At 34.0% G+C, this 72,089-nt stretch overlaps 3 protein-coding genes across 3 annotated transcripts; 2 read left to right on the top strand and 1 right to left on the bottom strand.

The window, feature by feature from the left end:
• Positions 1-15,045: 15,045 nt before the first annotated feature.
• LOC135136621 (uncharacterized) lies at positions 15,046-16,452 on the bottom strand. Its single transcript, XM_064065990.1, has one exon. The coding sequence runs from the start codon at positions 16,450-16,452 to the stop codon at positions 15,046-15,048; it is 1,407 nt and encodes a 468-aa protein (XP_063922060.1).
• Positions 16,453-31,418: 14,966 nt separating this feature from the next.
• LOC135136623 (uncharacterized) lies at positions 31,419-32,041 on the top strand. Its single transcript, XM_064065991.1, has 2 exons — positions 31,419-31,856; positions 31,919-32,041. Exons 1-2 carry the CDS (start codon positions 31,419-31,421, stop codon positions 32,039-32,041), a joined length of 561 nt encoding a protein of 186 aa, XP_063922061.1.
• Positions 32,042-34,294: 2,253 nt separating this feature from the next.
• On the top strand, positions 34,295-34,943 carry LOC135136624 (uncharacterized). Its single transcript, XM_064065992.1, has 3 exons — positions 34,295-34,417; positions 34,464-34,789; positions 34,838-34,943. The coding sequence occupies exons 1-3, from the start codon at positions 34,295-34,297 to the stop codon at positions 34,941-34,943; spliced, it is 555 nt and encodes a 184-aa protein (XP_063922062.1).
• Positions 34,944-72,089: the final 37,146 nt, after the last annotated feature.

Raw genomic sequence — 72,089 nt, forward strand, 5'->3', positions numbered from 1 at the left:
AAAAAATCTAAAGGTGTTAAGTCGGGACTACGAGGGGACCATGCATTCACACTGCCTCTGCAAATCCACTTATTTGCAAGATTTGGTCGGATGGATGTCCCCTATCGAGATTCCGCATTCTCCAAAAATCAAGATCATATCAACCTTTTCATCGTTCGTGTATTTAACCCTCATCTTATCGCGAAGACTAAAAACTTATCGGAGCTCAAAATTCACAAATAGAATTATTGCGAAAGTCAAAATTAACTACCATATAATTATGTTTGTACATTTTAGAAAAATAAAATATAAAAAGAGTTACATATGAGATATGTATTTTGTGTTGCATTGAAATTTGGTCAGGATCCCGTTATTATAATACTCACCCTGTATCCGTAAACCAAAAGTAATGTCAATTATGCAATATAATGAGCAGACGTCATCAAATTGTTGCTGGAGATGATTATCTAAATTTTGGTTAGTGTTTTATATATGTAAAATTTGACAACAATCGGTCCAGTAGTTTTGGAGATTATCTGTCTAATAAAAATCCTGTTAGACGAAAAGGGCGACCTATTTCTTCGTACTCTAGGGGTCATGAAAGGTAGAGGAACGTAAAAGTAGAGAGTCTTCGCTTACGCTCTTTAAGTAAAAATGGATCTGATTTTATATACAGTACATCACAATCGATTGTTCGACAATTAAAATTGATTTCGAATATTTTCAGTTTTACTTTCGCTTCAGAAATGCGACGACAAATTAAGACAGCATTCATCACAGTTTTCCTTTTAAGTCGTTATTTGACCTACTCTACAAAAAGTTTTTCACAGTAGAGTGAGGTGAGTTTAATATTAAGAATAATTACCATGATTATTAATTTAAAAGCATGTTATAAAGTTTCTGGAAATTTTAGGACAGGAAATTTCTTACAAGTTTCTGTTGGAACCCTTAGAAATTCTTAAACTTAATGTAAAAAGGTAAGTAAATTGCATTTTTTTCGTGCGATAATTGTATTTCTTTAAAGTCAGTGGTAAACTGTATTTTGCGAAATGAAGTACATATTTTGTTAAAATATATTGATTTATGTTTTATTTAAAGGACGAGAGAAATAATATAATTAATGAAAATAGTTGTCATTTGTTAAATACCTAATACAAATCACTTGTGCAAAATTATTTCATTGTTTCATTTATTCATATTATTTTAAACTTAAACGCCACTGTTGTGTCATTTTGATTTTCATAAATAGTTCGATTTACACTACGAGAAAATTTTTATTTTGCCAATCGAGATAAATGGAAGCATAAACTATTCCATGTTCCCAACTGTGCCAAAGTACATCATGATCCTTAAAATTTTTATTTCGGACAGGCTGTAACTAATACACGTTAGCTTATCGTATTTCCCGTAAGTCTGTTCATCATTCCTGACGCGTAGCCTATCATATACACAAATTATGTGGATTATTTGGTACAAATAACTATCGAGTTCTAAATACAATTTTTTTGATTTTTCATGTCATAAGTTAAAAACGAAATTACTAGAGTACTTTTTTTTCTAAAAGATGAAATCAAATAAACACAACTAGAGTTTTGCACTACTGGAAACAATACGTTCAAGTCCATTTACCGATTCGTTTTTGCACTTGCATTAGCTGTTATTTATTCTTTAGAGCGAGAAATAAACGACTTGCTGTTATATTTAGTAGTTCGTTTTCAAACGGACGAAGCGAACACAGCATTTTCATTCATCTTAGACCATTAATTGCTGTCATTTAATGCTTGATTTTGTCGACTTGATTAGTTTTTAAGATTTGACTGTACTCACTCGGGCCGGCTTTTTCTTCATAATTATTTAATTCTTCCCTGAAAAATTAATTTTACGTGGGAAAGCATCGCCTTCTCTCCAGATTAATTTCACGGGAGCCATATTATAGAGCATACTTACAAGATCACTCAAGAAATTTTCATTGAAAGTTTTAACATTTTTTTTTTACATCTCGTTTATACTTGCTCGCACAAAATTGCACTTTTTTTAAACATATACAATAATACCCAACATCTTTGATATATAAAAAATGTTTATATTAAAAGAAGTTTTTTTTTTAATTATGTCGTGTCAACTAAAAGCAAGAAAAAATTTGCAGGATTTGTCCGAAATTCGTCGGAGTCAACTATAACACAGAGCACGGAGACGTGTCCAGGGATGGGAATGAATCACATCCCTCGTACAACTCACGCCCGTCCATCCTGAACAGCAGAAACCCTTAAACAACCCCAAACAGACGGCCATTACTGCCCTCCTGCTTACTTACATTCAGAGAGATTAATAACAAACAATATGGTCAAGTCGTCCTTGAAGCTAATAGCACCTTTATGGAATTAGGGGTAGTTTGCAGAGTAATCGGGCTAATGTGCTTCCATGAACAGATGGAGGTGACAATTCGACATGGGGACGGAAATGATGAAATACTGATAGATTCGATCGATTGTATTTCGTCCGGAACTAATTATGTGAAAGCCGTCAACGTGCCCTTTCTAGCGTTTGTAAATACCATGTTGTGATCATAAGAAGGTGTTTCTGTGTTATACATATGCATAGATGTGATTCTACTTTTAATTTCTTCTTTCTGTTCTTTTCAAAAAAATATTGTTATTGACGTATCCATAAAGTGAGAAATGTTTCCTTATTGTGTATCTTTAGTCAGTACATAACAATTCAATTGGAAAATTTTTGTAAAAAAATGTTTTACAAGCAATTTTTTACATACATTTTTTAAACTATCAATCTGGGGAACATTTGTAAATAGAAATATATTTTTGCCACTTGTATTATTTACTTTCATTAAGTGAATTGGATCAAACTTTGGAGCAAGTAATTTACTTTTAATTTCGCTAGCTATAGCTGAGAAAAAGCTATTAAATTCATTGGGAGTTATTTCATTTTTACTATTACAATTGGAGCATTGGATAGACCGATTGCTGTTTATTACTTTCCATAGGATTCTCGGGTTAGCTTTATTAGCTTCAATAAATTTGTCTTTAGGTTTTACTTTTGCTTCTCTAATAGCTAAGTTATATTTCCTTTTAAACTGGTGAAGTACAATTTTTAGTTCACCAGTTTTCTATGTAGATGATAAGCGTCCGTTATAAACTTCAAAGTTTCTCTCATTTCTCTTAATTTAGAATTAAACCATCTGTCGCATAGGGCATTTGAACTCTTTTTGAAAATATTTATTTTTAAAGGAAAAAATAAATTATAATAATTAACATAGAAATTGTTTAAACTTCAGCTGTACATCTAAATCTACACTGCGTTTCAAATAAAATGCACCACCTAGAAGGAGTAGGCGTAGAATGTTGAAATTTGGTGGAGAAGACTATTGCACGTAGACAAACATTTGATTAAAATTTCAAAGAAAAAATAAAATGTCTAACACAAGAAATGTTAATAATGTGTTAAAATTCCACGTGCACGAATACAAGACTGTATTCTTCTAGGCATGCTTAAAATGAGATGATCTATTGCCTGCTGGGGTATCTCATTCCAGGCATTTTGAATTTGTTGTAGACATTCTTCCAAAGTCTTTGGAGGATGTGGTAAATTGCGCAGCCTTCTATGCATTAAATCCTAAACATTTTCGATTGTTGATAAATCTGGTGATAGGGCAGGCCAGGGTAAGAAGTTGACGTTATTTTCGTCAAACACTCTTTAAGTTAATATGGCCACATGAGGCCACGCATTATCTTGTTCAAAAGATGTTCTTCGACGGTTCGAGAGATAAGGAAAAAGAAATTGATTTAACACGTTAACGATGTAATGCCGGGCATTTAGCGTGCCTGGAATGAACACTAAGGGAGTACTTCAACAGATGTGTATACCATCCCATATCATTACTCCAGGTGTTAGAGCGATATGACATCTCTGTACAAATTCCAGATTTTACCTTTGGCCTCAAGGCCTTCGAACACGTATGCGTCCATCAGAGTGCCACAAACAAGACCTAGACTTGTTCCTAAACATTATGACATTCCACTATTACAGCCATTGCTGCCTGTCTTGGTACCAGTGAAGCCTGGTAGTTTTGTGTTCTTGTGGTAAGGGAAGTTTGCAGTTTGGACAATAAGATCTCAAGCCAAAGGAACGAATTTGGCGGTAGATGGTACTCCTCGGATTCTGTGCCCAATTGCTGTCATCCAGTCCATCCCGACTGATCGTTATGGTTACCAAGGGTACTGAATAACACTTCTTCTTAGCAAATGATCTTCGCGTTCTTGGGTGACTCTGAAACGGTCGGTACCCCTGCGACGCATTTGTAGCTCTTCGTTGTTCCATTCTCGACTTGTTCTTAATATCGTAGAATCCGTTGGGCCGAGTCTTCTGGTGATTTCCCGAAATGGTAAACTAGCCTCATGCATCCCAATCATTCGCCCTCTTTCAATAGGTGTTATCTGTTGAAAATTACCTCGTGTGTGAACTCGTAGCATTTTTGCAAGCACAATAATGACAAATGTCAAGTAAAATTGCAAAAGAATCTTACTCAAGTATCTTTAAAACATAATCAAAAAATTAATAAAAATCGAATAACACTCGGTATATTATCTAAACAAGTAGTAGTTTTTCTTTCAAATTTTAATCAATTGTTTGTCTATATGCAACAGTCTTCTCCACCAAATTTCTACATTCTACGCCTACTCCTTCTAGGTGGTGCATTTTATATGAAACGCAGTGTATATGAAGACAGGTCCAGTCAAAATTAATAAGATTCTGAAAATAATAAAATTTACCAACATTTGTAACAGGTCTCAATATCTTGATTAATTTAGAACATGTGTTATTATTGGTTAAAATATTTCGTATGTCAACGACAACTCCCCCATGATCCACAATATTTAATTCTGTTGGAGCTGCAAAAACTGAATGTGATTCTGTATTAGTAAATACATGATCAGTCCAGGCATTACCACTTGTAGAAAAATTAACTAAGTTATACATACTAAAACTGGAAAATAAATCTATCAGTAATTGAGACGATAAGTCATCAGTTTTTTCTAAATGCACATTAAAGTCCCCACCAATTATTACATGTTTAGTCTTATAATCTAATTCGTTAATGAATTTAGGCGTTAACTCTAGAAATAAATATAGATCCTAGAAAGTCTTCTATAGATTACAATAAAGAATAAATCAAATTGGGGTAAAAACGAACCTGTTATTTCACATTGCAGTTCTACAGACAATTTTTTAATATGGGAGAGTGTTTTATATTCGATAAGATATAAGAAATTGAATTACACCACCATGAACATGTCGCACTGCAGCAAAGTAGTCCACTGTGACATAACTGTTCAATTTGATAGTTGCTGCCTTCTTTTCCTTAAGCCAATGTTCAGATATACCTAATCCACTGAAAATATTGTCAATCAAACTTGCATCTAGAATATTGACTTTATTTTGTAGACACCGAACATTTATAAAGAGTAATTTAAGGTCTCCTATTTCCTTTTTATCACTTGATTGCTATATGGAATATCTCGTCTTGCTCTTGCTTATTTTGCATGATCGCTTGTACGCTTCACAATCACAACCAGATCGAGAGTGATTTATTTTGAGGTTAATTAATTCTGTTCACTTTTAAACAGTTAATGCAAATTGAGTCATTTATGCAATCTGTTTCAGTGTGATCATCTTCTCCACAATTTAAACATTTGGGTGGAATTTCAGTACCTACATTTTTCACATTTAAAACATTTGTACACGCTAATGTGCTCATAGATAGCACATTCGCACCACTGAATGAATGCAGATTTTAACAACAGTATTTCCGAGAAGGTTTTCAGATCTACTTCTATAATAGCTACATATTTTTTCCTCATCCGTTTACATGTAATCAATTTGAAAGTTCCACTAATGTCTTTAAGTATCGGATTTTGTTTCATTAGACATGTCTTAAGTTGTTCTTCATTAAGCCATAATTAGTCCAACTATTTTAATTGCTGCCTTCTTTTAGGTACCGTATGTTAGTAATGCCAACTTTCACCTCATTGGGCTTAATATTTTTTTTATCAGTTCCACTGATTACGCGGATTCCAGTGTTTCTTTTGGTTTTAATATGATCACATCTTTAGATCTTTTAGCAATTTTACTCTATGATTTGCCTGGACTCTGATTCATGGATTCCTTTTTATTTCTAGATTGGAATATTAAATTTTCTTGGAGTTCAAAGAACTTATTATTTATACTACTATTCAGTTCTATTCTAATAAGACCTCGACGCAAGGAAAATTAAGTAAAACTGACTAATTACTACCATTTAAAACAATTCTTTACTCCAAAATGTTTAAACCTCCAGTTAAAATTGTTTCAAATTGATTGTTTCTAAAAAAGTACTTTTGACTTTTTACTTGAGATTTTTCAAACTTCACCTTTCGTTGTCAGTTTTTGGTTGCTATGTATATTTACAAAACGTGAATTAATTGAATCTGATAGCACCTCTTACAGTGGCGCGAATAAAGCTTGGATAAAGGGTAAATTTACTTCGCAACTTTTGATAATACAACAGGAGTTTTTTTCATTCCTTATGCTCTCGGGAACCCCTCCAATTTTTTTGTCGCTACATTTCACAAACACCCTGTATAACAAATGACAGAATATTCATTCTACAACTATGTTCAACGAAATACATAGATTGCCATGAATTTTAAAAATGACACTGTCAGATGTAAATGCGGCGTCCTAGTTGTTTCGAGACAAGTTTTATTTTAATTAAGAAAAAATTAGTAAAAAATTGAGTGAATCAGATGTGGAAATTGATAATATTCCACCTGAAGGATCATTCTCTAGTACCACAACAGTTTTCCTCCCATGGAATTAGCTGCATCTGTACCCACTGCTTAACAATGCCCCTATTCATTGTCTTGTGGTAGTCCCGACCATTGATTTTTGTAGACATCATTACGCTGCACCCATCCAAAAAACCACAAGAACCTCCCGCATGTAACACGCTAAACCGTTCACCTTCAATCTTTCTAATTTTGAACGTTGTAGTGGTATCGTCATGGACCCAGGTACGGATAGGTGATCCGTTTCGGTACACCCAAGTTTCATCCAAGAATATAAATTTTATATCGGGGTATTTATTTTTATACTACAAATATTTTTTAAAAACTGTCTTTTTTGCTGAAATTTACAATCTTTCAACTAGTATTTTTCTATTGTTCTCTATTTTACATTTAAAACCCATCGCTTTTAAAATTCTGTACAACGTGTACGCCAAATTTTGTTTAGCAAACTCCAAAAGTATGTTTAATTTAAAATATTCACCATTTTTTTTATATCTTTGAATTTTGATTCCCAGTTCTTTCTGAATAAAATGATCTTAAAATAAGGAATTTTTTCTGCCGGTTTTACGTTTAAATGAATTTACTACTTCATCTTCTCTATTACTGTTGTTGATTATGTTGATTACTGCAGATCTCGATATGTAAATTTAGCAAGAAAAGCTGACTACATTTTTAATAACTATCACAACCTGAACCCATCAAGAACATTTTTCCAGTTTCTTATGAATTTCTCTATCGCTTAAAATAGGCGCCATACATTTAATTTCTTTGTAACAGTTTAATACTGCCTGTTTCAGTTTGAAACTTAAACAATTTCGTGGTTTTCTTGACCGTTCTATTTTTAAATTAAATTGTCGGTCTGACAGTTATCAAACTTGACAATATCCCAACTTAAAAAAAATAAATATTTTTGGGGATTTTTTTGTAGGTAGTGGTTTTTTGATTTTGGAATAGAATATAAGTTATTGGTAGTGGTCATTGTTCGAGTAGAACCGGATTGCAGCTGGATACAGCGGCTAAACGCACGGTTTCCATGGCAACGGTGTAGACAAAACGTATAAATGAGACATGATTTGAAACACAACAACTTAGTTGTAAATTTCGATACATCATATACAAATGAAGCGAGATAAAAACATTAGTTTTGATAATTATAACACAAATTTTCGGATAATTTTTTAAATATTGAAAATTACTATTTTGCAGTGTCCAGTGTGTTTGTAGACGTTATAATTTTGGGGAGGCACGTGCCCTTGTGCCTCCAGGGACCAGCCGCCCCTGATTTTTGTTTGGTATTGTAATTCATGATCGACATTTTGATAAAGAACTGTTCACACATAGATCATAACTTCAAATAATACTTATAGGCCAGTGCTGAAGCCTTTGAAAATGGTAAAAAGTGAAAAAAAATCAGAACAGGATGATACCCATTCGAAAAGGAAGAAAATTTAACAAAAACAAAAGGAAAAATAATTTACGGGCGATCTGAGGTCGGGAAGTGGAAGAGCGGGAGCTTTTAAGGGTAGAATACGGTTTACCACGATTTCCGGCAAAACTACAAGTCCTACCTATCGAAAAAAGTTAAATGGCAAAATTCTAGGTAATAAAAAGATCTACAACTTTTGTATTTACACTTTCTTTACATAACCTCAAAATTTATGCGAAAAATGCAAATAATCGAGTTTTTGGTTTTTTATTTTTATCTCCCACAAAAAAATTTTTTTTTTTTCGCGAAATTTGGTGAAAACTTATCTATTTATGTCCCAAACGCACTGTAATTTTTTTTATTCAAAATATTTATTTTTTCGTCTTATTTTGATTTAATATCGAAAAACTACCCTAATTTTCAATCGAAAATTCTCACGTCAAAATATTTGCTTTTTTAAAAAAATCGGTGTGCTTTCTGTTCGCTGAATTCTCTACTTTCTGATGGTGTAAAAAAATTATACATTACTACGGCAAATTTTCACAAGAAATGCAAAAAAACGAAGAAACTCGAATTCAAAAAGTTGTTTCTTAATTATTATGTAAAAGTTGCAGCTGTTTATTAAAATTTACACGTCAATTACTCGAAAAACGTAAGATTCCACGTTACATTGATAAATTAAAAAGTTGAAAATCGAAATATACTACTATAATTAACAACCAAATAAGTTAATAAACTTAATACTTTATAAGACATTTACAATATTTTGTTAAAGTTGTAGGATAATTTTTAAATAATATGCATAGGTGCCTTTAAGGCTATTTTAAGATAACTTATATACTTGAATGGCCTACGGAAAATTTTAGCCAATCAGAAGAATGAACAACATTGTTTATAAAAATACACGTGCAGGCTGAGTTAGTTGAAGAGAATCGTGACAAATTGACTTATTTAAAAGAAACTTTTGGAATCTACAGTCACAAGGATTTTCCTGTAAACAAGCAGAAGAAGATGCTGATGCTGACATAATTAAGATCTCGATAGAAAGTGCCAGAAATACTAATAAAACTGTCATAATTGTGGGTCAAGATATTGATCTTTTGGTCCTTTTGAATCAATTGAAGAAAAACATCGTAAATTCATTGTCTTCTAATAAGTAGGTATATGAAATTCTAGTGTCACAGTGTGTGTAACCAAACTCCCCCGAAACGGCTTGACTGATTTTTATGAAATTTTATGTCTATATTCGGTAGGTCTGAGAATAGGTCGTAACCATTTTTTATACCCCTAGGTGATAAGGATGGCCCACCCAAAAAATTTGGGGTTGCAAGATGACTGTTGAATATAATCATTGTCGTACGATAAATTTTTATGTATAATTTATAATTTAATTTAATTATAATTTATTTATTTTAATTTAATTTTTTATTTATCTACTAAAATATTCACTAGAAATAATTTATATGGCAAAACAACGTTTGCTGGGTCTGCTAGTTAGACGATAAAAATTTGTCAAATTTGGCCAATATTTTTTATAAAAAACATGCAAACAAAGAAGATATCGCAAAAATTGAATTACAATTAATCAAATATATTTATAAATGTATAAATGACAATATAACCCTGAATCAATTAAGATTTCGAAAATCAATTGGCAAGAATTAAATCATCTTTCATATTGATAAATCTCCCACCAACAGAAGGCGTTTGTTTCATGGTTTTTCAATTTTTTGGTTTATCAGTGTAAGATGGAATCTTACGTTTTTCGAGTAATTAAAGTGTAAATTTTAATAAATATCTCAAAATTTTACATGATTAAAAAAAAATTTCGAATTGGAGTTTTTTCGTTTTTTGGATTTCCTGTGAAAATTTGCCATAGTAATGTATACTTTTCTTTACACCATCAAAAACTAGATATTTCAACGAACAAAAAGCACACGGATTTTTTTCAAAAAGCAAACATTTTGACGTGAGAATTTTCGATTGAAAATTAGGGTGGTTTTTCGATATTAAATCAAAATAAGGGAGAAAAATAAATATTTTGAATCAAAAAAATTACAGTGAGTTTGGGACATAAATAGGTAAGTTTTCACCACATTTCGCGAAAAAATTTTTTTTTTTGTGTGAGATAAAAATAAAAATCCAAAAACTCGGTTATTTGCATTTTTCGCATAAATTTTGAGGTTATGCAAAAAAAGTCTAAATACAAAAGTTGTAGATCTTTCTATTACCTAGAACTTTGCCATTTAACTTTTTTCGATAGGACTTGTAGTTTTGTCGGAAATCGTGATAAACCGTTTTCTACCCTTAAAAGCTCACCCTCTTCCACTTCCCGACCTCAGATCGCCCGTTAATTATTTTTCCTTTTATTTTTGTTATATTTTCTTTCTTTTGCAATGGGTATCATTCTGTTCTAATTTTTTTTGTGCTCAAAAATTATCGGCACTGGCCTATTAGGTTAGATTAATCAGAATTCTAGAAAGTCAGAATCATAATTTCGCAATCGGCATTTAGCAATAATACATAGTCACAACTATCGGCTGTGTTTTAAACGAAATACACCACAATCAACAAAAGACACGCAAAAATTAATTTATAATTAATTACTTATTATTAATTACTTCTTTCATAAACTTCACGCCTCTCTTTAAAGCTGGCTTATAATTGGGTTCCTGTTAGCCAACTTAATCTTAATAATAATAATAAGAAAATATACATTACTTTCTTATAAGCAATATTTAAAGAGACGTAACTTCGGAAACAGTTATTCAATATCCAGGACTCTCTCTGATCCAAAAATTGCATATTAAACCTTTGACACGTTGTTAAAAACGGCTTATTGAGCAAAGAAAAAATAATTTGGAAAATCCTCGGGCCCAAATGTAGAAAACGTAGCCTCCAAAGTTTAATTTTTCTATTAGATAATGGATATGTCATTATTGTGGAAGAATGTCTTTGTCAATAGTTTTCTTTAATTGTTAAAAATGATTGTGACAACAGTGGCTAATTTTTTTTGTCTAAATGATTATTTTGTTACTTCTCGAGCGTAAGCAACCGACTCCCTACTTTTACGTTTTTTCCACCTCTCATGACCTCTACAGTACGAAGAAATAGGTCTTCTGTTTCCATCTGTCTGTCTGTCCGTCTGTCCTTCTGTATGCGGTCCCGGATTTTTATTAAACAAATAATCTCCGAAAGAACTGGGTTAATTGTTGTCAAATTTTGTATTTATAATAGTGCTAAAACGCTAATAAAAATTTGTCTAATCATCCTCACCAATAATGTAATGACGTCATTTCAAAATTGTGCATAATAAATGGGTTTTAAATTCTGTTAAGCGTCAGCTCAAAAGTTTGCGGAATAAATACTAAAATGTTTATCATTTAGAGAAATTTTTGGAATTATATCATTATAGGTGATCAGAAATATTTTGGTTATGGTCTTACCATTTGCACGATATTCTTGAAAAAAATTTAAATTTCTTAACTATCAGTTCAGGAGTTTCAGAAATTACTTATCTATATTGTAACCAACAGACGATAAATGACTTGACCTGACCTAACCGACTACGGGGTCTTCGGAGATCTACTTAAATAGTTTTCCATATTTGAGGAACGTGAGAAAACATGAAGTCGGCCATTTTGTAAACGTAGTTTGTAGAATAATTTCATTGTTTAGTCAATTGTGAGTTAATTTTACAAAGTTTGGTCCAATCCGTTAACTGCAAGTTGACAAGGGAAATCCAGCTGAAACAAGAGGAGTAAGAAGTAAAATAGAAAATTCTCATAACGATGCAAATTAGCTTTAAACTTAGGCATTTTTTCTGATTTGTTGGACTTTGTTTCATAGTCACATTTAATATTTAAAAATACATGGTCATAGTAACAAGGCATTACTCCACTTATTCTGTTAAAATCTATAGAAATTCATCGTGACTTTCGTTTTATAAATGTAAATGTACAGATATTACCAAAAAGATACTCAAGTCTTGTATTTATTAACAAAATGTCAAAGGCAGATACGGCAATGCATAAGAATATTTTAAAATTTAAATGCTGTTTTAGTTGTTTTTAAAACTATATCTACGTACAAATTATGCATATAAGAGTACATGCGACTTGAGAAAATGGCTTTTGTTTATTCCGAAGGAAATGTGCTTTTGTGCACAAAATAAATTTCTTCTGACAAATATAATTCAAGACTACTTTGTATGTAGAAATAATAATGATAATAAAAGTTGCTAACCTGTGAACCATATTTTTAAAATCTGTTCTGTTAAATGATTGCTTCCAACAGAAGAAATTGTAAACGTTGCTCGATTACAAGAAATATTTTTACTAATAAATTCCTCACTTACTTAACATTTTATTGATGCTGGTTTCGAAATTTTTGTATGGTTAATAATGTTCAATAACAGCTACTAGATTGTTTTTAATACATCGTGAACTTAAAAGTGAGCTTTTTGCTTCTATACAACAAATTACACTTACTAGCAATTTATGGATTTTATACGCATAATAATTGCATACAAACTACATGAAGGAAAGAAAATCTGTATGTACTTAAATAAAATTAAAGTATAAACCGCATTCCTTATTTTTTAATCTTACGCCTAGTTTTAATTTTATATTTTACTAGCTGTTACCCGCAGCTTTGCTTGCGTGGATTTCGCAATTAGGACACATTATTTTTCATCTCCTTATTTATTTGTTGATTTAATAATAATAACAATATATGTATAAAAGTTTTTGTCCTGTCCTGCTGACTGATTCATCAACATAACTACTGGAGGTATAAACATGAAATTTGGACAAAAGGTTTCTTTCGTAATGTGAAACAAAACTATTCTAACAAAAATATAATATAATAGTAACTATACTTAATACATATATTCTATTTATTTCAACCCAATTACGGAAATAAAAAATTATAACAAAGAACAAAATTAATTTGTTACTAATAAAGTACTTCTTTGTATACCACATTCGTCGTAAGCGTTCCATGTGCTAGAATTACCAGACGACTCGCGGCACTCACTCTGGAACAGGCCACATAGAACTGTCCATGAGAAAAACAGTCTTCCATCAGGTCTATTCCGGCCATTTTCAATGTTTGACCTTGTGCTTTATTGATAGTTATTGCGAAGCAGACCTTCAGGGGGAACTGCAACCTTTTGAATTCAAATGGGTATTCTGACAGTATTAAAGGTATTCGTGGTATGAATACCTTTTCCCCTTGAGCACATCCCGTGATTATCGTGGCCTCTACAACATTCCGGTGGAGAGCCGTTATTTGCAATCTGGTGCCATTGCATAACTTTGGAGGGTTCAGGTTCCTTAATAGCATAACTGGTGCGCCAATCTTAAGTGTGAGATTATGAGAGGGAAGACCAGCTGGGTTAAGCGTATTTAAAAACTCGACTGGATAATTTATAGCATCATCAGTTTGTACTACCGAATCCACGGATTTATATTGAATTTCTTCTCCTTCAAATGATTTTAAAAAAGATCGTTAATACCAGCCGCTCTATCATTTTTGGGAGTCAAAATAGCACGTTCGCATAACCAGTCTATGGGTTTTGCCTTGAGATTGATGATGACGCGGTAAATTTTGTTGTTTAGTTCTGTAAGAGATTCTACTACCGTAGCCAAAGTTGGTGGTATAATAATCTTACCATCAACTGTAGGGCAATTTCCATCTCCTATTTGAAGCACAGTCTGTGCAAACTCAACAACGGTAGCATCATCTCCTAAAAGTACTCTCATATTTGTCTTTAAGGCGAGCTTCTTAATTTGGGGCCACAAATACGATGATTTTAAACATGACCTCACTTCATCGGCTCGTGTTCCCCTTGGTACGACGGGTAAGGTTTGTCGAAAGTCTCCAGCTAAGAGAACCGTAACGCCGCCCATCAAACTACCATTTTCTCTTATATTTCGCTGAGTTTTACTGAGAGCTTCTACGCATCCTTTATGCGCCATAGTGCATTCATCCCATACTATAAGTTTTGTTTCTTTCAAGACTTGCGCCATATTGCTCTGCTTTGAAATGTTGCACAGAGGTGTCTCTACACGCATTAGATTTAAGGGTAATTTAAAAGCAGAATGCGCTGTTTTACCGCCATCCAGCAACGTGGCTGCTATGCCAGAAGAAGCAACTGCCAAAGCTATCCCGCCATTTTTTCGTACTTTAGCCAGTAATAATTTTAAAAGAAACGTTTTACTCGTGCCTCCAGGAGCATCCAAAAAGAATACTTGACCAGTGCCATTCTCGATACTATCTAAAACTTGGTTGTAAATTTGATATTGTTCTGTATTTAATAAACTTTCGTTGTTGGATACTACTTGAGCCAATAAAAGTGTGTCATAGCTAATCTCTATGAGATAGTCTCTGTTTTGTATGACTTCTTCACGTCTTATAGGCTGAGGCAAACCATAATACTCTAAACATTGTCCTCCTAAAGATAAAACCGTATCTTCAATGGAAATCAGACACTTGTTGTACACTTCATTCATAATCTGTCTTGACACTCTGACTGCACTTGACGTTTTATGTCCTCCGACAGACTGTTTTTATATTTCTCCCATATACTTAAAGCGTCTGTTACTTTGCAAAATATCAACAAAATTGAGAACAGGTCTCGTAGCTTAAAAGGAGAATCAGTAAGAGCAGCTTCTTCCATTGTAGCATTCCACTGCTTGTCATCTTCTAGCAAACCCAAAAATTTACATGATGACTGGTATGTGGGATAAACGACACCATCAATAGTTTTTAAATCCGAGAATGATGTTGGCCCTCTCACTTGATGAAGAAGAAGACGAAGGTAGTAACATTCGGCGTTATTAGGGTGGACGGTGTACACTCTGCCCAAAGCTTGATTTTTTTGACTCCCGGCCAACCATCAACATTGTTTCCACGTTTTCGTCTCTCAAATTTAGTACTTTTCCACACATAGTATGAAGGGACTTCAACATAGAGAAGAGTTTTTGCAAAATTATCCGTTTTGCAAAGGTCAAAAAATGCTAGAAGAGTAGTTTTCTGTGGATTATTTACCTTTTCAGTCACATTATTGAAGTCGTTAGGATTAAAATAGACACGCTGGCCATTTTCCAAGTGCACTGCGAGATGAAAAACAGCTGGAAATCTTTCATGTATAGGAAAGGCCAGGATTCTCCAAACAGCTTCAGAGCTGCTAATATATCGACCACTTTCATATAATTTGACCTCATCATTGTCATTTTCAAGACCAAATGAGGCTTGGTCGGATCCTTTATTGACGTATTTGCATATATACTTAATAGATTTTACAGAGTTACAATACTCGATGTTGATGTGAGCAGCAAAAGTTCGAGACAAAACTGGATTATACGGTACCACCCATCTATTATCTAAGGTTACACCATGGATTTCAACCGTGAATCCACCATCCGCGGGACCTCTTCGCCGATATTTAGGGTAGCCGTCGTCGCCTGTTTGGGTTTCTTTCAGGAGAATTCGAGGATATTTTTTGCTACAGCAACCTCCTTTCATACACGGGGATTTCCTCAAATTTCCGCAGGGCCCATGGATCATATTGGCTTTGATAATTTTATAAAGGATAGGATCCTTTTGAGGATCCGGTATCTCCGCACAGATAACATTATCTGTATTAACCGCAGAAATTCGCTGCTCCAACCACAACAAAATGTGGATGTGTGGAAGACCTCGCTTCTGCCATTCAACGGAATACATAAAGCAACGCACTTTTCCAAACAAATTTCCTTTTCTTAGCAGTGACATAATTGCTTTAACTTTTAAATGAAATTCCCGTGCTATAATGTCATGACGATCGTGTGGCTTTTGACCATGCAGCAATGCATCTGCAATATCTTTCCATTGAGGATTGCATGTAAATGTGATGAAAAGGTTAGGCCTACCGTAATGGCGTACGTAGGTCATTGCATCTTGAGTTCTTTCATGCATATATCGAGGTGATCCAGTAAACGATGAAGGGAGTACCACCCTATTACCAAGTTGAGTAATATCGGTGTCCTGCCTTCCTATCGCATCTTTCAAATGTACATAACTATCTGCTCTGAGGTATGCTTGGTTGTACCTGATATAATTCAATCTTTCCGTTTCTATTTTCGCATACATATCAACTAAATATTGACTAAAAAGGGTACGATAGTATAACAATCGATTTTCGTCTTCTTCTCTGACCATGATGCGATATGAATAAAAATTTAGCGCCGATATGGTTTTTTGAAGAGGTGTTTTTGTTTTAGGATCATATTGCGGTATGTTAATAGACTAACCATCCTCACCATAACAAAATAGGAGTGGGTATTGCAGGACGTCATATGAGCGGTGTAACTCGCTGATCCGATGCAATTTGTTATCGTGATTTTGTAAAACGATATCTCGCTTATCGAACTGCTGTCCGACTATGACCAGAGCAACTTCACTCGTTGTCTGTGCATTATAACGGCCTGTGTGAGCATTGGCTGGTTTTCTATCAGCGTGAATAACGACTTCAAATTTTTCACAATCTTCGGGTACTTTTTGAAGAGTTGTTTTCAGGTCCCTTATATATGAATTTTTCTCGTGCAACATCGCTTGCAGTTGTTTGACCAGATTTGGTTTCATACCAGAGAAATTGCTGCATCTCAAATTTACCTCTCTCTCGTCTTTACCAATGAAGTAAATTTGAAGAAATTGAGGTTCTTGTTGGGGCAAGGGTAATAAGCTACCAACCAAATGATAAATCTGTCCCTGTACTTTAAACGTGGGCATAAAACCATCTTCTATTATTTTCTTAGCTCCAAAGGACGTCATCTGAAAGCAACTGTTATACCTACTTTCTAATACCATCCATAAAATGAACCTGCTCTGGATGAAGACCCATAATCAAGCTGTGAAGAGGCTCTGACAAGGGTTTAAATGTTGGAAGTTGCACTTTACCACCGGCGCAACACATGCCAGGAGCTTCTTCTTTCCACTCATAAACAAGACAATGTATGCATTTGTGATTCATAGCACCTAGGGCAACAGTTTTATCAGTTTCATAAGCTAATTTAAGATCATACATCATTCCAGACAAAGCTTTAACTTTCCACGGAAGCAATCGCCTTTCTGATCGTTTTCCTGGATTATTCCTTTTATGCCTAAAAACACTTGCTCTATGAACATCTGGATTATTTTGCTGGTAAGTCATCACTGCAGCGCGGTGAGCCTCTGGATTTTTCCGTTGATAAACCATGACAGCCTTACGATGAACATCCGGATTACGTTGCATGTACTTGATAGCGGCATCTTTGAGCTGTTTTTTTCTAGTTGCGTCGGTAAATCTAGCCCGGTGGTGCTTCTTTTTTTCAGTATCATTTTGAGAAATGAAGCTTGGAATTAATTGATCCTCAGAAGATTGATAAAGGTCGAAATGCCCATTAGAAAGATCGTGCGAAGTACTAAAACCTATTTATATCACGACTAAGACGCAATTTACATACGGGATTTTCTTCTATGCCGAATTTTTTATACAACTTTCCGTTATAATAAACCTCAAATACATATGGAAATATTTGTCCAGAAGCCACTAATTCGCACAAACCGCCATAAGTATAGGACTGTGACATTTCGGCAAGGTAATCAGCAGCACTGTTAAAATTATTTCCATCTCTGTCGTGGGATAGGATGGAAAACTCATCCCAACGCTCTACTACGTGTGTTACTATTATCTCCCGCACCTCCCGAGCCATAACTTCAATGCCATATAACAGGTATGATATTGCTCGGAATAAGCAAGCTCCATCGCCAATAATCGGTACGACAGTATGTGGTACCATTGCACCGTTTATGTTTAAGATTTCTACAACCATATCGGAAATATTTTGACAATTCGTGACATAAAACACAACCGTCAACGCCGTTTGGCCTCACGCGTCCGACCGCAGACCGCGTTCGCGTCGCAGTCGCTTACTCGGTGACGTCGCGGCCTCTCTATTTCCATACAACTTCTTAAATTTTAAAAGCTTAAGACTGATTTTTCCAATAACCCTACCACGTACAACTGAAATACGCTTTACATTATTTGTGTTGAACAGCATTAATATCAAGTTCCACGCAAAAATTTACAATAGAAATATTTTTCCCATACACAATTATACACCGCTTTTCACCCCCTTAGGGGTTGAATCTCGGAAAATGCTGAAATACGTGTTTCGTTATCTGTATTGAAGAGCATTAATACCAAGTTTCACGTAAATATTTACAACAGAAATGGTTAGGAAATAGTCTTCCTGTACAAACTTTACCACCGCTTTTCACCCTTGTAGGGGTGGAATTTCCCAAGTTCCTTTCTTAGTGGGTGTTTACATCACAAAAGGAAACTATTGTCCAAATTTCATGTTTCTAGCTGCAGTAGTTTAGGCTCTGCGTTGATGAATCAGTCAGTCAGGACAAACAATTTTATATGTATAGATAAAGAATTCAGGCTCTGAAATATGTGATATCTGATCTCATCTTACTACTCTTTATACCGGAAGGAATTTTCAGAGCAATCTTACGCTGTTTCCTGAAGACATGGAAACCAAAATCCCCGTATTCGCAATATTTTTGTATTCATAGTTACAGCGGATAGAAGAGATGTGAGTTCTATACTTTCCTTGCATAATACTACCTTTCTCCTTGCTTTTCGTATACGTTTTAGAATATTATTTAAATTTTAGCGACCACATTCCTCCCGACGTCCTTTTTTGTTCGCTATTTCGTGAAAACACTGGTATCATAATTGAGGATTCAGTAATAAAAAACACTGGGGTATTCAGTGAGCGGTTTCGTCGAGAATGACGTGAAAGAAGACTTTACTACTTAATTAATGCAAACATTTTTAATTAAAACAAAAGTTTAGCCTTCACATGTAGACCCTTCCATGTGTTACAGTTTATCAAACTGTAATTTCATGCTTAATTCATCAAGTAATTTCATAGATGCGTAGCAGAGATGTGGGCGTTATCATGCATCATGTTATTCAGATATTATCATTGTCGCGTGTTAATAGAGTTTACTAATGCAACTAATGATCGATCACGAAATGTCATTTATATCGTGAATAGAGTCCCGATCTAATTACTCGATTTATGGCCGAATCCAGAGCCAGCAGCAAGTCCTCTCGACCCTTCTGTGCCTGGCAAACAGTGTTATAAATGTGAGAAATCGATGATTTGCCGATAGCTACAACGATAATTGCAGTAATTTATGGGGTACCATATCTAAATGTGTAAGTTATGTTTGTTACGAACGTACACAATTCCCTCGTTCCACCGTATTTACTGGATTTACCAAGAAGTCACGTAAATAAGTTTTAATTAATGTGCAGGTGTTGATGTGACTATTTAATTAATTGATGTTCGAGGATACGATAAAGTGTACGTTTAAACACTGAAACGTAGAAATGTTTTGGAATAATAATTGTGTTGTTAACATCCCCCCGTATTGCACGTTTTACCAATGAGATATTAATAAAAGGGTCTCAAATAAATTGCGTATTTTACATTCTTCACACACATGTGGTGTGGTTCTAATTACGATTTTGTGGTTTTCATTTTCAATTTGGAAATACAAACATGTCATTGTCGTTTATGTTTTCTTTATTCTTTGTACCACGTGCTTGTATACTCGCCAACAAAGTTATTAGTTCAACGTAATGAGATGAGAACGAAATTGGTCTACATCCACGTTATCCCCGTATTCACCAATAAATACACATTTATTAATTTTTTTGTGGGGATAAAAATTTTAATTTTAACTGATGCAACGTAAACATCATAACTTTATTTGGTTCTGTGAATTCTAGTAAAGTTAAATGGATCGTTAAAATAAAATAGGTCGACGGTGACTGAAAAAATTAAAATCATTTAAATTATTTGTGTGCGAGCCATCGTAAAAATTTAAACGAAATTACGAAAATACTGGCAAGACCTTTAATTAAAAAGTTTCGTTTATAATGATATTCTTTTTACATTTTTATACAGAATGTTGATCAAGTTAGTCACAAAATTTATAATTTTGTTAGTTGATATTTTCTTGAAAAATTAGTAATTAAGTATGTATTATCAAACAGGTTCAATTCAATCTTTTAAAATGACGCTTTTTAGCGTAAAAAATGATCAATTTTTCATCTGTCGTCACACCGAAGGGTGGAGCTTAATTATGGTGAAATCATGTTTCTATACCAAAATTTACCATTTTAAACATGTTTTAAGTATGTAATTGTGTTATAATTATTTTTGACATTTGACACATATTTCTTCGTATAGTGTTGTTGAAAGAAAGCTAACATATGTTAAGGACAAAAACAGAACAAAGATTAAGCCCCACCCACCCGCCCTAATCTCAGTTGTGATGAATTTTTCATTCGTTGTCAAGCCGAGGGCGGAGCTTAAATACAAAATTCGTACTTCTGTACAAGGAATTACGAAAACATATTTTAAGTATTATCACATTCTTGGAAAATATGCCATTTTAAGGAAAAGGGGACTATGTAACTCCTCCCATTTATGACAACAACACGATACTTAACCATATGTTTCAAAATGATAATTACGTATAGGAAAACCAGGATTGGGCAATTAAGCCCTACCTCCGGGCTCATGGCGATTGAAAAGAAAGTACCACAATTGAATTAGGGGCGGGTGGGCGGAGTTTATATTTTCCTTTGTTTCTTAATTAACCCTGCATATATTAAGGAAAAACAGCGAAAAGATTAAGCCCCACCCGCCCGCCCTAATCTTAGTTGTGATGAATTTTTCATTCGTTGTGAAGCCGAGGGCGGAGCTTAAATACAAAGTTCATATTTCTGTACAAGGAATTACTTTAAACATATTTTAAGTATTATCATATTCTTGCAAAACATATCATTTTAAGAAAAAGGGGACTACGTATCTCCTCCCACTTATGACAACAACACAATACTTAAACATATGTTTCATAAGATAATTTCTTGGAGAAAATTCAGGACTTTGCAATTAAGCCCCGCCCCCGGGTTCATGTCGATTCAAAAGAAAAAAAACACCACTATTGAAATGGGGCGGGTGGGCGGGGTAAATTTTTGGCCTCTTTTTTTCCTTAATTAAACCTGCATATATTAAGTAAAAAAAAGGGCAAAGATTAAGCCCCACCCACCCGCCCTAATCTCAGTTGTAATGAATTTTTCATTCGTTGTCAAGCCGAGGGCGGAGCTTAAATGCAAAATTCATACTTTTGTACAAGAAATTACGAAAACATGTTTAAGTATTATCATCTTCTTGGAAAATACATCATTTTAAGGAAAAGGGAACTATGTAACTCCCCCCACTTATGACAACAACACGATACTTAAACATACGTGATGTGCATGAAAATCAGGATTTGGCAATTAAGCGCCGCCCTCGGGCTTATGACGGTTGAAAAAAATCACCACAATAGAAATAGGAGCGGGTGGGCGGGGTTTATACTTTGCTTTGTTTCTTAATTAACCCTGCATATGTTAAGGGAAAAACAGACAAAAAATTAAGCCCCACCCACCTACCCTAATCTCAGTTGTGATGAATTTTTCATTCGTTGTCAAGCCGAGGGCGGAGCTTAAAAAGCAAAGCTCGTATTTCTGTATAAGAATTTACGAAAACATGTTTTAAGTATTTTATAATATTCTTAGAAAATTCATCATTTTAAGAAAAAGTGACTTTGTAACTCCCCCCACTTATGACAACAACACCATACTTAAACATATGTGTCAAATGATGTGTAGGAAGATTAGGATTTGGCAATTAAGTGGCGCCCCCGAGCTCATGGCGATTGAAAAAAATCACCACAATTGAAATAGGGGCGGGTGCATATGTTAAGGAAAAAACAGAGAAAAGATTAAGCCCCACCCACCCGCCCTAATCTCAGTTGTGATGAATTTTTCATTCGTTGTCAAGGCGAAGGCGGAGCTTGAATGCAAAGTTCGTATTTCTGTACAAGAAATTAGCAAAACATGTTTTAAGTATTATCGTCTTCTTGGAAAGTATATCATTTTAAGAAAAAGAGGACTATGTAACTCCTCCCACTTATGACAATAACACGATTCTTAAACATATGTTTCAAATGATAATCTCTTGTAGGCACTTCAGGACTTTGCAATTAAGCGCCGCCCCTGGGCTCATGACAGTTAAAAAAAACACCACGATTGAAATGGTGGCGTTTGTGCGGGGTTTATATTTTGCTTTGTTTCTTAATTAACAATGCATATATTAAGGAAAAACAAGGCAAAAAAATAAGCCCCACCCACCCACCCTAGTCTCAATTGCGATAAATTTTTCGTTGTCAAACCGAGGGCGGAGCTTAAATGCAAAATTCGTATTTCTGTCAAGAAATTACGAAAACATGATTTAAGTATTATCATATTGTTAGAAAATTCATCATTTAAAAAAAAAGAGGACTATGTAACTGCTCCCATTTATGACAACAATGCGATACTTAAACATATGTTTCAAAAGATAATTTCTTGTAGGAAATTCTGGACTTTGCAATTAAGCCACGCCCCCAGGCTCATGTCGATTAAAAAAAAAAAACACCACAATTGAAGTGGGGCGGGTGGGCGGGGTTAATATTTTGCTTTTTTTTCTTAATTAACCGTGCATATGTTAAGGAAAAAAAACGGCAAAGATTAAGCCCCACTCACCCGGCTTAATCTCAGTTGTGATGAAATTATCATTTGTTGTCAAGCCCAGGGCGGAGCTTAAATGCAAAATTCGTACTTCTGTACAAGGAATTACGAAATAGTATATTAAGTATTAAGAATGGTAAGAGGTGTTTACTGGTCGAAGACAAAAGTTTGGAGACGGAGCGAAGCGACGTCTCCAATTTGTCTGAGATACTATTTTTTGTACTACCATCAAAAGATTTGCGTCTTTTTATCAAATTCATAAATTGAAAGAATTTATATCAAACATCGAGGTCTTTTTTTTTAATTTAAAATTTGTTACTATGGTTTCGATTAATATAAACAACAATTTTGAATGCGTGATTACTTACCGTTCAGCTGAACAGTAAGTAATTTGCTTACCGTTCTCCTCTTGGTTGTTAGTCGTAGCAACCCGTAAACTGAACTTACGCAATGGTCGTACAAAAACATATATTAAGTATTATCACGTTCTTAGAAAATATATCATCATTTTAAGAAAAAGAGGACTATGTAAGTCCTCCCACTTATGACAACAACGCGATACTTAAATATATGTTTCAAATGATAATTTCTTGTAGGAATTTAGGAAAATCAGGATTTTGCAATTAAACTCTGCCCCCGGGCTCATGTGGAATGAAAAAACTAACCACAATTGAAATGAGAGCGGATGGTCGGGACTTATATTTTGCTTTTTTTGTTAATTAAACCAGCATAAATATTAAGGAAAAAAACAGAGCAAAGTTAATGATTTGTAGCTAGCTATTTTGGCACATTGATGTCGTCAAAAATTGTTTAATCTTTTATTCAGAATTCTGATAGATCCTTTTATTATTAAATTGTCGTAGAAAAGTTTAGCATGTGTTTTTTTTTTTCGAGTATGAAGTATGACTCATCGGTCGGAGAGCGCGGCGTTCGTTAAAGGATAGCCGGGAAGCGAATGTCGCGTCGGGTCCGGAAAACAACAAATTTCTCGAAAAGTCGATGTTACGTTGTGATGGAACACCAAATTTTCTAAATTACATTTTTTCCGATAAAGCTAGCTTTACTTTAAACGGAATAGTAAATCGTCATAATTGTCCACAGTGGTAGGGAAATGGTAATGGTACTGGTAATGGTAATTTATTATCCAACAGACAAAAGATCTATGTGGATACTTGTACATAACTCCGGATAAGTATACAAAAATACATATAACAAAAAAAAAATCAATACAAAACAATCATATAACTAAACACTAATCACTAAAAAATTTTTTCTACCGCCCACGTTTTTTGGTTTTCTAATAGAGCTATTAACGCACGCAAATGACGTCACAGCAGTTCGTTAATAGCGGAAAGGCGTTCTTTAATAGATCTGGTGTAATTTAGATCGGTAAGATTGGTAGCAATGACGAGAAATGTCAGGTGAATGTCAGTGGCAAATCTAAACTTAAAATTTCCCATGTTTCCGGACCCGTAACTTCTTCACAAGACATTTTAACCAATTTTAAATTACAAAAACTCGAATTGGTTCGAGTTACAATTGTTGTTGTGAAAATTCGAACCTCAAATATTTCGTGGTTAGTGTCAGACCGACCCATCACCAACCACGACAAAAGTCCCCAGATTAAAAAAAATGCAAATTTCAATTAAATTTTGGGAAAAAACGTGTGCGGTAGAAAAAATAGTATAAATAACTCGTTCATAAGGCCATTGAGGCACTCATCCTTTATATAACTCGCGGCTTCGCCGCTCGTTCTATAAACTTGGATTCGTGCCTCAATATTTGCCTTATGAAACTCGTTCTTTAATATACTAATATAACTCGACATGCAGGAACGTCAACTACAGTGGCTTAAGAACTGCATGTGTACACAGATAAGTGAAATGTTTGATATTCTGTAAAAAGATGTCTGCAAGTGGAGCAATATTATTGTAACTTCTGCACATATTATATATCGCCGAATAGAAATGTTGATTAGTTCTACACCAATCTACTGCAAATGTCCCAGTATATCGACAATTTAAGCGCGGTATGTGAAACTTAAGATTACTAAGCATATTTTGTGAAAAAATTTTCCCGTGGATCAGCTTATGTAAAAATACAATATTTGCCACCGTTCTTCTATCCTTCAACGAGTATAGATTAAATTCATTAAAAAGAACTACGCTCGAACAAGTTCTTACGGGATCTCTGCCAAATTTCACATAAAACAAATGTTTACAAAATTTTCTTTGAATACGCTCTATTGAAGATATATGAATTTTGTAGTATGGATCCCATACGACGGATGAATATTCCAGTTTAGAACGAATAAATGAATAGTATAATACAAGCAAAGAATCAACATTGGTAAAACCGACAGTATTTCTTATAATAAACCCTAACATTCTATTAGCATGATCACAAATATGTTGAAAATGAGGTATAAATGACAATTGTGAATCAACCACAACACCAAGATCTTTAATTTGGAATACTCTATCTATTTCTGTATCGTTTAATTCATACTTATATTGTGTAGTATTAGGTGATCTAGAAAAGGTTAATACTTTACATTTGGCTACATTAATAGTTTGTTTATTATTGTGACACCATATAATAAAATTATTAAGATCATTTTGAAGCGAGTAACAATCATCTAGCGTAGTAACAGTTTCAGCCACCTTCAGGTCATCAGCATACACAAAGATAGGACACTTAAATTCTAGAAGTGCGTCATTGAAGTATATAATAAATAAAATAGGTCCAAGATTTGACCCTTGCGTTACACCACTCGTAGTTACATAAGTTTTAGAGCGAAAACCATGGTACTCAACATACTGAATGCGATTACACAAAAAGGATTGAAATAACTTTATTAAATTACTACACAGGCCAAATTTGCTCAACTTATCAAGCAAAATCGAGTGATTAACCACATCGCAATGTTTAGATAAATCTGTGTAAATAACATCAACTTGTTTTTTACTTTCAAGAGAATCAGATATGTACTGGATGTATTCACAAAGATTTGTTGACGTTGACTTTCCTTTTATAAAGCCATGTTGACTAGGGGTAAGTAGATTAGAGACATGACTATATAAATTATTAGCTACAATTCTTTCAAAGATCTTACTAAAATTTGAAACTATTGCAATGGGTCTATAATTTTCGATGTTATTACGTACACCAGATTTGAAGACCGGTATAACTTTAGTGGATTTCCATTTATTAGGATATGTAGCCTCAGCAATAGTTAAATTAAACAAGTAGCAAAGGGGTTCACATAAACAAGAAATACAGTCTTTGACAAGGAAAGCAGGCACATTGTCAGGACCCATAGTAAAATTAGAAATGACTTTTTTGACGGCATCCAAAATATCACAGGCATTTATTATGAAATTGTGTAAGACGCTCACCATATCACTTTCTCTATCACAGACTGGAAAATTATCACAGATATTATCACTACTAAAGACGTCGCTGAAATCTATCGCGAAATGATTGACAATTTCTTGTGGATCAGTTAGTTCAATACCTTTATTGAACACATGGCCTGGGATACTCGAGACATTTTTCTTTTGATTAATATATGCCCATAAATTTTTCGGATCTTGCTTGATGTTCGTTTCCGCCGATACCATAAAGTTGATGTATGCCACTTTGATTTCTTTCTTAATGAGTCTCCTAAGATCATTAACTTGTGATAATACTCTATCGAATTTATTTTTTTTATAACTCTTCCATAATTGACGCTTACGTTTAATATAGCCAATGATAGATGGTGTATACCAAACAGGATAATATGTCGTAGTATTAATTGGAGTCTTGGGAATAAATCTATCTAAAAGGTCATAAAGAATGGAATAGAAGTAGTCGCAAGCAACATTGACATCTTTAATAACTAGCAGTTGAGACCAGTCTGTGTTATTCAGGTATCTGTATAGCTCTATATAATTTCCTTTACGAAAATTATATTTGGTCTTAATTGTCGAAAAGTTGAAATTCGACTCTTTCAAATTACCTGCAGGAACTTGTAGAATGATAGACAACGCAGGGTGGTGACCATCTTCATCAACTACTGGAGTATTGGACTGCATTACGGTACATTTCAAATCCTTAGAACAAAGGATTAAGTCTAAAAGTCTACCTTTAGCATTAGTTACTAAGTTCTGCTGCTGTAAATCATTAAAATTAATAAAATCACACAGTGGAATATTCGACCCTGTTAAATAAATCCCGTTGGAGACAAAAATTACAGCAAAATAAATTTGTGGACAGGAATAATAGACACTTGTCTAATAGGACTCTGTTTTTTTGAGAATACGTTAACAGCTGCACTCTATTTAGATTTCTTACTTACTTTGACATGAGAGAATTCCTTGACAACGATTTCGAGGAAATATGGGTAGGGAGACATGGCCGGCTCATTCGCCAGATTCAACACTCCTTGATTTTTGTGGGGGTACGAAAATTTTAAAGTCTTAATAACAAACCAAACAATTTGGAGAATCTTTAAAAATCGAATTTGAACAAAAGTGGGCAATACAAAATGATTACACGTGCATTAGTACCTAGTGGAGACATTTTGAACAATTAATTTTTATTAACAAACAAATTTTCTTCCAATTTTAATAGGACTTTCCCCAAACAAATATTTACAGCCGTTTAACTAATTAACAGAACTATCAGAATTGGAAAGGAAAAGTTCAGTAAAGAATCACTTTTATTTAAGTCTCCTGGAGGCTGCTGAAATTTTTATTCTTGTAAACTGATTGTCATTGAACTTGTTGAATGAACCCTTCGATTTCATTAATAAAACTTATAACCTCTGAATTAAACCCACGTGATAACTATACATATTAAACATTGTTAATATATTAAAACATGTGTATTTTTTATATTATGCATTGTTTGTGCAATGAAAGAATTTTGGTAACTATTCCTAGTGACGAATTTAAAGTTGCCCGAACTTCACTTCCAGGAAACGAGACTTTTCTGTTGATTGTATCTAAGCAAGCAGTCACGAAAGTACATCTACGTTGCGATACAAGCATAAACTCCAAAGTTTCATATTTCATATTTGCAAGTTTGCGGGATAATAAACGAACTTAATAGCAGACTTTTATAAACATACAAATCACGAATGGCCCACATTTACCAGTATCCATGAGAAATTGCGTGGTTCTTGGGGGAAGTGAGTATGTATTATGTTAATTCGGTTGCAATAAATGTTTTCCATTAATTTCGAGCAAAACAGTATCATAAAATATAATCGATAGCTAAAATTAGCTTTCTATTAAAAATCTACTTTCATGTTGCGTGAGATCAATCACATGCTATATCTAAATTAAAAGCAAATACGTAGGTTGTCAAAGTCGCAATTATATTAAATTAAGTCAAAATTATGCCTGGCTTTATGAAAAATATAATAACGAACTAGTGCTGATATTGACGGAAGGAATATTTTTGTCTCAAGTTTCTGCAGAAGACAATAATTCGCAATTTAAAATGTTAACTTAATTTTCAAGTGTGTCATAATCGCCTATTAGAATGCAAACTCGATGGAAATCTGCAAAGCGGTGAGATTAAACTTACCTGCTTTCGGCAAACGACCGTATTATTAAACTTTTATATCTGCAGTAACGAAGGACTTTATTAACTTTACAGTTGTATCAGAAAATAGAACTTACTCTAAAATTCTGAAAATTCGCGTTAATTGTTTATTGCTCCACGACTACCATCTATCGGAATCGATAAATCGTCAATACTAGCACTTGTTTTTCTTTTTTACCAGCTAAATCTCCATAAACCATAAAGCGCACTATGCACGAAGTTTATTATCCGGAAAACTGACTTTATATGGTTAGCCTATTTATTTGACTAAATGTGCAGTGGCCACAACTACCGCCACCACAATTCGGGGAGATCCCTAGTGGACCACGATTGCCAACATTTCCATATCTCATAAAACTTTGCCATAACCTAATCCCCCGCAATGTCACAGACAGAACGGAAACAAGTTTTGTTATGTCCGATACAGGTATGAATATTGTACAAACACCACCCCTTGCCACTCCAACTTTATCAAACCAGTTAAATTTACATTACCATTATTTGGCTTGCTAATGTTGCATCTAATTACAACAAAAAGAAAACTATCTACTGACTGGACAAAGAGAATCAATATCGCTTTCCCATTTTGAAACTTATGAATAAATACATGAAATTGTACGGCTTATGCTGGAAGTTTTCTATCCGTTTAAAAACACGTTCGCGCATAAAAGCTAAACATGACAGTAATGTGGCAGGTATTCCGGAAAAAATAAACAAAATAAAAAGTACGAAGTAAAAAATGCATGAAATAGTAAAGGTTGTACTGTTAAGTTTTAAACAGAATATTTCTGGAGCTGTCAACACAGAAAACTTTGTAATTTCGTTTCCCAATTGTGTTGTTAACGTTACGAAGTAGAGCAATAGCAACGCGATCATATAAAACCCTGCGATCGAAATTATCATGGTCGGAATGGTCTATAGAATGACCACATTAATTTTAGTAGTTAAATTCATTGCGCATGAACAATACAGCAGTAGTTAAAATCATCAGTCATGAAAAAAGAAACTATTAACCTTTTTAGCTGCTTTAAAACTATATCTACCAGGTATTTATCTCAACCAGTTACTTCAGAACTATTTTATGAAGAAAATACATTTAGCAATAAAGGAATCACAGCATAAATCTATCGAGAGACATCATAAAATGATTTTGCCGGATGTGAACACAACTTTTAATTTTTAAATAGCTACACTACTTCCTGTTGTTACTATTTTCTTTTTTAATATTCTTGTTTTCGCAGCTGAATTTATATTTATAAGCATATAACAGCGAATGTGAATGCACTGATAGAGAAAATTACGGAGTTCTCCGTTAACATAAATTAAGAAAAGCGCTAGAACATTTTTGAAAAGAAAAAGATAAGGATATTTGTAGCAAAATGGAAAGAAAAGATCAACGTGTTTAATTTAGTTGAATATTGAAATCATGTAGCACATATTATAAGTGCCAAATAATATCAGGTGAGAGGGTGGGTGGGCGGGGCTAGTATCTGTTAAGATAAGAGTGATTTTGGCAAATGAGATACCTTCTAGGAAAATAGAAATGTTTAAGACCGTACGAAAGATACGAATGAGGCGGCAAAATAGCTCCAACCAAAAGAGCTGCAAGGAAATCATAGAAGAAGCATGTAAAGCCTCAATGAAAAAGACATCAACCAAAAAAATAAGACAGAATATTGGTGGTCAGATGAAATAAAAGAGATGAGGAAAGGATGCATGGTGGCCAGAAGGAAATTAACTAGGAACGAAAAACGCAAACTCACAGAAGAGGAATCTCAAAAGTATATAAGAGAATACCAAGACGCGAAACGAACCCTGACAAGAGATACAGAATACGAAAACAAGACTATGGAAAAAGCTGTGTAAGGAAATAGACAATGACGTATGGGGGAACGGCTATAAAATAGCAGTACGGAAATTAAAAGGAGGCAAAAGGCCAGCCTTACTCACAACAGACAGAGTAAAAACCATTATAGAGAATTTATTCCCCACACATAAACCACTAGTGTGGACCAAACCTCAGACAGACAGCGTTCCAGAGTTTACAGAAGAGGAACTTAAAAGCGCAACAAAAAAATCTCCGAACAAAGAAAGCTCCCGGAAACGACGCTTTACCCCCAGAAATCATCAAATGATTGCGAATAAGGAACCTAAATACACACTAGGCTTGATGAACGAGTTGCTTAGAAAAGGAGAATTCCCCAATGAGTGGAAACTCGCAAAACTGTTGTTGCTAACGAAACCCGGAATAGACCCTACTGAAAGCTCTGTCTATTAGACGCCATTGGAAAGTTATATGAACTCTTAATACGTGAGCGTCTGCAAACCGAAATCGACAAAAATTGAGGTTTTAGCGACAAACAATACGGCCTCCGTAAGAAAAATCAACCCTACATGCCATACAGGAGGTGGTGGTCACAGCGAAGAAAGCAAACAGTGGTACTCGACACACAAAGAAACTTTACCTTCTAATAACACTAGACATTAAGAACGCTTTCAATAATGTTGAATGGAAAAGTATAATGCAGGAGCTAGCAGAGAAAAAAATTCCTTCATATTTAATGGCAGTACCACAGGGCTTTATATTAAGGCCAACACTGTGGAACCTACAATATGACAGCATATTAAATACGACAACAGAAGATGGAATTAAGTTCGTGGTATTCGCGGACGATCTCGCAATATTAGTAACGGGGGAAAGCAAAAAAGAGTTAGAACGAAAAGCAAATCGAATAATAAACAAAGTAAGCAAGGCGCTGGAAAACAAAAAGCTACCACTGGCCCCAGAAAAAGCAGATGCGTGCTCCTTGCAGGAAATAGAAGGGTAGAGGACACTGAGATTACAGTCCAGGTAGTCAAAATAAAGCATAAGAAAACTGTAAAGTACCTAGGAGTCACAATCGATCAACGAATGTGCTTCACGACGCACATAAAAGAAGTGTCCGAGAAAGCCGACAAGCTAGGGACGGCTCTGAGCCAAATAATGCCAAATGTTGAAGTACCGAATGCCTGCAAAAGAAGGCTAATTTGCTCGGCTGTGGAATCCATAAAGTTATATGCAGCCCCCGTATGGCATCTTGCATTAAAGAGGGAAAGCTATAAACAGGCAATGCTTCGAGTACACAGGAAAGCCGCCATCAGAATTAGTAGCGCCTATAGGACCATATTCAACTCAGCAGTGATGGTAATAGCAGGGACGATACCCATTGATATAAAAGCACGAGAAAGAGTCGTCGTATTTAAGAAAGAAGTAATAAAAACAGACGCTAGAACGGATAGTTTAGAGGAATGGCAGTCAAGACGGCGCATTGACAATACGGGAGCTTGGACAAGGAGATTAGTCCCAGAGGTAAAACCATGAATTCTAAGAAAACATGGTAAAACAAATTATTCTATTACTCAAGGATTCAGTGGGCATGGATGCTTTGGGGTGTACCTGAAGCCCATAGGAAAACAAGACAACGAAAGCTGTTGGTATTGCCAAGAAAGGGATACACCGGAACACACGCTGTTCATATGCCAGAGATGGGTTGAAAACTGCAACAAAGCGGAGACCATCATTAGAGGGAGAATTATGCCTAAACACTTGATGGAAAAAAATGCTCCAGAGACAAGCTGGGAGACCTTAAATGATAATATGATAACCAATATAATCAAGAGGAAAACCGAAGATGAAAGAAATAATGGGAAAGCAATATAACAAAATAAAAGGAAACACCATGATGTAATGCCTGGAAAGGCGGTTCCGTGATGTTTCTCAAACATGGTGAAGAAGACAGAGGAGTTTTTAGTTGGTAGGTCTGCCCCCGAACATCTGGGATGCCGGAAATCCAACACTACCTAGGCTTTCCTAGGTGCCTATGAAGGTTTTCTCCTCTGCACAAAAAAAAGGTCAGGTCAGGTCAAATCAGGTCAGGTCAAGTTAGGTCAAATCAGGTCAAATCCAAGAGAGCCAACCTGGTTCCAATTCCAAAACCCCAAAAACCTAACGAGGAAAAGAATAACTACAGACCTATTACTAGATTCGATGGCGAAGGTGTTTGAGCACATACTGAAGAATAGGATCGAGGAGGCACTGTGGATACTATGCCGGAGGGGGTCGAACTCGTCGCCTACACCGATGACTTGTCATCATTGTAAAAGCCAAAAAAGAGCCAGGCTTGACGCGAAGGGGAAACGAAACCATCAAAAGAACAATTAGATGGATGGAGAGAAACGGGCTGGAGGTTGCGTACCAGAAGACAGAGGCGGTAATGTTGAGCGGAAGAAAAAAGCACGGTGAGATATGCTTTACCAGTAGGGAACTAAAAGTAACCGCCGGTAGCTCCGTCAAATATCTGGGTGTAATTTTAGATAATCACCAAAGTTTGAGAGCCCACGTGGCCATGGTTATTATAAAAGCCGAAAAAAACAGTTTAATACCGAGCATGGGAGGAGCCGGGGAGTCCTCCAGACGACTCTTAGGGGCGGTGGGAGAATCCATCCTATTGTATGGGGCGGAAATATGGATAGGTGCCATGGGACCAAAAAGCACAGGGAGAACTTAATCAGGGTTCAAAGGAAACTAGCCCTTAGAACGAGTAGGGCATATCGCACGGTCTCCACGTCAGCAGCATAGATCTTAGTGGGGATGGTGTCAATTAATTTAAAGGCAGTGGAAAAGGCCGAAACCACGCGTACCCCTCAAAAGAGGACAGAAATGAGGGAGAGAACGATGGTCCTGTGGCAAGATAGATAGAAGGGGGAGACGAGAGCAAGCTGGACGAGAAGATTGATCCCGAACATAATACCCTGGATGCAACGAAGACACGGCGAGTTGACCTATCATCTGTGCCCAAATAACATGATTCACTTAATGCTTAGGGACGAAAGGTCTTGGAACGTAGTAGTTAAATACGTGGAGGAAGTAATACAAGCAAGAGAGGCGGAGAAAAGACGGAGCCAGTCTCAAAACTAGGAAGGAAAAGATAGAGCCCTTGCTTGAGCCCGATGTGATGCTAGCGCGATTCCAGGTTCAAGTGGAGAGGAAGAAGATCATGACGGAATATCCCAGAAGGCAACAACATCGGCCGAGCCTGTACGCGTACGGGTAAATGGTACCCGGACCCAAAGTAATTTAGGCTCGAGGTAATGCACCCACAGAAGGGAGCAATTCAGCCATAAAGAAGAAGAGGTTAGGTCAGGTCAGGTCAGGTCAAATTAGAATCAAAGCTTCTGCTAGGCTTGATGAACCAACTCCTAAACAAGGGAGAGTTCCCTAACGAATGGAAAATAGTCAAATTGGTATTGTTGTCTAAACCAGGAAAAGATCCAAACATAAGCTCAGACGCAAGGAAAACTGAACTTATTGGTCACGTTAGATATCAGAAATGCTTTTAACTCAATTGAATGGAGGAGCATCATGAATGCGCTTGGAGCAAGAAAAAACAGTCCCTACCTCATGAACGTACTGGGAAGCTGCTTTTCTAAAAGGTAAATAAAACTTGAAAACGAAGAAACCAAAGAAGTAAACAGCGACGTCCCACAAGTGTCCATACTGAGACCGACATCATGGAACTTAGTATACGATAAGATCTTGGGTGTGAAGAGAAGATACGTGGAAGCGGTAGCCTTCGTGGATGACCGCACTGAAGAAAATAAGACTATTGCTGGCACCGGAAAAAACTGAATGTGTCTTCCTGATAGGAAATAGAAGCACGTCCGACACAGAAATATAAATGGAGGGAGTAAAGATAACGAATAAGAAGTATATCAAATATATACCTGGGAGTAGAGATAGAACAAAGGATGAATTTCGCCACACATGTGAAAACGATAGCCGACAAGGCGGACGAACTATCTGCGCTGTCCCAAATACTACCTAACGTTGACGGCCCTAAAGCCAGTAAGAGAAAATTGCTCTGCTCGTTGGTAGAATCCATTATATTATACGCCGCACCAATTTGGGAGTCGACAGTCGACCATGAAAAAGGGAAAGCTACAGATAGCCGATGACGCGAGTGCACTAAGGATCAGTAGCGCCTATGGGACGATCTCAAACGTAGCGGCAACGGTTAGAGCAAGAATAACACCAATAGACATAAAAGTTCAAGAAAGAACCGCGGTATTTAACAAACAAATGACAAAAACAGAAGCCAGGGAAATATCCATGGAAAAATGGCAAACAAGATGGAACAAAGAAGTAAATGGGACATGGACAAAGAAGCTAATCACAAACATCAAACCGTGGGTCCTTCGAGGATACGGAGAAACAAACCATACAAGCTCTAAGGGGCCAGGGATGTTTTGGAAACTACCTTAGACGAATAGGAAAACGCTCACGCTCTGTAGGTGTAACAGGTGGACCAAATACAGGATATGTGCAGAAAACCAGATGGGAAAAGAGTTACGTGTGGAGAACCTCATTGAAACAATGCTAGACAATGAACAATACTAGGAAAGCGTTGGCGAGATGATAAACAGTATAATGAAGACAAAAGTGGAAGACGAAAGACAAAGGCAGAAAGCTTGAGAAGACAAGAAATAAGGAACAGATCCCTATGATATAATGCTCTGTAGTGCGGTTCCATAAGGGTTCGTTTGGGTCTATAGGAGAAGCAAAAGTATACAGGATAGGGATGTTTACCACGTCAGGGCTAAACCAGAAGGCGTTCCAACCGTGGTCGCAGGGAAGTCAATCTAGATTAGGGGCCACGGTGTTTGTTCTCAAATTTCACACCAACCTGTAAAGAAAAAGGTCAAATCAGGTCAATTTGAGACTCATCCCCAAAAATAATATGATGACGTCACTTCAAAATCGTACATAGTGAATGGGTTTTAAATTGTATGAAGTAACATAGTCCTACACATGTAGTTTATGACTCCGTATTGAGTTTTTAACCGAAACACCCAGATTTTTGGAAAAAAAAGCAAAATTATAAAAAGAGTGAATGGAATAGGGAGCGAGAGTTTTTATCCAAATAAAGGAGTGGGACAGGGATGCCCACTCAGCCCCGCATTGTTTGCAGCGTATCTAGGAAATATAGATTAAATATTCAGAAAAGCACAGACAGGAGGGGTGTTAGTGGGCAAAGAGAAAGTGTGGTCGTTGGCGAACGCAGATGATTTGGTGATTGTGGCAAATAAAAGAGAAGAAATGAAAACAATGATTAAAAATTTCGAGAAAGAATTATGTAAAAAAAGGAATTGGAAGTGAATGTGGAAAAAACAAAAATGGTGGTGTTTGGGAAGAAAGTAAGAAAGGAGAAGGAAGAGTGAGCATAAAGAGGGAAGAAGATCGAACAGGTGAAAGAATTCCAGTACTTGGGATATACATTAAAGGGCAATAACTCAGATAGAGCGCATATTCAAGAAATGGTCTGAAAAGCGATCAAAGGGATAGGGATAGGAGAGAGAAAATTTGGACATGAGAAGAATGATGATGTTTGATAGTTTGATCAAAAGTGTATTTATGTACGGAGCTGAGATTTGAGGATTGAGGGAATATGAAGAAATAGAGAGAGTGCAAGAAAAATACTTAAAATTTTTCGCAAATTCAACTTGAAATTACCCCCTAAGTTAATTTGTACCCCTACTGGGAATCTTATTAAGCCTGTAAGGCAAATAATAAATTAATACTACTATCATAATTATAAAACAAAATTTTTCAATTTAATTTTGAATATGATAGGTATGATAAATTTACTCCAAAATATTGATGACATCAGCTCAAAATTTTGCCGTATAAAGTCCTATCTAAATTGTAGAAAACATGAAAAGCCTGTACTTGTAATTTATCATTCCATTCATATTTTTACTTGCATATAAAAGGTGACTTAAAAAAATTCATAAATGCGTGAATTTATTGAATTTATTTTATTGATTTAATCAGAAACTACAAAACCGAATGCTTTGAAATCTTGGAGATGTTTTGAAGTTATCATAAGCATGGTCAATTTTTTCTCAAAGTGTATTATCATGGGCATCGTAAAATTTTGATCAAAATGTATTTGCTCATCCCCCTTAAAAAATTTTACCGAATAGATAGATAGGATTTTATCTAAAATTGCAAAATATGATCATGATGATATGATGAATATATCAGTTTATACTTGTAATTTATTATTGCATTCATATTTTTTAGATTTGCTTGGACAGGATGACTCAAAAAAATTCATGAATCAGTCAACTTATTTTATTGAATAAATCAATAGTTTGAAATTTTGCAGACGTGTTAAAGTTATTGTAAACCTGGTAAATTCTTAATAAAACATGTCTGTTTATTCCCCCCAAAAAATTCTACTCAAAATGTGCAAAATATGAAGAGTTTTTTTGTGATTTATCATTGTATCTTTATTTTTTTGTTTTGCTTAAAGAAAAAATTAATGAATGAGTCAATTTATTTTATTGATTAAATCAGGAACAGCTCACTCAATTTTCTTAGAAAATTTTAGGAATTCAATTCTGTTATTTTTAGTATTACATTGCACCAATCCAAGTTGATATACGTGTCCTTGTTTTTTCTTGCACCGGTAATAAGGTACACTGCGACTAGTTTTCTTTTGTGCTGTGACTAGGGTTATCCATGTTGATGACGACGTCATAAATTTTTTATTGGTGAAATTAAGAACAAGTCACCCCATTTTCTCGAAAATGTGAAGAATACGCAATAATGATAAAATAAGAATTATACATATTATTCAGAACATTTTGTTCGACTGCGATTTAATTAATAATAATTTTAGTCCTTGAGCGTCAGATTGCTATTACCTAGTGTTGAAGGTCAAAGGTTCTTAGAGATGGATTATTTTAAATTCAACATGGTGAGGCATCAGAATCTGACAACGGTTTGTCAGTCAGTAGCGTAACATGCACACTTCGGAAAGGGTTGGTTTTTAAATTTATTTTTTTTTAACACGCGGAAACATAAACTTAAGTGAACTGGTCAACACATTAGCACGAATGCGGATGAATCTATTAGGCACTAATCTAATCAGGTACAGGTAGTAAGTTCACTATGACAGAGAAATGATGACGGACGCCTCTGAGGGTGCGCCCATTCGAAAATGCTGCTTATGTTTCATTGTACTTCAAGAGCGATTTTTTAATGATCAATGATATATCGAGGACCACGGGCTTATTGACCCTCTTATGTTATTAGTTCTACCAGTCAAAAATACATTACCATAATATTAAATTAAATGATTATTAAATAAATAAATCATTTTGAACAATATTGAATACTGTGATAATTTAATTAGTAATTATTTTAATCAGCGGATATTAGAGGCTGTAAATAATGAAAAAACTTTACAGGCAAATTTTAATCCCGACACTGTGATAACTTTAAATGATCTACTTAATTTTTTACAAACGTTTATAGACAACTGTTATTATTTTAGTACGAGAGTTACTGGTTATATTATAGACGATTAATTTGATTTTAGATAAAGTTGAATAGTTAATTGTCAAACTTATTTGAAAATAATGTTTTATTCCAGTACTTTTGTGGTGACTGGCTGAAATATTTTTCATTAAAATTCAAAATCAGAAATTATCATTCATTTTTTATTATGAAGATACTCGCAGAGTGTTTACATTCTGCTTGTGTGATTCGACAACAATAAAAGCGGCAAAAATTGTAATTATTTTAAAAATAGAACGACTTAACTAAATTATTTTTTACCAAATAAGAGTTCAGCTCTTATTGCTGCCTAGAACAGGATAAAACCTTCAACTGTTTGTATCGTCATTTATAAACGTATAAAATTGACACACTAATGTATAACTGTTGAAATTAGTATGCATGAAATTTAAAAACTACTCTAGGTACAGCTGTTGGAACTTATACCATTCATTGATGACTAATGAACTCCGTCACCTGAGGGTTCTCAGTCATCACAGCAACAGACATAACAGTGTCGATTGTTGATTATGTGGCGTCCGTATAAGCTAGACGTTGTTTGATGATCTACTATATTTATCGACAATCAGTGGTCGTTTGGTTCATGACCGATTGTGGAAACACTTTGTGTACATATGTGACATTCGATATGATACTAAAACGTCTCTGTTTGAAGATGACGCCGTTTCGACGACAAACATGCATCCGACGTTCTCGTAAAAACACACAAATATCTTTGAAAACGCCGAAATGTGCATCTCCTATCAAAACCGAAAAAAAGAACTTATTTAACCAAAGCCACATAAATTCCCGATCTATCAACATTTATTTAACTACATTATCACTTTCTCGCGTTGAAACCTATTCATTTCCTTATCTGAACGTTTAGAACAAACGACAACGCTAAGGAAACCAAACATTTGTTACGATCGGTCCCACATACGAATAAAACGGGATTCCTAAATATGCGTTATCCTTCTCTGATCGATGAAAGACTGGAAGTAGATAGAAGCCCTGACGTCGCATAAATATCACGAAATATTTGTCGAAATTCCGCGACGTCAAGGTTTTCAGAGGTGAAAACTTATCTGTTGCTGCTAAATATAGTCAAGGGTAGATTTTGAATGAGATGAATTGGGAGCATTTATTTGAAACGACTATCTACATGTTGCCGTCGACTTAATACAAAAAAGTATTCACAGAAGATGTAAAGGCTGGGATATTTCGTATACTTAAGTAAAAAAACCGCTGATATACTGAAAGTTCCGAATCACCTTATAATTCTCAGGAGATGAATCGGATTAGCTTCAAAGATGATGGAAGATCTGAAAATAATCCTTTTCTACCGTCCCCTTTGTACCCAAGTTTAAATTTCTCTCGAGCTTTATTCCCCAAGTAGTTCGGCATATCATAATAACTAGTTCCTTGCAAATATCAGGAGATATTGAAGTGCAGTCATAAATCATTTATGGACTGTACGGACCCTTCTGGAGATATGTTCCTGATAACTATCAAGGGAGTAGGTATTTGGAAATAACTACGGTGGCATTCCTCTCAAAGGTTCTATTGTCGCTAAAAATGCGTCACATTAAGACTGACAGGTAATAAATTTTAACAATTAACAAAGTAGACGCAGAACATTTTGTTTTTTCGCTGCATTAAAGTTTAACGAGCGTCGAATATTTTCTTTTTGTTTCGTAACTCATAGAACACAAAGTGGATGTCGCCCGTAGACGTATTGCTGTTTGTCGTCTGAAATGTTTAAACAAGTAGTTTGTGTTCGAAACTACCTCGGTGAGTTTGTTTATGAAATTTTTGTACTTCGGGATTATGATGTGAACTATAACCAAATTTTGTGGATTGCTGTGTACAAAAAGATGAACATTTTAATACAAATTGCTTCTACGTAACTGGTTTACATTTACGTGGTAGGGTACATATCACACCCCTTCAAAAGGTTGTAATTAACTTATTGGCAAACATAACACATAATTATCTTCGTATGTTTGTATTTTTTTTATTTTTTGTGTTCTGCAAATATCAACAGAGATTTTGTTTGCCTCATCTGCTTTTTTATAATTAGAAACTAGAAAAGATTTCTTCTCTTTCTAAATTAAATAGGCTCGCCAATATTTTCCTTGTTAGTTCGAAGAAGTATTTTTAAATGATAAAACTAAAAAAGACGACCAATGAACTAATAGCCAACCGTGACTGAATGCTCAATTTCCGAATAGAGAAATGGGTTTTTAAATACTTCCTTGGCGCATAAAAAGAGGAAAAGTCATGATTATGGGTTAATCGTTTAACATTAAATTTACTTTATTACTGCGATAGTAGATATCTAATATTTGTCAAAAAATAGTTATTTGTACAAGTAGTTTTGAAAGTGATAGTTTTTTAAGAATTTGCAATGATACATTTTGTATGTATACTAGGAAGATGGTAGATGGTTAAACGCTAACTTAAATTTGGCTAATCATCCCCACCACCAATGGAATGACGTCATCTCCAAAGTTTATAATAAAAAGTTTTTTTTTAAATTCGATAAAATAAGATACTCCTATACTTGTGCTGTCGGGTCGAATTTTCACCCTAGACATACCGAAAAAAAATCAAAACTGAATACCAATATTTTGCAATGTAATTATGAAACTGCAATTGATGACGTTATCCCAAAATTTTTCTGAATAAATGTTTGGCGCTTCGAAATTTTCGGTTTTTCATTTTCTCAATTTCTATATAAATGGATTCTTTGATTTTTCGATTTATCGACTTCCGATTTTTCCCATTTTTCATTTTTAAATCAATAAATAAATGAAGCTTTCTTATCCAGCGGGTATTCGCCCATTTACAGGAAAAAAAAATAACTTTTCGATTTCTCGATTCAATTTTTCGATTCTTCAGTTTTTCAACATTTTAATTTTTTGTTTATTTTTTTAATTCTAGATATTTCGATTTCTCGATTTTTCGGTTTTTCAGTTTTTTAGTACTTCAGTTTTCAATTTTTAATTTTTCGAATACATGTTAGATATACCAGTTTTTGATATTTCGATATCTCTCTTCCGATTTTTCCACTTTTGCTAAGAAATAAATAAATAAATAAATAAATAAATAAATAAATAAATAAATAAATAAATAAATAAATAAATAAATAAATAAATAAATATATAAATAAATAAACAAAGCTTTATTATCCAACAGGCTCATTTACAGAATAAAAAATGTTTTGATTTTTCGACTTCTCGCTTTTAAATTTTTCGATTTCTCCAGTTTCCGACATTTCAGTTTGAGGATTTTTCGATTTGTCGATTCGTCAAACTCTCGATTTTTCTAATTTTCGATTTCTCGATTTTTTATTTTTCGATTCTTTAGTTGTTCGACATTTTAATTTTTCGTATTTTTTTTAATTTTAGATATTTCGATATCTCAAGTTTTCGACATTTCAGTTTGAGGATTTTTCAATTTGTCAATTCTTCAAACTCACGAATTTTCGATTTTTCGCTTTCTCGATTTTTGTATTTTTCGATTTATCGATTTTCCGATATTCCAGTTTTACGATTTGAGTTTTTCGATTTTCCAATTTTTCAATTTTTTATCTTTAGATTTCTCGAATCAATTTTTCGATTCTTCAGTTTTTCGACATTTTAATTTATCGTATTTTTTTAAATTTTAGATATTTCGGTTTCTCAAGTTTTCGACATTTCAGTGTGAGGAGTGTCGGTTCTTCTTACTCTCGATTTCTCGATTTTTTATTTTTCGATTTCTCGATTTTCCTATATTTCAGTTTTACTATTTGAGTTTTCCAATTCTTCAAATTTTTCGGTTTTTCAATATTTCAATTTTTCAATGTTTCAATTTTTAATATTATCATTCCTCGATTCAATTTTTCGATTCTTCAATTTATCGACATTTTAAATTTTCGTGTTTTTTAAATTTTAGATATTTCGATTTCTCGATTTTTCGGTTTTTAAGTACTTCAGATTTTAATTTTCAATTTTTCGAATTTTTAAATGTTAGATCTTTTAAATTTTTCGATTTCTCAAGTTTTCGACATTTCAGTTTGAGGATTTTTCAATTTGTCAATTCTTCAAACACTCGATTTTTCGATTTTTCGCTTTCTCGATTTTTTTATTTTTCGATTTCTCGATTTTCCGATATTTCAGTTTTAGAGTTTGAGTTTTTCGATTTTTTAAATTTTCCGATTCTTCAAATTTTCCGATTTTTCAATTTTTCCATTTTTCAATTTTTCGGTTTTTTGATCTTTTGATTTCTCGATTCAGTTTTTCGATTCTTTAATTCATCGACATTTTGATTTTTCGTTTTTTTTTAGTTTTAGATATTTCGATTTCTCGATTTTTCGGTTTTTCGGTTTTTTAGTACTTCAGTTTACAATTTTCAACTTTTCAAATTTTTAAATATTAGAGCTTATAGATTTTTCGATTTCTCAAGTTTTCGACATATCAATTTGAAGATTTTTCAATTTTCAAACTTTCGATTTCTCAATTTTTTTATTTTTCGATTTCTCCATTTTCCGTTATTTCAGTTTTACGATTTGTGTTTTTCGATTCTTCAAATTTTACGATTTTTCAATATTTCAATTTTTTAATTTTTCGATGTTTTGATTTTTTGATTTCACGATTCAGTTTTTCGATTCTTCAATTTATCGACATTTTAATTTTTGTTTTTTTTTTTAATTTTAGATATGTCGATTCCTCGATTTTTCGGTTTTTTTAGTACTTCACTTTTCAATTTTCAATTTTTCGAATTCTTAAATGTTAGAGCTTCTAGATTTTTCTATTTCTCAAGTTTTCGACATTTCAGTTTGAGGATTTTTCAATTTGTCGATTCTTCAAACTCTCGATTTTTCGATTTTTCGATTTCTCGATTTTTTATTTTTCGATTTCTCGATTTTCCGATATTTCAGTTTTACGATTTCAGTTTTTCGATTCTTAAATTTTTCGATTTTTCAATATTTCAATTTTAGGAATTTCGAAATCTTCCATTTTTCCTTCTGTCAACTTCTCTATTAAGTCATTCTTTGATTTTTCAAATTTTCGATTACCCAAATTTTCGATTTTTTGATTTCTCTTTTTCGATTTGTCGATTTTTCATTTTTTCGATGTTTCTGTATAAGGATTTTTCAATTTTGGAATTTTTCGATGTTTGGATTGTTCAATTTTTCGATTCTTCAATTTTTCAACATTTTGATTTTTCATTTTTTAAATTTTAGATATTTCGATTTCTCGATTTTTCGGTTTTTCCAATTTATAGTACTTTAGTTTTCAATTTTCAATTTTTCGAATTTTTGCACTGCTTCAAATTTTTCGATCTTGCAATCTCTCAATTTTTCAATTTTTCGATTTTTTAATTTTTTGATTTCTCGATTCAATTTTTCGATTCTTCAATTTTTCGACATTTCGTTTTTTTCTTTTAATTTTAGATATTCGATTTCTCGATTTTTCGGTTTTTTAGTATTACAGTTGTCATTTTTTCGAATTTTTAAATGTTATAGATATTTCACTTTTTTGATGTTTCGATATCTCTGTCTTTCGATTTTTCGACTTCTCGCTTTTAGATTTTTCGTTTTTTCAATTTTTCGACATTTTAGTTTGAAGATTTTTCAATTTGTCGATTCTTCAAATTCTCGATTTTTTGATTTCGCGATTTTCCGGTATTTCGGTTTTACGATTTCAGTTTTTCGATTCTTCAATTTTTTGAATTCTCAATATTTCAATTTTAGGTGTTTCAAAATTTTCGATTTTTCCTTCTCTCAATTTCTGTGTTAAGCGATTCTTTGATTTTTCGAATTTTTGATTACCCAAATTTTCGAGTGTTTGATTTCTCTCATTCGATTTCTTGATTTTTCGATTTTTCGATTCTTCAATTTCGTTTTTTTCTTTTAATTCTAGATATATCGATTTCTCGATTTTTCGGGTTTTTAGTGCTTTAGTTTTCAATTTTCGATTTTTCGAATTTTTAACTGTTAGAGCTTTCAAATTTTTCGATTTCTCTAGTTTTCGACATTTCAGTTTGAGGATTTTTCAATTTGTCGATTTTTTAAATTCTCGATTTTTCGGATATTCGATTTCTCTATTTTCCGATATTTTAGTTTTTCGATTCTTCAATGTTTCAATTTTAGGTGTTTCGAAATTTTCGAGTTTTTCTTCTCTCAATTCCTCTATTAAGCGATTCTTTGATTTTTCGACTTTTCGGTTTCCCAGTTTTTCGATTTTTTGATTTCTCTACTTTTCAATTTTGGGATTTTTCGATATATCGATTTTTCAATTCTTCGACATTTTGTTTTTTTTTAATTTTAGATATTTCTATTTTTTGATCTTTCAACCTTTGAACTTCTCGCTTTTAGATTTTTCGGTTTTCCAAATTTTTAATTTTGAAAATTTTTGATTTTTCAAGTTTTCAGTTTTTCGGTTTTTAAATTTTTCAATTTTGACTTTGCCGATTTTCCAATTTATCGAGATTTCATGTGTCGATTTTTAAATTTTTCGATTTATCCGTTTTTTTAAGTTTCAATTGCAAATTTTTCGATTTTCGTTTGTTCGCATTCTGGGCTTCTTGATTTCTCAAACTTTTGATGTTTTGATTTCTAGATGTTTCAGTTTTTTAATTTCGATTTTTCGATTTCTCGGATTTTCGATTTTTCGACTTTTCGATTGCACGGTTGTTCAATTTTTCGGCATTTCAGTTTTGGAATTTTTCAATTTCCCGATTTTAGTTTTTTGATTTTTAGTTTTTCGATTTTTTAAATTTTATGTTAACGATTTTTGTCATTTTTCGATTTTTTGATGTTTCGAATTCCTGATTTTAAACGTTTTTTTTTAAAAAGGTGAAACCTTCTTTTTTTCTATTACACTCTATGACTGGTACCTCTCTATATTGTTGTGACTCCGTGGAGATTATCACGAAAAAGTAAAATTCCGCAAAATCAAATTTTATAATTTTTCAGAAGCGAGGGAAGTTCTGTCGATATAACTTTCGACCAATTTTTCTTAACTCCAGTAGATTAGACTGCTTGCTTTACCGGATGAGAATATAAGTTTGTGGAGTTGGAATAATAAATAAATAATTATGTTGTTTGAAATCTACTTATAACAGTTATCACGCGACGAATAAAGCCAGTTCGAGATTCACTTTGTTCTTGAAGCATTTAATAAACCTTAGTAAGTCCTCAAGTAGCAATAAAGTTGCGACTGACTCTGTTTTTCTGGTTGATACGTTGTGATTGGATTTCGTTTTTGGTTTTTCACGAGCTATATCGCTTTTCTGTGAGCACGTAATGGTCCGGCGAACGGTCAGAAAAATAATTTAAATCCTTTGAAATGTATAGGAATAGTGTTGATCGAAAAGTGGAATAGGGTGTCCAACAGCAAATCGACGAACGTGCCGAACATAAAATTAAAGAGAATGACCTCGTCCAGTTGATGGATGAGGAACTCCACTAACATACATCGATCTTAGCTGTCGATAGTTCCAAGAAAATCGAGACCCTCTTATACTCGGTAATTGACGTTAATTTGTCTGTATTTATCAATCCACCCACACACAAAAAGCTTCAAATCCAGAGGATTTCGCAAAATCACTTTTGTCCCGCAAAGACAGTAGTAAGTTTCTGGAAATACATGCCTCCTACACCTGTGTCTGAATATCGGATTTCTCGGTTCAAAATAGAAGCGAGGCCAGGACCGTGCCTAGGGGGAAACGGGAGTCGGTGTTGCAGAAAGGCGTCCACTTTTCGCGTATCTATGGAAACAATGCTCACAGTTAATAATTAGTCTGTTTCAGAAAAAAAGTCTTAAAATACCTGAAACAAGATTATTAAAAAAATCGTTATATTAATTTGACGTTCACTTACGAGAATAAAATATTCACTACGAAAGATAGTTTAAAACACGTGAAAAATTAGTCACTGTTATCAGCTTAAATCTGAAAAACTTTTTAAGTAAAATTTTGTGTCGATGCTATCCACATTTTTACAAGGACTCATTTATCAGATTGGATAGATGCATTGTAATACTAATAATAAAAGTATTGTATTATTCTTATTCTTGAATAGTGATTTAGAACCAATAAAATAACAAAACAATTTAATCACGTCTGCCGTATGTAATAATAACAGAGGTGCGACTGAAGACTGAACTGAAAATCATTTATGGTACTCGTAATTTAAGACAAATAGCGATAACACTTATCAACCTGTAGATGTGAGAGTGAAACAGAAACTAAACTAAAACATGTTTTCTACGAATTGCAATAACCGGATCACAATGCCGACGGTCCAGACTTTTTTATTGCTATGACTTCCGCTAATTGAATAAAACACAACATTTTATTTTGATTTTCGATGTTGCAATTCACATTTGGTTAATTATAACTTGTATAGATCTAGAGGAGGTACAGCATCTCCTAGCCTCCCCGTAGCTACGGCCTTGTCTAGGGGTTATGAAATATCGAGAAAATATGAAAGTACCAAATTGCCTAACGGACTCCATTACTGTATATCCTTAGGTTATCCTCGATAAGAAAAACAACTTGAAAGTGTTTATGTTTATACATCGGAATAATGTCACGTGGAAATTAGTTTGATTTGAATGAGCTCGTCCCCTCAAAACAGATGATCCAAATTATTAAGTAGCAAGCTACAACCGACAAAATGTTCTGAATATCATTATTGTAATTCTTATTAAATAAAGACGTTTGTATTTTCACATTTTCGGGAAAATGGGGTCACAAGTAGAAACTCATCATATTTTGCACATTTTGGGTAGAATTTATTCGGCAAAATTTTAAGGTAACGTCGTCAATTTTTGGGGGTTATTTTGATTAACAATTTACCATGCTTACCAATAGATTAAGGTATACATCAGTCACAAGTTCGACTTTCTTAATAGGGTCTACAAGAACATGTGTGGGAGTGTTGAGGGGCAACAAAGGAAAAGAAAAAGTGGAGAGCATGCGGGGGAATAGTAATAGGAATTCGAAAAGAAATGCAAGAATTGGAAAAGGGAAGAAATAATAAAAACGAAATAATGAACAATCGATGGGAAATAATAACTGTTTATCGCAAGAAAATGGAGGAAACCAAGATAAACATAGAAAAGGAAACTAAAGAAAAAGAAGATGAAAAAATACTTATAGGAGGGGATTTTAACGCAAAACTGGGCGGTAAGGGGTCAAGAATAATAGATAAAGAAAAGGGAAAATATTGTGGAAGATAATAGAAGAAATGGGATGGGAAATTTTGAATGGAAACAAGGAAGGAGATGAAAAAGGAGAATGGACGTACGTAAGGGCTAGGAGAGAATCAATTATAAACTATGGGATTGCTAACGAAGAGACGTGTTAAGAAATAGAGAGTTTCAAAGTGGGGGAAAGGGTAGAATCAGACCACATGCCACTAGAAATAAAAATTAAAGGAAAAGAGCAAGAGTACGAAAAACAAGAGAAAAGAAACGAAAGATAAGAAATAGAAAAAAGAATTTGGGATGAAGAGGGAATTCAAAGATACAGAAGTAGACTATAAAAAAAGAAATTCGAAGTAAAAGAAGATGTAGAAGTTATGATAGCAGAACTGATCAATTTAATTGTAGAAGCTACGGAAAAAAGAAAGATATACATACGACAACGGAGGAATAATGGATGGAACGGATAATCTAGTGAGATGAACGGAAAAGCAAGGGAAGATTAAGAAAATGGAAGAATAACAGGGGAAGGAAAGAAGAGTACTTAAAGGCGAGAGAGAATTATAGGAGAAAATGTGAAGAAAGAAAACGAGAAAAACGAGAAGGAGAAGAAAAGATAATAAAGTCCCTGAAAACAGAAGAAGTATGGAGATATATAAACAAGGAACAGAGAAGGAAGACTGAAGGGAAGAGAAATAAGGAAAGAGGGTGGACGAATGTACTCATTGTTCATAGATTTCAAAGCAGCGTTTGATAGCGCGATAAGAGAGAAAATGTGGGAGTATTTGAGGAAGTAGATGTGTACCTGGTAACGAAAATGGAAGAAACAGTAAGTAAGATGAGACTGAATGGAATAAAGAGCGAGATTTTCATACAAATAGAGGAGTGAGACAGGGATGCCCACACAGCCCCGGATTGTTTGCAGCTTATCTAGGAGATATAGATGAAATGTTCAGAAAAGCACAGACAGGAGGGGTGGTAGTGGGCAAAGAGAAAGTGTGGTCGTTGGCGTACGCAGAAGATTTGGTGATTGTGGCAAAGAAAAGAGAAGAAATGAAAACAATGATTAAAAGTTTCGAGAAGTACGTACAAAAAAAGGAATTGGAAGGGAATAGAAAAAACAAAAATGGTGGTGTTTGGGAATAAAGTAAAAAAGGAGGAGGAAGAGTGGGTATGGAGAGGGAAGAGGATTGAACAGGTGAAAGAATTCCAGTACTTAGGATATACATTAAAGAGCAATAACTCAGATAGAGCGCATATTCAAGAAATGGTCCGAAAAGCGAACAAAGTGATAGGAATAATATGGAGAATAGGAGAGAAAATTTGGACATGATTATAAGACAAGAATGATGATGTTTGACAGTTTGATCAAAATTGTATTTATGTAGATTTGGGGATGGAGGGAATATGAAGAAATAGAGAGAGTGCAAGAAGAATACTTAAAATGGACACTGGGATTGGAAAAGTATACGCCGGGGTATATAGTGAGAGAAGAAACAAAAAGGGAGAAAATGAGAGTGGAAGCGGTTAAAAAGGCGGTTGGATTTGAAGAGAAGTTTCGTGAGAGAGGTGATTGCAAAATATTGCAAGAAAGTTGAAAAGAAATAAGGAAGGAAGGGGGAAAACATGTTTGGAACAAAAGAGACAAGTATTATGAAGGAAGGGGATATGTATGTGGAGAAATAGAGAGAATGAGAGAAATGGGAAAGAGTATGAAAGAAGAACTGAGTGTAAGAGATAAGGATATAGATAAGCAAGAACCCAGATCGAGAATATCGGAGTCTAAATATAACGCAGAGTATAGAAAAATAATAAAGGATGACGTACCAAAATACACACACAGAGAGAGAGAATATAAAGGAGAAAAAAATGATGGCAAGGTTTAGGTGTGGAAATGAAGAGAAAGAGAATAATTTTTGGATGGATGAAACTGACAGAAGGTGTAGGATATGTTGAAGAAGAAGTAGAATGTATGCTGGAAGGATGTGAAGGATTGAGAGAATCGGAGGAAATCTAGGAAGAAGTGCTAAACGAGGATGGAAGAGGACTGGACTGGATGAAAAAAGTACGGAAGATAAGGGAACTAAGGCAAGGGGTGGGCAAGCAGAAAGAATGGAAAAATTATTATTATATAATTCTTTACAGCTTTAGTATTTTTGCTTACTCTCGTATCTTCTTCCTTATTTTATTCATTAATTGTTTTTTGTCACCGTTTATTGTGAAGCTATCGGTTTTAAAATTAAATGTTGATTATAGGTAAATCGTGTATTCAGTTTTACTTTTTAACAGTTAGTTGGCTTCATATTCATGATCCAACCTGAAATGTTTTCAGCAATTTATTACTCGTATTTATTTACAAAATTATCTTCTCAGCAGATATGTAGTAGAGCTTCGAGTCCACTTTTTGGTGAAAAAATTTGAATTCTTCAGCTTAATACAGATTTTATAGAACATTACTAGAGAGCGGATTTCTAGGTTTAATACTTTTTGTGAAAAATGTAAGCACTTCAAAACTTTTTTATATCTGTAACTATGATACAATTTGGAGTCATTTGACACATTTTTGTTATGCTTATTTGCTTTTTTTTCAATTTTATGCATATTAAAACTTATATGCTTATTTAAAGCTTTTTTCGAAGAATATGAGATTTAATGCATATTTTGTTCAAATGCCGGCCTTGTCGGGATGACAAATACTTGTTAGTTAGCCGTATCGTATCGTATGCATTTTACCTGGACTTGACCGTTGAAGTACACTTACTCAAGACCCTTTCTGTGAATAGGCTCCGGTCGTTTGGGTAATAAAATTTTATTATAGGATTGGAAAAATACTCCATAGATTTTATGACTTTAAATCCTTACTTCCGTTGATAATGAATTAAAGCTTTTAACCAGACGTTCTTTTTCGGCATTTTGCGGCAAGACCGTTGAAGATTTTCTAGAAAAAAGGATTATTGTACCCAACTACCTACCTTAAAATTTTTCTAATGGAAACTTTTAAGTAAATGAACCGTTTTTTTCACAACCATCAGTCTATCGCATCTGTCGTAGTACAGTGTTATACGTGGTTCTCCCTTGTTGAGTTCTTTTTGGTAATATTACTAATATTTTAAAAGAATGCCGAAAGTAAAATCGACGTCGGATGAGTGGATAAGGGATTTTCCAGAATTAAAATTAGAAAACAACAAAATATTCTGCAGAGCTTGTGTGAAAACCGTAAGCCCACTATTTTTTTTATCTATTTTCCTTTGTTAATCCTGTATATGTACGTTGTTTTAGATTCAAAGTGATTAAAAATATAACGTGACGCAACATGTCAGAACGACTCTTCATGTAGAAAGGAAGAAAATGTTTGAAGTTTCTAAAATTAAACAGCAGACCATACATGAATCTGTTGCATCTACTTCCACAAAAGATGAGTAGTTTCAGTTTAATTTCGATTTATGTAAAATGATGATCCAGTCCAATATACCTTTAAAAAAATTGGAGAAAGGCCATCTTCAAGAATTCCTTGAAAAACACTGCAATCGACATATTCCGGTTAAAAGTACTCTCCGAAAAAATTATGTAGGCCCAGTGTTTCAGCAAGTTTACAACGAAATTAAACATCGCATTGGAGATATGTAATTATTTATGGTTCGCTGTCGATGAAACAACCGATAGTTGTGGAAGATACGTGGTAAGTTTAATTGTTGGAATCTTTAATGAAAAGTTCCCTAGTCGAGGGTATATAGTAAGTTTGAAAATGTTAGATAAAACAAATGGCAATACGATTACCAGATTTGTAAATGACAGTCTTACGTCACTATTTTTGCCAATAAAATTTTATTGATGATCTCGGATGCAGCTCGTTATATGTTGAAAGCAGGGAATAATCTAAAAATATTGTACCCCAATTTAATTCACTCTACTTGCATTGCCCACGGTTTAAACAGAGTGGCTGAAGGAATACGTTTGCAGTTTCCTACTGTTAATAAATTAGTGGCAAATGGTAAAAAGATTTTTGTTAAAGCCCCACTAAGAGTGCAACATTTTAAGGAAAAATTTCCAAACATACCATTGCCCCCAGAGCCGATTATAACGAGGTGGGAAACATGGTTACATGCCACATTTTATTATCACAAATATATCAAAGAATTTGAGGAAGTGGTTACGGAGTTTAGCGAAGATTCTTCTCAATCGATTAAAGATTGCATAAATATTTTGGAAAAGAAAGATTTGCGACAAGATCTAGCTTTTCTAAGAAGCAATTATCGTATGTGAGGTAATAGAAAAGTTAGAAAAACCCAACATGTTGTTGGTAGATGCCATAAACTTAGTGAAAGAATTTCAACAACAAGCAAACGCAGTAAGGGGTGATATTGGTACTAGAGTATCTCAAAAACTTGACGAAGTGTTAAATAAAAATGCAGGTTTCAGTGTTCTTTCCGACGTTGCTCGTGTTTTACAAGGCCAGAAGGTGGAAAATTTGGAGTTGGATTCAACATTAGTAGCAAAATTCAAATTTGCTCCAACAACGAATGTGGATGTTGAACGCACATTCTCCAATTTTAAACACATTTTAAGTGATCGGCGAAAAAATTTTACAGCGGACCACTTGGAACATATTACAATCATAAATTGTTTTAAAGAAAAGTGAAATACGTGTGTAAAATATAAAGTCTAGGATTATTGTAATAATATTTTATCCAAAGTTCTAAGAAGTGTTCTTTGTTTTGTAATATGATTATGTTTTTAATGCTTTTTTGCTTAAAATAAAACTTTTTTATTGAAAATGTTGTGCTTATTTTTAATTTTTTTGTGCTTATAAATCCGCTCTCTAAACATTACAGATACAGATGATTTCTACAATTTGATTATGTTTTAATTTTAGGTATACCTTAAAAGCAAGCTGAATATAGTAAAGTGCTATCATAATCCTCATCTGGTTTAACTTTGTATAAAAAAATTGGGTCAGGAGATTAAATAAGTTCAAAACCAACAGCTTCGCAATTTTTTGCTACTTGGGTAATATTTACCAACACGGAACCCCTGTATTTTATCCATGGCGTCGTCTGTTGTCCTCAATTCACACCTTCTTTCAGTCCAACACACTCCTAATCGAAAATTAACTATTTATTTGTGTTTGTAGAACGAATTTAAGATTATTGGAAAAAAATATAAGTTTGCTTAGTTGGTACACTTGGTGAATTCCACAAATTGTTTGCCGCAAACTGGAAGATTTATTACAACATTAAGAACACCACGGAATAATTAAATGTCAGGTAATACGTTTCAGTGACTCAGGGCAGGAAATTGGTTTGTATCGTGTTTATGATAGCAGTTCCTTATTCAAATTAATGCTGCTACTCATTTTTAGATAATCGAAAATCTAACCGTAACACTATGAATATTATTTGTTGCCATAATTCACTCCCGGAAAGCAAACTTCTCTACTGGTCAAGTCAAAATATGTCTTTTGAGTTATGTCACTTGTCTGTGTAGAGTATGAGAAGTCTAAATTTTACGGTAGTGTCATTACGACTGTGTAGAAGATCAACTTTTCAAGTTTAATACTTCTAGTAATTAATTTTGTTCCGAAACAGCATATTTGTGGACTTTGCAGTAAGTCCCTCTTTATGTTATAAAGGTAGACCACGTTTGTCCCATATCATTTCCGGACGAATGACCAAACCGGCTTACAGGGGCCTGCGTTTATGATTGTTTAATTTAGCGATAGCGTTCCCCGTGCCAGAAGCTACCTCCGAAGTATAGTACTATACCTTACAGCCTACAGCCGTAAGCAATAACGTAGAAGACATGTTTTCACCACGTTTAGGTTCTATTGTTATATACTTACGCGACAAAAAGATGAATTTCTTGTGTAACTTCGTCCCAACATCAAAATGTTTGCATTTTACTTGTCGTCTATTCACTGTGACAATGCCGGAGGACATGCAGTTGGACGGGATTTTAATACATGTATTGAAATTAGATTTTCGGCTGTGAATGGCTGATATCCATTTGAATGGCAACCGCTCCTTTATTTGATTTTGTTCTTTAAAAGAACGTTGACAACTTGAAATTGAAGTATTAAAGTTAATTCGTAACTTGCAAAAATACATAGTGATTTCGCTACTACAATATTGATAGTTGTTGTAAAATATACAGAGATCCTGTTTAAACACGATTACATAAACTAGAAAGGCTTTTGTTAAAAGCTATCAAAGGGATATAGACGCTGGAATGGGTATGAAAATTAGCGGTCGGACCGTAAGCTTACCCGAAGGTGTAGTCAAGGGTAAAATTTTAGCAAACTTACTCGAAAGCGATCGTTAAATTTAGTTGTGTAAGCTCACATAATCACGTTCGCAAAGACAATCGATAATTAAATTTGTTAAGATTATCTGCCTTCACAGATCGGTTTGCTTAAGGTCATTTTACAGTTTATTTAAATTTATAACTTATATGTTTAAGTAGTTATTTTAATACAAGACAAACCTATGCGTCGTTTTTCTTTGCGGCTACATAAGTTAAGGATAGAATGTGATAATTCCCCGCTTGATGCAAAAATAATGTTATTTTCATTTTATATATTTACTGTATGTGATACGTTGTTCATACAGTATTAATTTATTAACAGTGAGCCACCACGAGGCTTTCCATAATTACAGGTTGATTGCTTCCATTAGCCTCATGTAATTTATTTATTCAATAATTTATTAAACAAACGCGTTTACAACTCAGCAGTGGACTATAAAGCTAATCATAATGTTTGAATTGTATGTAGAATAGCTCACAACAACCGCCAGGGCTAACTTTGGTATTGCCAGCTGCGGTGACATGTGTTTGACGGCGTTGCATTCCGGGACGTATTTCGCATTCCGCTTAACGAGCTCTGATGTCCTCTGGTAATTGTCTATTACCCTGTCTGGTATGTTAGTATTCCACCTAACACTAAAGGGCAATACGTTTCTGCGAAAACCACCCACATAAACAAATGGAATATTCACCATCCACGTCTTCAGTGCTGTATCCAGGTCGCATACCTTCATTTGGAATTAATTAATACCCAGAAATAAAGAGAAACGGAAACGAGATTTCTGCATGCACTGCATTAGTGTTTAATGAATTTTTGAACTCTTTTATTTTATTTAATATATCATTAAAATACAAGTTTTTATTATGATACAAGTTCCAAATTGACAGAAGTGCAGATTATGTCTGTATATCAAAGGTTGCAATCTTACACTTTAAGTATTTTTATAACATTCGTTCTATTAACTATTCATTTTAATAATTGTTCTATTCAGAATGTAATTATTAGAGAGCGGATTTCTAGGTTTAATACTTTTTGTGAAAAATGTAAGCACTTCAAAACTTTTTTATATCTGTAACTATGATACAATTTGGAGTCATTTGACACATTTTTTTTATGCTTATTTGCTTTTTTTCAATTTTATGCATATTAAAACTTATATGCTTATTTAATGCTTTTTTCGACGAATATGAGATTTAATGCATATTTTGTTTAAATGCCGGCCTTGTCGGGATGACAAATACTTGTTAGTTAGGGGTATCGTATCGTATGCATTTTACCTGGAGTTAACCATTGAAGTACACTTACTCAAGACCCTTTCTGTGAATAGGTTCCGGTCGTTTGGGTAATAAAATTTTATTATAGGATTGGAAAAATACTCCACAGATTTTATGACTTTAAATCCTTACTTCTGTTGATAATGAATTAAAGCTTTTAGCCAGATGTTCTTTTTCGGCATTTTGCAGCAAGACCGTTGAAGATTTTCTAGAAAAAAGGATTATTGTACCCAACTACCTACCTTAAAATTTTTCTAATGGAAACTTTTAAGTAAATGAACCGTTTATTTCACAACCATCAGTCTATCGCATCTGTCGTAGTACAGTATTATACGTGGTTCTACCTTGTTACATGTTGAGTTCTTTTTGGTAATATTACCAATATTTCAAAAGAATGCCGAAAGTAAAATCGACGCCGGATGAGTGGATAAGGGATTTTCCAGGATTAAAATTAGAAAACAACAAAATATTCTGCAGAGCTTATGTGAAAACCGTAAGCCCACTATTTTTTTTTATCTATTGTCCTTTGTTAATCCTGAATATGTACGTTGTTTTAGATTCAAAGTGGTAAAAAATATAACGTGACGCAACATGTCAGAACGACTCTTCATGTAGAAAGGAAGAAAATGTTTGAAGTTTCTAAAATTAAACAGCAGACCATACATGAATCTGTTGCATCTACTTCCACAAAAGATGAGCAGTTTCAGTTTAATTTCGATTTATGTAAAATGATGATCCAAAAAAAAAATTGGAGAAAGGCCCTCTTCAAGAATTCCTTGAAAAACACTGCAATCGACATATTCCGGTTGAAAGTACTGTCCGAAAAAATTATGTAGGCCCAGTGTTTCAGCAAGTTTGCAACGAAATTAAACATCGCATTGGAGATAATTATTTATGTTCGCTGTCGATGAAACAACCGATAGTTGTGGAAGATACGTGGCAAGTTTAATTGTTGGAATCTTAAATGAAAATTTCCCTAGTCGAGGGTATGTAGTAAGTTTGAAAATGTTAGATAAAACAAATGGCAATACGATTACCAGATTTGTAAATGACAGTCTTACGTCACTATTTTTGCCAAATAAAATTTTATTGATGATCTCGAATGCAGCTCGTTATATGTTGAAAGCAGGAAATAATCTAAAAATATTGTACCCCAATTTAATTCACTCTACTTGCATTGCCCACGGTTTAAACAGAGTGGCTGAAGGAATACGTTTGCAGTTTCCTACTGTTAATAAATTAGTGGCAAATGGTAAAAAGATTTTTGTTAAAGCCCCACTAAGAGTGCAACATTTTAAGGAAAAATTTCCAAACATACCATTGCCCCCAGAGCCGATTATAACGAGGTGGGGAACATGGTTACAGGCCACATTTTATTACGACAAATATATCAAAGAATTTGAGGAAGTAGTTACAGAGTTTAGCGAAGATTCTTCTCAATCGATTAAAGATTGCATAAATATTTTCGAAAACAGAGATTTGCGACAAGATCTAGCTTTTCTAAGAAGCAATTATCAATTCGTATATGAGGTAATAGAAAAGTTAGAAAAACCCAACATGTTGTTGGTAGATGCCATAAACTTAGTGAAAGAATTTAAACAACAAGCAAACTCAGTAAGGGGTGATATTGATACTAGAGTATCTTAAAAACTTGACGAAGTGTTAAATAAAAATGCAGGTTTCGGTGTTCTTTCCGACGTTTCTCGTGTTTTACAAGGCCAGAAGGTGGAAAATTTGGAGTTAGATTCAACATTAGTTGCAAAATTCAAATTTGCGCCAACAACGAGTGTGGATGTTGAACGCACATTCTCCAATTTTAAACACATTTTAAATGATCGGCGAAAAAATTTTACAGTGGACAACTTGGAACATATTACAATCATAAATTGTTTTAAAGAAAACTGAAATATGTGTGTAAAACATAAAGTCTAGGATTATTGTAATAATATTTTATCCAAAGTTCTAAGAAGTGTTCTTTGATTTGTAATACGATTATGTTTTTAATGTTTTTTTGCTTAAAATGAAACTTTTGTAATGAAAGTGCTATGCTTAATTAATGCTTTTTCGCTTAAAATAAAACTTTTTTATTGAAAATGTTACGCTTATTTAAGCGCTTATTCTTAATTTTTTTGTGCTTATAAATCCGCTCTCTAGCAATTATCTATCAAAAGGTATAATATTTCATATTTCTGTGTAAAACTATGTGGGAACTGTTATACTACAGAAAAAAAGCTTGTTATGTGAATGTTTACTTTCAGGACAAGTGTATCAATTTGAGCAGGTGCAGCGTAATACTACTAATAACAGTATCGTATTCTCAAATTTGCAGGAAAATAGGATGAATTGCTCTTGATTTGATCCAATAAAAAAGCTGCCTCTCGACGCCTTCAACCGGCGAATCTCTCATCTACAAAGCAAACGCGCCACCACTGGACTACGATGGCTGTTATATCTACATCTTTATTTTATGTGTCTAAAAAAGAAGACAGATTAAACAATAAAAAGATAAAAAGTAGATTCATAAACCACAAGTACAGAATCTTAACTACGCAATATAATGAGCGGACGTCATCAAATCGTTGGCGGAAATGAATCGGGTAAAATTGGGATATATGCCCCAGAAGGATAAATGCCTCACTCGATTATTTAAAAATATGTACCTATACAACTCTCATTTGAGAAAATCAATCAAGATGTGATATCCATCTGTTGTAAAAGGGGATATTTTACTTTTTTAAGTAACGCCAGTTTTTTAATTAAAGTTGCAAAACTGACCAAATGGATTTAGTTATTAATGCGCTAACGTATTTTTTTGTTTTGTGCTACAAATTTTTATTTGCTTCCTAAAGCATTATAAATAATTGAATAGCTGGTTGAATAATTGAATAGTTGGTTGGGTGTACATGTGCGAGGTGTTCGTTCGCTCTGTGTTTTAGTGAACTGTTTTAAGTTAAAATTAAATTGTTGTTGCTGTACATTGTGTTGAAGAATTACAAAATTAACACAGTTGGATGTCACAACTAATTTTTCAGTGCCTGTGACCGACTTATCAGTATCATCATCACGGGTTCTCATTATCCTTTTTTGGCCCGGGGTGTGAAGCAATGTGTCTATATATGTTATTGTTTTGTTGTACAAACACCTCGATAATTTTTTACTTCCTTTCGATGACCATTTTTAAAAATAGGTTTGATATAACTGAATTTCCAAATTTCGGGAAACTTACCCACGTTCAAAGATTTGGTAAATACTTCAAACAATGGCACAGATAGGGTGCATACACACTTCTTTAAAAATAAGTTGCTCAAGCCATCAGGACTTGTGACAGGATAATTGTTAAGAGAGGAGATTGCATCGAATATGTCCTTGATCACAACTGATAAAGCCACATCTAAAACTTTTTCAATAAAATAATCATTCCATTTTAAATTGGAAGAATTGTTAGTGGTGTAAACCGATGAAAAAAATTTGGCGAATAAATTGGAAATTTCTTTGCCTCCAGTCACTGATTCATTTAAATACGACATTTCGCTTGGAACATTATTGTTACTGGTCTTCCTCCCACGAACAAATTTCCAAAAAAATTTAGGATTGCTGATAATAGAAGCATTAACCTCGCTCACATAAAGTTTGTAAAGTTCTTTAGAGAGTTTTTTACATTGAGACCTTAGACTCTTAAAATACAAATAATCCTGTAGGTTTCCAGATTGTTTAAATTTAGTATATGCTTTATTTAATTTTCTATGACATAGAGTTTTCAATTCTGATTTGAACCATTTAGGATATCTGGAAGGTTTTGTCCTTAAAATTTTTCGTGGAATATAAGTTCCCATACCAACACTTAAAATTTCGTAGAAGACTGCTACCATGTCGTCTAATCCAAGGCCTTCGAAGCATTTGTCCCAGGATATGGAAGCAAAATAATCATTTAGAAGAGGATAATTGCCATTCATAAAATCGTACACACAAAATTCCGTTTCTAAATTTTCAGTTTGTGCAATAGATATCGACCAAGAATAAGAAATGTGGTGTAAACTATCGCCAAGTATAGGATCAATGGCAGGAATGATTTCTAAATCAGTAATATTGGTAAAAATTAGTCAAGAAAAACATTTCGATCGTTAGGGATTGTATTTAGTTGAGCAAAGTTTAGGAAAGAATACGTATTTAGAACAATATCATAGCAGTCATGATTAGAACAGGCACAATTCCTGTATCCGATTGTACCCTTTTCTGAAATCAGACTCAGGAGGAATATAAACACCAGCAATAATGAAAGTAGACCCATTTGTTCTAAAACTAAGAAAAAGACTTTCCACTAATTCGCCTATGAAAATAACTGAGGAATTTAAACATTTTTTAACCGCAATTAGTATACCCACGCCTCTAGATTTGGCGCTTGTTTTTATATTAGGATCTGCACGATAAATGTCAAAATTATGGAGAGGAATTTCTTCATTTTTTATTTTATTACTTAACCAAGATTCAGTTATTATAATTATGTCATAAACACACGCATTAACATTAACAACAAATTCATCCAATTTAGATCCTAGTCCGCCAACATTGTAGTAGTAGCAACTTATTATTTTTTTGAGCTACGAGTTTTTCTGGAAGTGTTATTTTTAACAATATATGGAGTATTATGCCTATATCGCAAAATTAAGTTCGATTCACCTTTTGCAGTTGTATCTTTCAATTCTTTTTTGACGATGTTTATATGTTCTCTTTGTTTAGTTGTTAAATCGGGGCGAAAGTGTCGGTATTGGTTAATATTACTTTTATTAGATCTTAATATTTCTCTGGCATCATTTTCATTTTCATATACAATTTTGAGAGGACGATTATGATTAGCCTTAGAAATTCCCAATCTAAAGATTTTTTTTGGTTTAGGGAAGGTCCCTAAAGGAGTTAGAATATCTTCTATCACTTTAAGATCATCATTTATTTTGTCATTAGAAGTCGATGCAAGAGATTCAGGTATGCTTTTAACATATAATCAACACAGTAAGAATTAGTTGAAGCTTCTCCTATATTTTGAACATGAGCACTTTCATCTTTCAACAATTTAATACCATTCTCAACTGCCGTAACTCTACTATCAATTTGAATAAAATGTTCATCCATCTTCTTAAATAATTCTAACTTCAAAACTTCAAACTGATTTTTTATAAGAAGCTCTATTTGAGGGAGAGTTGCAGTTTCATTGCTTACTAAACACTTGGAACAAGTCCAAGGTTCTTTAATAACGACAAAGTTAGTAAGATCAGGATCAGACAGGTTCAAACATTTTACGTGGAAATATTTTTTACACACTCCGACACTACATTTAAATGAAGATGTCGTAGGCGTTTCTGCACCTTCACATATTGAACAAGGAACAGGCATTTTTACAAATTCGTAATTTTTTTTTATAATTAATTGGTAGAGAAAACCTAACTAAAGGTATTTGCACAGGGACACAATTTCTTGCACCTTGTGGTCTTTCAAGGTGGTTAAACAACAAGACAGTCGGACTACGGAGTGAGAATTATATGGATCGAACAGAGGTGGAAGAAAAAACTAGTCCTGATAACATAAATTTTAGAAAAACATAAGTTACGACTACTTTCACTTAACAAAAACTGAATCCTTTTAATATTGCGATGAAGTTAATAAAGGTCCTTTGAATGAGAATAGTCTCATAAAATTTAAGAAAAAACTACCACCAAAAACTTAACATTTACGTATCACAACTAAGAAACACACCATACTGGCTTCAAGTATAATATATATATCATCTAGTATCATTGCGTATGTCATGTACGCCGTATTGAGCAAGGTGATCCCTGGTAGTTCTTCGCATCACTTTTTTGCCTCTTTTTAAATGATGGGATTATTACTTCCGAGGAAACCCTTTTCCCTCCCAAACTCCATCTACCACTTCCCATATCCTTTCTTTCACTTCTTCTGTCCCGAACTTCCTTGCTTCGTTCTGGATTCCATCCCCTCCTGGTGCCTTTCCTCTTTTCAGTCTTTCAATCTGTCTTCCTATTTCATCTTCTGTTATTTTTTCCATCGTTGTGATTCCTTTATTTATTTTGCAGCATTTTTCCTCACAATCTCACAATAACTCCATAAAGTGTCTTTTCCATTCATGTATTTTGATTTTCCTACTGACTTCAGTCTTCCATCTCCGTTCCTTGTTTATATATCTCCATACCTCTTCTTCTGTTTTCAGGAACTTGATTGTCTTCTCTTTTTCTTCTCGTTTTTCTCTTTTTCTTTCTTCACATTCTCTCCTTTAGTTCTTTCTTGCTTTTAAGTACTCTTCTCTTCTTCCCCTGTTCTTCTTCCATTTTCTTAATTTTTCCCTTGGTTTTCTCTTCAACCCACTACATTCTCCGTTCCATCCATTATTCCTCCCTTGCCATATGTATATCTTTCTTTTTTCCGTAGTTTCTACAATTAAGTTGATCACTTCTGCTATTATAGCTTCTATATCTTCTTTTACTTCGAATTCCTTTTTTTCTAGTCTACTTCTGTATCCTTCAATTTCCTCTTCATCCCTTATTCTTTTTTCTATTTCTTTTCTCTCGTTTCTTCTCTCTTTTTTTTTCGTACTCTTGCTCTTTTCCTTTGATTTTTATTTCTAGTGGCATGTGGTCTATTTTACCCTTTCCCCCACTTTGAAATTCTCCATTTCTTTCCACGCCTCTTTGTTCACAATCCCATTGTCTATAATTGATTCTCCCCTAGCCCCTAGGTACGTTCATTCTCCTTCTTCATCTCCTTCCTTGTTTCCATTCAAAATTTCCCATCCCATATCTTCTATTATCTTCTACAATATTTTCCCTTCTTTGTTATTTGGTTTGTCTTTTGATCTTCTTTTCTCTCCCCTTTCTTTATCTGTTATTCTTGTCCCCTGATCGCCCAGTCTTGCGTTAAAATCTCCCCCTATAAGTATTTGTTCATCTCCTTTTTCTTTTGTTTTCTTTTCTATGTTTGTCTTGGTTTCCTCTATTTTCTTCCTATGAACGATTATTATTTCCCATCGATTGTTATCCAGCTGTATTACTTCTTCATTAGTCCGTTTTTATTACCACTTCCCTTTTCCAATTCTTGCATTTCTTTTCGAATTCCCATTACTATTACCCCGCTTGCTCTCCCCTTTTTCTTTTCCTTTGTCATCTCTTCAAATTTCTACCAGTTTTCTCTTTGTACCCATGTCTCTACTAACCCCACCGTATCAAATTTTTCCGCGTAGTCCCAGAACTCCTTTTCGTTTTTTCGCAACCCTTGGACATACCAAAACAGTACCTTCACCCCTTTTTCTCCTAATTTTCTACCAGCTTCCCTTTTTCCGATTTCTCTCTCCGCATCCTTGAAATAAAAAAAAAAATAAAGAAGTAAAACTAAGGACCAAGGACTTACGGTACGCTGGCAATGAACGAATGAAAATGGGAGAGAAAGAGGAGAGAAAAATTCAAAACATATAATCATATAAATATTTAGAATTTGATTTCCAAAAAAGCACAATACACATTAAAGAAATGAAAATATTTTCAAATAAATTTTTGTAGAAGAAACTCAAAAGAAGGTAAAAGAATAACAAGACATAAAAAACATGTTAAAGTATGGAAGACCACAAACAAAAATTCAATGCAAAATCGTTAACTCGCTATATATACAGCGTGAATAGTATAATAACGGTACCCTGACCAATTTTCAATGCAACACAACATACATCACTCAGTTATCGCTAGATTCCAAAATAAACATACGTTTTTAGGATCAACGTAGGTACTTTCCTTACTAGTTGTCATTGTTTCTGAAAGACGTCAGTCAAAATATCACAAATGAAATATTAAAAAAAACACCAACATATTAATTCAAAGAAATGTAATAAATAAATTGAACAATAAAATAAATATAAAAATAGTTACATATGAGGTATGTATTTTGTGTTGCATTGAAATTTGGTCAGGGTCTCGTTATTATAATACTCACCCTGTACTATTATTTAGCATGTATAAATAGAAAATAGAACCATATATAACCTAACGACTACACAAAAAGGGATAGAAATATGTCTTCCGTATTCTGGGACCATAGATCACTTTCTAAGCAACTGTGACGGGTAAGGAAGGCAAGGAGAACGAAACAGTAAGGAAATTTGAACTAAATTCTAGCCCAAACAGGGGAGAGATTGGAATGGATGAAAGACGTGGTATTTAAAAGAAAAAGGTCATTATAGGTCAATATTAGGAAGTATTTTTTTCATGTTATTGAATTGTAAACACAGTGGATGAATACACTATAGCGTAATTGTGTATCAGTTTATTTTTGGTAGTTGAGATGTAATTTTATTTAAATTTAAACATATTTTCCAGCAAATTTTGTCACAAACATAAATAAGTAATCCGTTTTATTTATTTTTGTTTCATGAACTAGGGTACATAGGTAGATTTTTAGTATTTGCTGTACTAATCTAATCCAAGTCTCAGAAGTTGCAGCTATAGTCATAAGATTTGCATATGAAGTGTCCTAAGTTGCAATTCACTTAAAGTCTTCCACTAACTAACTCATAACTTCATTCTCAGTTATGATTTGTTTCGTCGTTTCCCGATCTTCTAGAGTTTTATTTGTAGTCTGTGTTCACTTAAGCGATCCGTTTCTATATTCATGAGAATAAATTCTAATACTCTCGAGCTTTTTGTTTTTAGCGGAGCGCATTGAGTGACCATCAAGGGTAAAATTTCTTTGTCCCCATAAAACCCCTTTCGATGCCTGCATTTAATTACGGATCTGGGCCCAAACACAGTAAACGGACCATGTCGGTAAACATATGACCGACCCACGACTAGAAATTACCCATAGTTAATTCTCAACGGCGGGTTTACTGCGTTGTCACCAAATTCCTTTCTGCGGTCGCCTGGAGCTTTAAGCCCCCAAAAGCTGACCGACGCGATGCGGGCGCCGCTACTTCCACAATATCCACTATAATATCCGTAATGTGGCCTTTCAAATAATTTAATTGAATTTTACGCATTTCTTCCGGTTTTCGCCGATGGTCTTTATTGATTTTATATAAACGTCTTCTGTCTTTTGTTTATTCCGCGCACTTACTCAGATTGGTTGCTGCGTTTCTTTTGAGTGCATATCCTTCGTATTTACGCAAAATTTGAATTTCAATTTGTTTGTTTGCGGTAAAACATTTTTTTCGCAATCTGTCTGGGTAAATTCCTTTATTTTTAAGTTCAATTCATCCATTTTTTTTTTGTAATGCTGACAGCTTACTAAGATGCATAATCCGAAAATGTTTATCGCTGTGCTAACTCTATAACAAATGTTTTTATTTTTACTATCTTTAATTACAGAAAAACTCATCATTTTTAAAGCGAAGATACAATAACAGTTTTAAAACGAGAGATATTGGTCTCGGACATTTTTCTACAGTGCACGAGTATTGATGAAAGACCATAAAACTATTACTCAATAAAACGCTTTTTCTTGGGATAACCATTCATTACTTCATGCTGACCGCTTCTGCAATTTCTACTTGAAAATTAAATCTCCGAAGCGTTTATATTTCAGTCCTTGGCGATTAGACATTAGAGAAGGGCTGAGTGTGAAATACTTAAATGAGGAACCACCACTACAGCGAAAAGCAGTTTACTAAATAGTAGTTTTAATATTTAAAGGAGTTTCGTCGGATTTTTATATGCTATAAACCTCACTTCATTGTTGATGGAAGTTTATGCTCTAACCTCTGGCAGTTTTTATCTTTTCTTGCATAGTTTTTAGTTGTCCGGAGGCATTTATAATTAATTTCTTATTTTTAGTTCAATTGACAGTATAATGTCCATTCATTGATTGATAAGAATCATTAAGTATACTGATGCCACGAAACGACAATAGTTAATTGTTGCAAAATTTAAGCTACCAGTTATCGAACTAAATATAGCTTAAAAATAATAAGCATTGATAAATTTGATATTTTACAAAAATCGTATGTGTTCTATTAGAGTTAAAAGTCGCGTTGTCAATCACTTCTTATATTATCGTAAATTTGTTGATCATTGCCTGTTGACTGAAATCCAACTTTAATGATCATTCTTCATACGTGAAGTCATTGTGGCAAATTGTTGCTCATCATCGCTGTTTTGCGCGAAATAAAATCACCTTTTACTCGTAGTTACACGGTTTATTTAATAACGCACAAATAATATAAAATGCCGGTCTCTCGGGTCGGCACGTCTTTACCCTCTCGATACTTCTCGACGACTCCCCGAGAGCATGAAATAATAAAATTAGGTAAACTACCCTAAAACGGGTGGGAGTAGGGTGGACAAATTGGCTACGCCCAAACCCCTGTTCAGGTAAACTGAACATAGTCCCCCCGTTGAAGTACTAACTTCAAGGATGACCTACTTATTAAGATAAATAATACATAATAATAAAGAAACAAAAATGCCTAATTAAATGAATACATGTCAACTAAGATCATATAACAGGAATTAAATTGAAATTAACAAGAGTCCAATAATAAAATGAGATATATTAATATATACACATCTATAGCCCAATTGCGCATTAAATTGGTAACGGGCTTAATTTCCGCACTGATCTTTGCACTATCCCGTTTCTGGTTCGCACTGACACAGTCCTTATTTTACCATCACGACCGGGATGTATGATTTCAACTCGACCGAGACACCAACACAACGGGGGCACGTTATCCTCGTGCACGATGACGATGTCGCCCACATCAAGTTCGGCAAGTGACGTAAGTGCAGTACCGATCAAAAAATGGCCAGGGGTAAGTGCGGATAGATCGTCGGGATTTGAGGATAATGGGAGTTATAGGTTGAGAGTTAAGACACGCCTCGATCAATGTCAAATAGGTATACATTCCTTCATATGTGAACAATGACTGCCCTATAACTCGTTATAATGATATTTAATGGTCTTAATACCTGCTTCCCAAATTCCACCAACGTGTGTTGAACGAGGTGGGATAAAATGCATCAGATTTAATAACACCGAAATGTATGACTCGTAATTCGCGATTGGCTCCCTTAACATTTAATGCGTTATCGTAGTAAATATTTGAAGGTTTCTCTCTTCGAGACATAAATTTTTTGAAGGCTCCAATAAAGGCTGACGAATTACAGTCGGTGACTAATTTTAGGTGAATTGCCTTGGTGGCAAAACAAACAAACAAACAAATATAAGACTTTTTTCCACGACCCCTCCCTTCTCGGATTAGAATTGGGCCGGCGTAATCGACCCCACAATTAAGAAATGGTCGTACTAGATTTACTCTACCTTCGAGTAAATTTCCCATTATTTCTTCGTAGGGAATCGGTTTCGAACGTCTGGAAAGTACACATTCGTGGAGAATTTTTCTAATTATGTCACGTCTGCCGATAGGCCAATATATTTCTCTAATAACTGCTAAAGTCGCTTGCGGACCAGCATGTAACTGACGCAAGTGTGTCTGCTGTACAATTAATTTTATAATATGGTACAAAAATCGTAAAGAAAAGGCTACTACCTTAATTAATTTTGAAAATGATGAGTACCTTAATAATAAATCTGATGGTGATTGACCTTTATTGTGTACTACTGCCTTTGAATAGACGGCCTGACGTCGTTCTTCAATTTCGAAAATAATATTTGTTAGTACCTTAAGATCATCAGAATGTGTGACATTTTCACGTAATAAAATTGGATATAAAAACGAGTGGATTTTTGGACCAACTAATAACTCGTCATTTAAGCTTTTATGATTAGATGATCTAAATGATGCGTTAAACACAATACGTAATTGTGTTGTGGTACTTTCTTTAAGAACACCGTGGTGTGGTAAATAATTACGTGGATTATCAATTTCGTTTTCAGGAACTTGTACCGCATGACCTTGTTGTAAATACTTTGTAATTACTGCCGAAAAGGATAACTTAAAATTCTCATCCTTTCGGAATTTACATTCTAAAGATTTAAAACGTTTTATGGCACCATCCCGAGATGTACCTAAGTTTGGGTTTTCCGCCTTGAACGGAAGTGGTACCGAATACCTTCCCATTTCTAAGCGTTTATGACCCTCCATAAATTTCTTTTCGCACAGGATTTCGTCGGCCGATTGAGGTTTTGCGGAAGTTTTAAATTTATTTAATTGCCAAAACTTTCCAACCATCTGTTCTAGGACGGGTTGGACATAATAAGAAGAACCCTGTTTTACAACCCCCGGATTATCTCCATGAGCATTAACCACTACCCAACCGAATTTAGTTTCCTGTAGAATAAAATCCTTATTCAAACATCTCCGATTAGGCTGTAAAATTTCGAAGAAGGCTTGAGCACCTAACAATAAATCTATCGTCCCTTTGACATGAAATGCAGGATCTGGTGATTTGTTGTGGTGCGGAAATTCTAAATTAGCGATTGAAAATGACCTGGATGGTAAAAATTCCGAGATTTGTGGCAAAATAACACATGAAAGGTTTAAATCATAATGTCGGTAATTAGAATTAATTTTAATACTTGCTAATTGTGAGGCACTAGTATTACAACGGTTGACACCAGCGATTGACAAAACGTTCGGTTGTGATTTAAGATTTAATAATTTTCGCTCTGAAATAAAATTTAATTCGGAGCCACTATCTAACAGTGGCCGCACTTGATGTTTATTTCCAAATTTACCATAAATTTGTACTTGGGCTGTTGGAAGTACTTTACTAAAATAAACTTGTTGAGAATTTCCCTTAAGAACAACGGATTGATCTGATTCGACTTGATTATTGTCAGTACTAGTACTTGGTATTTCGTTCGGCTCGGGATTGTCTACATGCAACAACGTATTGTGATGTCCTTTACAAATTTTACAGACATACGATGATTTACATTCCGTAACTTTATGACTGTTCTGAAAACAATTAGAACATAGTTTTTTGGAGCTCACGATCTTTAACCTATCTGTAACCATTAGGTTAATGAATTTTGCGCAACAAAATAAATTATGAGGATCGGAACAATATGGACACGTTACCGATCTGTTAGAATTGGTATTTAAATTTGTTGTTGTTGATTTTGCTGTTACTCTAAATGTTAATTCTGGCAGTTTTACATTAACAGCGCTATTTTGAACGATAGGAATATCATATTTTTTTGCAGATTTGGCTGAATATTTGGCTTTCAATGCTTCTAATTCGCACACAACGATATAAAATTCCTTGTCAAAAGTGATACGCTGATCTGCCGTAGATGTTTGTTTTAAAATAATTTCCAGTTCCTCAATTTGACTTTGAATGTCGAAAAATTCGTCATAAATTGACCTGGTTATAGTCAAACATACTTGTACTATTGACAAACAAGCTGTACTTTCTTTAGATGACTTTAAATCGTTTATTACGTTTTGAGCCATAGATAATTTGCGTTTTAGCGTTCTCCGCTTAATATTTAAACCAGAAAGTTGTTCAGTAGTCATTGTTCACTAATGATCCAACGATAATCTACTTGACACTGATACGAAATACAGGACTAATGAAAAAAAGGAATGAACTGCACTTACTGGTTGTCGTCAGATATCACGATGCTCAGGATTTCCCTGGACGTGAAGCTGCCGAAGAAGTCGTCTACGGTCTGGCGATGCTGTTGTAGTCCTCTACAGTCTGGCGATGTGTCGTCGTCAGATGTCACGATGCTCAAGATTGCCTTGGACGTGAAGCTGCTGAAGAAGTCGTCTACGGTCTGGCGATGCTGTTGTAGTCCTCTACAGTCTGGCGATGTGTCGTCGTCAGATGTCACGATGCTCAAGATTGCCTTGGACGTGAAGCTGCTGAAGAAGTCGTCTACGCTTTGTGGATGTCGTCGTCTTCGGATGTGAAGCTGTTGCAGAAGTTCTGGGGATGCTGTCGTCGTTGGATGCCACGATGCTCAAGATTGTCTTGGACGTGAAGCTTTTATCGACGATACAGGCGAGAACAGTACCACTAATTCCGCGAGAAATCCGGCTCGAAGGACCAAAATGTTTTGCGCGAAATAAAATCACCTTTTACTCGTAGTTACACGGTTTATTTAATAACGCACAAATAATATAAAATGCCGGTCTCTCGGGTCGGCACGTCTTTACCCTCTCGATACTTCTCGACGACTCCCCGAGAGCATGAAATAATAAAATTAGGTAAACTACCCTAAAACGGGTGGGAGTAGGGTGGACAAATTGGCTACGCCCAAACCCCTGTTCAGGTAAACTGAACAATCGCACTATTACGAATAGAAAGTGACAGAAATGGAATTAAAACAAGAAATTGCTGCAATGTGTCTCTGTCTGAGGTTTTTCCAAGACATTCAACCCTATTAACTAAATTTTCTTTTTCCATGTCTCTTGGTTTTTGGCTTTCTCTCTCCAGTTTGCTATTTTCTTCTCTCTAACGCATTCCATTGCAGCTTTCTTCCGTTCTCTTCTTGATATCGCTGTCTTTTCTTTCTCAGTTGTCTCCACGCGATTCCTTTGACTGTTCTAAGTGTAGTAGGAGTTATAATTTTTAATAATAATAATAATAATAATAATGATAAATGGTTTATTTCCAAACAGGTTACAAACCCAACTACAGGGAATCTATAAAAAAACAAAAGTAATATATATTACAAAATAATAGCAATATTAAATAAAAATATATACATAAAAAGAATTAAAAAGAAAAAAATACAATTTCAACTAATTAAATATAAATAAATAAATATTATAGTTAAATCTTGTTAAAGTGGCGTCTGCGGGTGATGTTAACAATAGAGTTCAAAGAATCGAAATGTATATCGTAAAATTTAAATATGTCATTGCACATCATAATTATAGGCGAATTACATAATACGTTTGTTCTATAAGACATATTATAAAACGTTAGCACTTCACAATCAATCCTATTGTTTACTAAATTAGTAAAAAAATAGTTATAAAGTCAAATCGTTGTAACAGTGCTGCATGATCATAACCCCTCTCAGGGTATATACCATCGACAGTGAACCATAGAAACTTAAAAAAAAAAATTTTCGTTGCACAGCTTCCAAGTTGTTAATATGCACTTGATATATTGGATGCCAAATAATTGAACCATATTCTAACTTCGATCTAATAAGTGCACAAGTTACAGAGAGTTTTAATATTATAAAAACCCTTACAATTTCTGTACACAAATCCATACATTTTATTTGCTTTAGCAATAATATCATTAATACGATCCACAAAGATAAATTTTGAATCAAAATTGATTACAAAATCTCTCATCTTATTTTTCCGTTGTAAAATGATTCCTTTGATGTTATAAAAAAAGGGGTATTCTTTCTTGTAAAAGACATAACAAAGTATTTATTCTTGTTAAGTGTTAGATTATTCAGTTTACACCAATCAAGTAAACAATTAAGACTGTGTTGAAGAATATCACCGTCTCTTGCACTATGAAATTCAATAAACAGTTTAAGATCGTCAGCAAAAATCAATTTTTCACAGGTAATTTCATTAACAATGTCATTAATAAATACTATGAATAATAAGGGTCCTAAATTGGACCCCTGTGGGATATCAGAAGTCGGAGAGATGGATTTAGAGCGAAAATTACGATATATAATAACTTGCTGCCTGTTCATAAGATATGATTGGAATAATGTAATCAAGGGATCTGAAAAACCATATTGCCGTGACTTGTCTAATAATATGTAATGGTCAATTTTATCAAATGCTTTACAAAAATCGCTATAAACTGTATCTACTTAACCACGATTATCAATGGATTCAGAAACGAATTGTGAAAAACATGAAAGATTAGTTACAGTAGATCTTTTTTCAACAATTCCATGTTGATAACGAGTAATAAATGTTTTAACAGTAGAATAAATTCGTTTGTACAATAATGATTAAAATATTTTAGCAGAATTGCACAACCGACTAATAGGTCTGTAATTCTCAACATAGGTCACATCTCCTGATTCAAATCCTGGGCAGATGTTAGATGTTTTCCAAATATGAGGTATTGAACACTGTTTTAAACTGCAGTTGAATATTTTTGAAAGTGGGGTCACTAAAATATTTACACAATCCAAAAATAAAAAACTTGGAATACTATCACGGCCCGCCGTAAAAGAATTTTTAGATGATTTTAAAGGTAAAAAAATATCGTTATCTGAAAAGGAATCACAAGAAACAAAAAGCTGGAGAGCTAGTTCAAGATTCGTTGATGGGCAGCTGCTGGGATGAGATTCAGAGTAAACACTCTTGAAATAATCAGCAAAAGCATTGACTATCATATCAGGAGAAGATAATTCCGTGTTATTGTAACGTAACATACCCGGAATTCTAGTATCATTTTTTTACTTTGAATAAAGGACCAAAACTTTTTGGGTCATCTGTAATTTTGGTTTGAATCTCAGCAATATATTTTTTATAAGAATTCTCTATAAGAGATTTAGAATTAGGCCGATAAAATTTGAACAAATTATAGAAATAATTAGATTTGTATTTTTTATATAACGTATTAATCTTATCTTTAGTTTTTAAAGCAGTTATTATTACTTTACTAAACCATGCTGGATATTTATGAGGACGGATACTATTATATTTAATTTTTGGTACCGCTAAATCAAATATTTCAAATAACTCTTTGTAGAATAACGAACAAATCTGATCAACATTAGAGGAAGAGTCGAGAATGTTCCAATCACAGGACGTTAGTTTTTCATATAGCAGGGGATAATTAGCTTTTTTGAAGTTGTATTGTTCAATGGCATTATTAAGAGGAAAGAACTTAGGGGTTTAATCGTTGAGGTTAACTTTTATTAAAAGGGGTGGATGGTGAGCATCAATTTTATTTACAAGAGTAGCAGGTTCAACAAGGCAATTAAGATTAGAAAAGACTAAATCTAGGATCCTTTGGTGAGCATTTTGTACAGAATTGAGTTGAGAAAGATTATTAAATGCTTGAAAATTGTTAAGGATGATATTTTGATGATCGGAGTTATTAGGATTAGCAGTAAATTCTGCAGCATTAAAATCCCCATAGATGAGGATCTTATCACTTTTCATGAATTCATAGGTACTAATTATGTCAAAAAATAACTCAAAGTCATGCATAGATGAAAGTGAGGTTGCATAGACTGCAAGAATGATAATACTTTGACCTTTTTGAATAATTTTCACACCTACAACATTAATATTCGGAACAATATTGTTAACATTTAAAAGATCCAAACCAATAGATTGAATTGTGTCACGAACACCAATCAAAATTCCTCCATCACGGGAAACATTCATAATTTGAAAGTATCTGTCCTGCCTGCAAACTACAAAGTCATTAGGAAAAAGTTCACTATCCATTATATCCCTGTCTAGCCAAGTTTCAGTAATTGCTACAACTTCAATATTCATATTTAAACAGATGTTATTATAGAA

This window comes from Zophobas morio, unplaced genomic scaffold (genome assembly GCF_036711695.1).
Source record: "Zophobas morio isolate AGI-343-1 ecotype UQ-CSIRO unplaced genomic scaffold, CSIRO_AGI_Zmor_V1 ptg000026l, whole genome shotgun sequence".
In the NCBI taxonomy this organism is placed as follows: domain Eukaryota; kingdom Metazoa; phylum Arthropoda; class Insecta; order Coleoptera; family Tenebrionidae; genus Zophobas; species Zophobas morio.

Coding starts and splice junctions, on each gene's coding strand:
- LOC135136621 (XM_064065990.1), bottom strand. CDS start 16,452: ATGGTCAGAGAAGAAGACGAAAATCGATTGTTATACTATCGTACCCTT.
- LOC135136623 (XM_064065991.1), top strand. CDS start 31,419: ATGTGCTTCACGACGCACATAAAAGAAGTGTCCGAGAAAGCCGACAAG. Junction 31,857..31,918: donor CAAGGAGATTAGTCCCAGAG/GTAAAACCATGA, acceptor TCAAGGATTCAG/TGGGCATGGATGCTTTGGGG.
- LOC135136624 (XM_064065992.1), top strand. CDS start 34,295: ATGAATTTCGCCACACATGTGAAAACGATAGCCGACAAGGCGGACGAA. Junction 34,418..34,463: donor GAAAATTGCTCTGCTCGTTG/GTAGAATCCATT, acceptor GGGAGTCGACAG/TCGACCATGAAAAAGGGAAA. Junction 34,790..34,837: donor AGCTCTAAGGGGCCAGGGAT/GTTTTGGAAACT, acceptor CACGCTCTGTAG/GTGTAACAGGTGGACCAAAT.